The following is a 71197-nucleotide window of genomic DNA, read 5'->3' as shown; positions in this document are numbered from 1 at the left end:
CTTAAAAAAAAAAAAAAAAAAAAAAAGGAAAGAAAATAATTCTAATAATTCTTTTGAGGTTTTGCATTTCCTCCCATATCCAGTGAGGGTTTCTTATGTACCTGGCTCTGTTTTAGGGCCTAGGGATACAGCAGTGCGCAAAACAGATGAAAACCCCTCTGGTCATGAGCTTGCATTCTAGAGACGGAGGCAGATCATAAACAGAGATCTGCATACACAGTGCTTGAGATGGTGGCATGTGTTTAGAATAAAAATAATGCAGGGGGTGGGGGACATGTTGTGCTGTTAAATAAAGTGGGCAAGAGTAGTCAAGGAAGACTTCATTGAGAAGATGTTGTTTGAATAAAAACAGGAGGGAGGTGAGGGATGAGCCATGGGGATGGATATTTGGAGGAGACTGGGTAAGAATGCTCCAGGAACTGGACGAGATGTTCTCAGCAGAGAGAACAGCAAATAAGACTCTGAGGTGGAAACATGATCATGCGTTTGAGAAATATTCAAGTGGCCAAGGTGGCTGGAGTGTAATGGACAGGGAGAGAAAAGGAGGTCAGGGCTGGGCGTGGTGGCTCACACCTATAATCCCAGCACTTTGGGAGGCTGAGGCAGGTGGATTGCCTGAGGTCGGGAGTTCGAGACCAGCCTGATCAACACAGAGAAACCCCGTCTCTACTAAAAATACAAAAAAGTAGCTGGGCGTGGTGGCACATGCCTGTAATCCTAGCTACTCGGGAGGCTGAGGTAGGAGAATTGCTTGAAACTGGGAGGCAGAGGTTGCGGTGAGCCGAGATTGTGCTATTGCACTCTAGTCTGGGCAACAAGAGTGAAACTGTCTCAAAAAAAAAAAAAAGGAAAAAGAAAAGCAAATGAGATCAGAAGGTCATGTGGGAGGACTTCTAGGCCACTGCAAAGATTTTTGTTTTAACCTTATTGAGAGGGGAAGCAATTGGAGGGTTTTGAGCACAGAAGGGGTTTTTGTTTGTTTGTTTTTTCGGTTTTTGAGACAGGGTCTCTGTTTGTCCAGGCTGGAGTGTGGTACTGTGATCATAGTTCACTGCAGAGCCTTCAACTCCTGGTCTTAAGCAATCCTCCAGCCTCCGACTCCTGAGTAGCTGGGACTGAAGTGCATGCCACCACACTCAGCTAATTTTTTTTTATTTTTTGTACAGATGCAGGGTGGTGGTGGTGGGCCGGGGGGGGTCTTGCTATGGTGCCCAGGCTGGTCTTGAACTTCTGGTCTCCAGTGATTCTCCTTCCTCAGAGTCCCAAAATGCTGGGAATATAGGCATGAACCACCATGTCTAGACCAGAAGAGAGATTTTTTTTTAAAGGAGCACTGACTGCTCTGTTAATTATGAATTCTAGCAGGCCAAGGACAGAAGCAGTGATGATGATGGTAGTAGTAGAGATGACAGGATGTTATAAATTCTAGAATTTTTTTTTTTTTTTTTTTTTTTTAAGACAGAGTCTCACTCAGCCACCCAGGCTGGAGTGCAGTGGCGAGATCCTGGCTCACTGCAACCTCCACCTCCTGGGTTCAAGTGATTCTCCTGCCTCAGTGTCTCAAGTAGCTGGGATTTCAGGCACACGCCACCACACCCAGCTAAGTTTTGTATTTTTAGTAGAGATGGGGTTTCACCAGTTGGCCAGGCTGGTCTCAAAAGCCTGACCTCATCCACCTGTCTCGGCCTCCCAAAGTGCTGGGATCATAGGCATGAGCCACCGCAACCAGCCCTAGAAATCTTTTGAAGGTTGAGCCAACAAGCTTTGCTAAGGTGGAGTATGAGAAAGAGTGGAGTGGTGGGTTTTATAATGAACATGGTAATAAATCAAATTGTAGAGAAGTTCTTGCTATGAAAAACCAGTGTCCCACCCCTCCACTCTCCATAGACAGTCCCATTCCCCACAACCAACTTCTTTTTTAAAGGTTTCTGGTATTGATTACCTCCACAGCTCAAGATAAAATGTTTGTGGTTAACTTAGCAGCCATTCTCAACTCTCTTCTCACTTGCCATCTCTTACTGTAAAGTTTGGAAGACTAGACCTCATCTTCCCAGCCTCCCTTGCAACGAGGGTAGTCATGTACTCCGTTCTGGACAGTGACATATAAAAAAACCCTGCAAACCTCGTTCCTTTAAGAAAAAAAAAAAATAACAGAAAACAAAACCCTAAGCAAAAAGTTCTTGTAAAAACCATCAAGATGGCCGGGCACGGTGGCTCACGCCTGTAATGCCAGCACTTTTGGAGGCCGAGGCAGGCGGATCATGAGATCAAGACCATCCTGGTTAACAAGGTGAAACCCCATCTCTACTAAAAATACAAAAACAAAATAGACAGGCATGATGGCGGGTGTCTGTAGTCCCATCTACTCCGGAAGCTGAGGCAGGAGAATGGCGTGAACCCGGGAGGCGAAGCTTGCAGTGAGATGAGATCGTGCCACGGCACTCCAGCCTGGGTGACAGAACCAGACTCTGTCTCAAAAACAAATAAACAAACAAACAAACAAAAAAACCATTGAGATGTGTTTTTTCATTTTTGTTCTTTTTTTTTCTTTTTTTGAGGCAGATTCTCACTGTGTTGCCCTAGCTGGAGTGCAATGGCACGATCTCGGCTCACTGCAAGCTCCACCTCCTGGGTTCAAGCCATTCTCCTGCCTCAGCTTCCCAAGTAGCTGGGATTACAGGCATGCACCCCCACGCCCGGCTAATTTTTGTATTTTTAGTAGAGAAGGGGTTTCACCATGTTGACCAGGCTGTCTCAAACCCCGATCTCAAGTGCTCCACCTGCCTCAGCTTCCCAAAGTGCTTTGGGATTAAAATGCTTTAATTCCAAAGTGCTGGGATTAAAGCGTGAGTCACCGAACCAGGCCAGGAGTTTTTCAAAAAAATGCAAATCCTTGGACTTTACTCTAGACCTGGAGTGACCTCAGAATCACTCCAGGGGTGGGGCCCAGAAAACTGAGGCTTAAACCATCCAGGCGATTCTGATACACACAGTAGTTGGAGAACCAGCCTTAAACCAACGCTTCCGAAACTTTAATGTGCACAAACATCACGTGGAGATGTTGTCAAAGGCAGATTCCGGTTCAGTAGGTATATTGATGCAATGGTCAGATCGGGATTTCCCCATGTTGGCACTGAGGCAATCATTCCCCAGTCTGCTGGGGGTGTTGGCAGATGAAAGCCCTCAGCTGAATACCTCTCTATGAAGAGAGTTATCTCAAGCAATAGCACGTTCCTGATATGAGGCAGCCTCCATCCAATGGCTGGTTGATGTGGAAAAATGAAGTCCTAGCTCCCCTTCCTCAAGGCAGGGCAGCTTTATTATTATTATTATTATTTTATATTTTTTTCGAGACGGAGTCTTGCTCTGTTGCCCAGACTGGAGTGCAGTGGTGTGATCTTGTTTCACTGCAACCTCCGCCTCCTGGGTTCAAGTGATTCTCCTGCCTCAGCCTCCTGAGTAGCTGGAACTACGGGTGCCCACCACCATGCCCCGCTAATTTTTGTATTTTTAGTAGAGACGGAGTTTCGTCATGTTGGCCAGGCTGGTCTTGGACTCCTGACATCAGGTGATCCGTCACCTCAGCCTCCCAAAGTGCTGGGATTACATATGTGAGCCACCGCGCCTGGCCCAGGGCAGCTCTGAAGGACTCTCCAACCTATAGACGGTGCCGTAGACTCAGTGGAAGCCTCTCCCCCAGCTGCTTCATAGTTTAACGTCTCCCTTTCATGAGCTTGCCTTCCTCAATTCTCATAGGTGTTGTTCTTTAGACAGAAGTTGCCAGATTTGACAGATATAAACACCAAACACCAGTGAAATGTGAATTTCAGATAAGTAAGAATAACGTTTAATATAAACATGCCCCAAATATTGCACTCTTCGTTTATCTGAAGTGCAAACTTAACTGGGCATGCTATATTTTATCTGGCAACCCTGTTCCTAAAGCACTCCCAAATAAATTTCCTACGTGACTCAGAGTAAATCTCAGTCTCAGAGTCAGTTTCCCGGGGAACCTAATTTATGACAGTTGGTATCAGGAGTTCTCATGAGAAGCAGATGATGGGATTATGGAGCTGTTTCACCCGACAGCCGGCTTACAATAAACACCTCATCAAACCCGTGGCAAGAGGTTGTGGTGTGATTATTAAAACCCCCAGCTAAGTGCAGTAGGCCATGCCTGTAATCCCAGCACTTTAGGCAGCCAAGGCAGGTGGACTGCTTGTGCTCAGGAGTTCAAGACCAGCCTGGGCAACATAGCAAAACTCCATCTCTACCAAAAAAAAAAAAATTGCCAGGCACAGTGGCTCATGCCTGTAATCCCAGCACTTCGGAAGGTCGAGGCGGGTGGATCACAAGGTCGGGAGTTCGAGACCAGACTGGCCAACACAGTGAAACCCCGTCTCTACTAAAACTATAAAAATTAGCCAGGTGTGGTGGCACGTACCTGTAATCTCAGCTACTTGGGAGGCTGAGGCAGGAAAATCACTTGAACCTGGGGGGTGGAGGTTGCAGTGAGCCAAAATCACACCCCTTCACTCCAGCCTGGGCAAAAGAACAAGACTCTATCTCAAAAAAAAAAAAAAAAAAAAAAAAGGAATGCATTGGCCAGATTGATGGCTAATAATAGCTACACACCTAAAGCCATGTTAACCTGCTCTAACAAAAATACCATCGGTTGAAACCAGAAGGTGGAGGTTGTGGTGAGCCAAGATTGTGCCACTGCACTCCAATCTGGGCAACAAGAGCAAAACTTTGTCTCAAAAAAAAAAAAAAATAGCCAGACATGGTGGCACACACCTGTAGTCCCAGCTACTCGGGAGGCTGAGGTGGATCATTTGAACTTGGGAAACAGAGGTTGCAGTGAGCCAAGATGGTGCCACTGTACTCCAGCCTGGACAACAGAGCAAGACTGTCTCAAAGAAACAAGAAAAGTAAACCAAACCAAAATAACAAAAAAACTCCCAGCAGCAGGGAACTGGAATGGGAAACTGATGGGAGAGAATAGACTGGAGAGGAATTTGAGAGTTTCAGGGGCAACAGTAATTATATTAATATAAGGACTTGAGAATTGGATGGCTGTTTCTTCTGGCTCTTGCTGCATTGGAGAAAGACATGAAAGGCTGAGGGTGATTAATCGCCTGTAAGTTGAAGTGTGAAAACCAGAGGCCCTCCTTAGCAGCATATAAAGAGACTCATCGCCTGCAACGGGAGAGCAGAAAAGGCTGAGGAACACGACCAGGCCTTCATTAGAAGAGCAGCAAAGCTCCAAAGAAGGCTGTGTTCTCTATCACGTTCAGGTCCAGTATACGCCAAAGGAGCTGCAGGACCTAGATCACAGATTCCAGCAGGAGCCAGGAAAGTACATCTGGCACTATATCTTGAGGGTGGTGGATCAAGGAGCACTGAATAAATTTGGATAACAGAGTTTATCAATGTGGGACGAATAGCCCGTGATACAAAATTTAACAACTACTGAAGATCCCAGGAGATGGTGCTATTCAGCTGCTTGGTTGCCTCTCAAAATTTGGAAAAAGCAAAGGTCCATTGTAAGTGAAGTAGAAATGCTAGAACTATCATGGACCATGGTGGAGGAAGGGATCAAAAGGTTGAGTGTGGTGGGCACATTAGAGTGGATATTCTGCATAATGCCAGCCTACCATGGCATGGGAGGGTCTAGAGGGCACTCTATTTACAAAGCAATAAGGAATGCACTGACTGAGGGGCACTGGCATTGTTGGGAAACTCACTGTGGCTGTTACAAATAGGTCAGTGTTCATGGTAGCAAATGCTGCCACAGAACTGGGCTCCCTGAGAGTAACGGGCCGGATCCTGTCAGGGACTAGCATTTAACCCTCAGATGCAAGCTGGGCACACTTAGCACAATGAGTGACACCAGGGAGGATCTGATTCAAGGAGAGCTATGGAGAAAATTAATAAGAATATGAATTTTTGGCTGGGCGTGGTGGCTCATGCCTGTAATCCCTGCACTTTGGGAGACCAAGGTGGGCAGATCATGAGGTCAGGAGATCGAGACCATCCAGGCCAACATGGTGAAACCCTGTCTCTACTAAAAATACAGAAATTAGCTGGGTGTGGTGGCACATGCCTGTAATCCCAGCTACTCAGGAGGCTGAGGTAGGAGAATCACTTGAACCTGGGAGGCAAAGGCTGCAGTGAGTTGAGATTGCATCACTGCACTCCATCCTGGCAACAGAGTGAGAATCCATCTCAAAAAAAAAAATTAATTTTTAGCACTTAACAAAAATGCCATTTCAAATCAGTGGGGAAAAGATGTACTATTCAATAAAAGAATAAATCCAGTGATGGAATCAGGTGATGGTGGAGCAATTGGAACGCCATCAGGATGTAAACTAGAGCCATGGTTCATATCACACCCCCAAATCACTCCAATGAATCAAACAGAAAAAGTGAAACAATAAAAGTGCCAGATGGAAACAAAAAAGAACATTATATTCCCAGGGTAAGATCGATGGAGCAGCCAAAAAGCCAATTGTTCAATCTGCACAACCAGAAGAAATCAAAGATGGGTGATTAGGAGTTTCAGGGTAGTCACCCCAATAACCCAGAACCCAGAACCTGACTGAAGGAGAGAGTAGGTTTCCAGGAAGAAGTGCCACAGCAAATGTATATGATTGTGATTCCCCAAATCCTTCTCCAAAGAAACCAATGGCCATTTCCTCAGGAAAGGGTAATTCCCAGCCTTTTTGAGGGCTATTGGATATAAGGCCTGAGTTCACACTGATGCCTGGAGACCCAAAGCTTCATTGTGGCCTCCCTGTTAAAGTGGGAGTATATTGGGGCTAGGTAATAAATGGAGCCTTTGACCCAGGTCTAGTTCGCAGGGGGTCCAAAGACCCACCTGATTTTCTGTCTCCAGATGTATAATGCCAATGTAATATGACATGAAATACTTGGGTGTTGGAAGAACCACCTCTGCTCCCCATCATTGCTGTCAGGGACTAAGATTTTGCTCTCGTTAAAAGCCATTAGTCTGTTATTGTTTCACGTTTGCTGGTTGAATACGAGACTCTTGCGTCAGAGACAAAGGACTTTATCAGACCACGGCAAGCAGTATCAGCGTCATGTCTGCATCCGTTCACCTTGCCCCCAGTTCCCAGAGAGGTGATGCAGAGGATCCAGATTGCTTCCTATACATAAAGTGGGTTGTGTTACAGGGGAAAAAATCACCGAATTTAGGAAATCCACCATTTTTTTTTCCTTCAACTTTTGTTTTAAGTTCCAGGGTACATGTGCAGGATGTGCAGGTTTGTTACAAAGGAAAACGTGTGCCATGGTGGTTTGCCACCCAGATCAACCTATCACCTAGGTATGAAGCCCAGCATCCATTAGTTGTTTTTCCTGATGCTCTCCCTCCCCAAAACCTCTCCAACAAGCCCCAGTGTGTGTTGTTCCCCACCATGTTTCCTGTGTTCTCATGATTCAACTCCCACTTAAAAATGAGAGCATGCTATGTTTGGTTTTCTGTTCCCGTGTTAGTTTTCTGAGGACAACGGTTTCCAGCTCCATCCATTTCCCTGAAAAGGACATGATTGCATTCCTTTTTATGGGAATCCACTGTTCCCTTCCCTTCCCCTCCCTTTCCCTCCCTTCCCCTCCCTTCCCCTCCCTTCCCTTCCCTTACCCTCCCTTCCCTTCCCTTACCCTCCCTTCCCTTCCCTTTCTTTTCTTTTCTTTTCTTTCGAGACACAGTCTCACTCTGTCACCCAGGCTGGAGTGCAGTGGCTCAATCTCAGCTCACTGCAACCTCCGCCTCCCAGGTTCAAGCGATTCTTCTGCCTCAGCCTCCTGAATAGCTGGGATTACAGACGCCCACCACCACACCCAACTAATTTTTGTATTTTCGGTAGTGACAGGGTTTCACCATGTTGGTCAGGCTGGTCTCAAACTCCTAACCTCATGATCCGCCTGCCTCAGCCTCCCAAAGTGCTGAGATTACAGGCATGAGCCACTGTGTCTGGCCGGGAATCTACTATTTTTATAAGCAGTATGCAAGTCTACTCTTTGTCCTGGAAGGAGATGTTAGCTCATCTCTCAAGGTTCATTGCTGTGTGTACAACCCTGAGAAATCTCCTAAGTAGAGAGAAGCAAGGTCTTGTCTTCCCAGCATATTAGTAAGAATGTGCAGGGATACTCAGAATCCAGGGTAGATTGCTTCTCCCAATAATTTCTTCTTTAGACTGTAAAATTAGGGCCATCATAGTGGAGAAGGCCAAGTAGAAACCTCTGAAACTACTCCCTCCTCCTCCATACAAGAGAGTAAATACAAAACAGTATTACACTCCAGGGAACACAGCAGAGATTAAAGCCACCTTTGAAGACTTCATGAATGCAGGAGTAATGTTTTCCCCACTTAATTCTGACCTTAACCAGAAGCAATGGTCCATTGTAAGTGAAATAGAAATGCAAGAATTTCAGTTCCTGAAGGATGTGGCAAACTCATCCAAGGAATAGCCCCAGTTGTGCTTGCTGGGTTACAAATGGTATTTTTGTTAGAGCAGATTAACATGGCTTTAGGTGTGTGCTATTGTTAGCCATTAATCTGGCCAACACATTTTCTTTTCTTTTTTTTTTTTGAGATGGAGTCTTGCTCTTTTGCCCAGACTGGAGTGAAGGGGTGTGATCCTGGCTCACTGCAACCTCTACCCAACAGGTTCAAGTGATTCTCCTGCCTCAGCCTCCTGAGTAGGTGGGATTATAGGTGCTGCTACCATGCCCGGTCAATTTCTGTATTTTTATTAGAGACAGGGTGTTGCAGGAAGTCAGAGACCCCGAACAGAGGGACCTGCTGAAGCCTTGACGGAAGGACATAAATTGTGATGATTTCATGGACATTTATCACCTTCCTAATCAATACTCTTATAATGTCCTATGCCTGTCTTTAATCTCTTAATCCCATCATTTTCATAAGCTGAGGATGTATGTCACTTCAGGACCCTGTGATGATTGTGTTAACTGCACAAATTGTTCATAAAGCATGTGTGTTTGAACAATATGAAATCTGGGCACCTTGAAAAAAGAACAGGGAACAAGGGAGATAACCATTAGGTCTGACTGCCTGGGAGCCAGGTGGAACAGAGCCATATTTCTGTTATTACCGAAAACGGGTAAGAGAAATATTGCTGAGTTCTTTTCCCAGTAAGGAATATTAATAATTAGCAGCCCTGGGAAAAGAATGCATTCCCAGGGCGGGTCTCTAAAATGGCCACCCTAAGAGTGTCTGCCTTATGCAGATGTAGATAGGGATGAAACATGCCCTAGTCTCCTGCAGCGCCCCCAGGCTTGCTAGGATTAGGAAATTCCAGCCTGGCGAATTCTATTCAGACCCGTTCTCTGCTCTTGAACCCTATTAAGATTTTTATCAATGACAATGCGTGCACAGCGGGACATGGAAGTTCATTAGTGATCCTAGTTTCGCCCTGAACTTGTCATCTCGACCTGACCTTCTGCCTTGTGATCTTTTGTTGCCCTTGAAGCGTGTGATCTCTGTGATCCACACCCTATTCGTACACTCCCTCCCCTTTGAAAATTGCTAATAAAAACTTGCTGGTTTTATGGTTCGGGGGCATCACGGAAACTGGCGACATGTGATGTCTCCCTCGGACAGCCAGCTTTAAAATTTCTCTCTTTTGTACTCTTTCCCTTTATTTCTCAGGCTGACTGGCACTTAGGGAAAATAGAAAGGAACCTACATTGAAATATTGGAGGCTGGTTTCCCCTGATAATGGGGTTTTGTCATGTTGGCCAGGTCGGTCTTGAACTCCTGACCTCAGGCGTTCGACCCATCTCAGCCTCCCAAAATGCTAGGATTACAGGCATGAGTCACCACATCTGGCTTCATTCTTATCCATTCCTAACTGGAGGAAGTTTACATTCATGTGGGATGCACAACAGTACAGATTTACAGTCCTGCCCTGGGGTTGTGTTAACTCTCTTGCATTCTGTAGAAATACATTCTGAAAGGACCTTGACCATCTGAACACCCTGGAATATTACACTGGCCCACTATATCAATGACATGATGTTATTTGGACCAGATGAGCAAGAAATACAAACACTTGTTGGAGGCCTGGGTAAGACATGTGTTCCAGAGGGTTCTAAAAAGATTCAGGGGCCTGCCAAACTAGTGAAGTTTTAGTGGCTTCAGGCATAGTGGGATATCTCCTTCCGAAGTAAGGGTCAAATTATTCCATCTTGCACTTCCCACCACTAAGAAGCAAGCATAATACCTACCAGGCCTCTTTGGGCTCTGGCGGCAGCATATTACCTACTTAGGAACACTGCTTTAAACCTTACCAAGTGACAAGGAAATCTATCAGCATTGTGCGAGGCCTAGGACAGGAAAGGGCTACATAGTGGTTTCAGGTTACAGTAGAAGCAGTCCTGCTTCTTGGGCTATGCGACCCATTATATCATATGGTTTTAGAGGTGAGATCAACCTGGCCAACATAGAAAAACCTCGTCTGTACTGAAAACACAAAAATTAGCCGGGTGTAGTGGCACACACCTGTAATCTCTACTTGGGAGGCTGAGACAGAATGGTTTGAACCCTGGAGGCGGGGGTTGCAGTGAGCCAAGATGGTGCCACTGCACTCCAGCCTGGGTGACAGAGCAAGACTCTTGTCTCCAAAAAAAAAAAAAAAAAAAAAAAAAAAGAAAGAAAGAAAGAAAAGAAAATGCATTGACCAGGCACAGTGGTTCACACCTGTAATCCCAGCACTTTGGGAGGCTGAGGCAGGCGGATCACAAGGTCAGGAGGTGGAAACCATCCTGGCTAACACAGTGAAACCCCGTCTCTACTAAAAATACAAAAAAAAGAGCCAGGCTTGGTGGTGGGCGCCTGTAGTCCCAGCTGCTTGGGAAGCTGAGGCAGGAGAATGCTGTGAACCCAGGAGGTGGAGCTTGCAGTGAGCCAAGATCACGCCACTGCACTCCAGCCTGGGCAACAGAGTGAGACTCAGTCTCCAAAAAAAAAAAAAAAAAAAATGCATCATGTGAGGATTATGCCAGCCCCAATAACAGGCACGCACCACCACACCTGGCTAATTTTTGTATTTTTGTGGAGACTAGGTTTCTTCATATTGGCCAGGCTGGTCTTGAACTCCTGACCTCAGGTGATCTGTTCGCCTCGGCCTCCCTAATTGCTGGGATTACAGACATGAGCTACTGTGCTGGCTGAGGAGGAACAATACTGAGACTGGTTCATAAATGGTTCAGGTTATACTCTAATGTGATTACAAGCTGTAAACAAACTCTGCTGACTACAGTCTCTCTCGGGACTAGCCCTGAAATGAGGAGTGACAGGAAATCCTCCCAATGTTTAGAGATTTGGGGGGTGTGCTGATCATCTGCTTTATAGAGAGAGACACTTAGCTCGAGGCAAAAGTGTATATGAGCTCATGGTAGTAGTGAATGGCTTCACTGGTTGCTCAGAGGCCCAGGAAAGAAATATTAGAATATGGGAGGCCTGGGGGTATGGGGAGATATAGGTCCATAGATCTACAGGAACGGATATGAAATGTGAAAATCTTTGCATCACATGCTAATGCCTGCTCCTAGCAGCCACCATGGGAGAGGCACTGAACAACAGGAATGCACTAGGCAGAATGACCCAGCCAGCTGCTACCAGTCACCACAGGGCTGGCAGAGTGTGCTCATAAATGGAGTTTATTAATCCACTTAGGCTACAGCAAAATGCCACAAAAAATGTGGCTTCAACAACAGAAATTTGCTTTCTCACAGTTCTGGAGAAAGTCCAAAAATCAACCTGCCAGCAGCGTTGGTGACTGATTGCAGATGGCTGCCTTCATCCTGTGTGCTCACATGCCCTTTCTTCAGTGCATGGGAGGTGGAGGGGAGGGCTGGCGCATGCAAGAACAAGTGATCTCCATGTCTCTTATAAGGGCACTAATCCTTTTGGATCAGGGTCCTGCCCTTATGATCTCACTTAATTACTTTCTTAGAGGCCCCATCTCTAAGATGAGTGGATCACCTGAGGTCAGGAGTTCAAGACCAGCCTGACCAATATGATGAAACCCCATCTCTACTTAAAAAAAAAAAAAAAATACAAAAATTAACCAGGCATGGCGGCATGCACCTGTAACCCCAGCTACTCAGGAGGCTGAGGCAGGAGAATCACTTGAACCTGGGAGGCAGAGGTTGCAGTGAGCTGAGATCACACCACTGCATTCCACCCTGGGCAACAGAGCAAGACTCTGTCTCAAAAAAAAAAAAAAAAAATTACATTCTCCCTGCACCATGCTGATGCCCAGGGGACTGCTTGGAGGCTGCCTCTGTCTCACCTGCTGAGGTGCACAACCCAGATATTTCTTCTGTGTCCTCACCACGGTGGGTGAGAGGACTGTGGTATGTTGAAACCTCCCAGGGTTTCATTCTGGGAATGCATCACAGCTTTCCTCTACCTTGGCTTCTTCATGCTTGTTGGGTATGAGAGGAAGCTGGGGAAAGCCTTTTTTTGTTTGTTTTTTTGTTTTTTTTTTTTGAGACAGAGTATCATTCTGTCACCCAGGCTGGAATACAGTGGCACGATCTCAGCTCATGCAACCTCTGCCTCCTGGGTTCAAGCAAATCTCCTGCCTCAGCCTCCCAAGTACCTGGGATTACAGGTGTAAGCCACTGGGCCGAGCTAATTTTTGTATTTTTAGTAGAGACGGGTTTTCACTATGTTGGCCAGGCTGGTCTTGAACTCCTGACCTCGTGATCTGCCCACTTTGGGCTCCCAAAGTGCTGGGATTACAGGTGTGAGCCACCACTCCTGGGCCCCTCTCTTTCTAGAAACTGAAGAAATCCCTCTTCCTGCTGAAAGAGCTTACCAGCAAATTCAGGTAAAGCTTTTTCCCTCCTCCTACACCTTCTAGCCCTGCCCTATGTACCCAATGTCTGGGTTCAGGGGACGGAACTGGCTGTGCATACGTGGTCTTCCCAGAGATGGCCAGGCACAGAGGGACCCTGGGTCAAAGGTCTGCCCTTAGACTGTGTCACAGGTCAAGTCACGGAAAGCAAGTCCCTTTTACAGGTCTGCAGGCCAAGCATGGGGTGGTCATGGGAGTTGGTGACAAGGCTGGGGGGTCAGAGGGGACCAGAAGGGGGTCCAGCTCCACGTTCCAGCTGGAGTGGGAGAGTCTGGGCCTGGCCCTCCATGCTGTTGTTGCTGGGTGCTGGGTGCCAGGTGCTGCTTGCATGGGACATGTGTCTCTGTGTACGTCCTCGGGCAGGTATGCCGCGTTCGGCCTCGGCTCCAGCGAGTACCCTTAGTTTTAAGCCTTTGCTCATGACCTCATCCAGAAGCTGTCCCACCTTGGGGCCTCTCAGGTCACCTCAACGGGGGAAGAGGATGAGCTCAGTGCACAGGAGGACACCTTCTGCAGCTGGGCCGTGCACATTTTCAAGGTCGGTTCCCAGCCAGAGTTGCCTCACAGCAGGGACATGACAGGGGATGCGCGGGTAAAGGTTGTACAGGCACGAGGGGATGGAAGGTACAACTGGGCCATACGTGAGTCAGCACTTCTCTTCCTTCTTGTGCTCTGTCTAGATGCGTTACAATTTGCAGACGAATTCCTTTGAGATGCTCCCATAGACTGAGGCCATGTGTGTCGTCTGCATTCTCCATCTCCATTATGTTCCTGGATCAAGTAGAATTTGACCAATTTAAGGAGTAGACAATACAGGGGGAACAGAAAGGAGAGAAAGGAAGGGAAATTCTTTGCAATCCTCTCGGACACCATGGACACCAGGAACAATTTCATCATGCCACATCATTTGTAGGCAATCGCCAATTGCTTGGGATATGGAACAACCGGAACTGTCATTCACAGCAGACTGGAGAGTAAAATAATCCAACTTAAAAAACCAGGCAGGGCGTGGTGGCTCATGCCTGTAATCTCAGCACTTTGAGAGGCTGAAGTGGGAGGATTACTTGAGTCCAGGAGACTTGAGACCAGCCTGGGCAAGATCGGAAAACCCTGTCTCTACATATAATTTAAAAAACAGATTAGCCAGTTGTGATGGTGCACAGCTGTGGTCCCAGCTACGTGGGAGGCTGAGGTGGGAGGCTCACTCAACCCCAGGAGGACAAGGCTGCAATGAAGTATCATCCCACCACTGCACTCCACCTGGGCAACAGAGCAAGACTCTGTCTCAAAAAATTAAAAAATAAAAAGAAAGAAAAACTGCTTGGTGAGTTGTAATACAGTCAAATATCTACGTCTGTGTTCTGGCTTTTCTACTTCTAAAAAGTTAGCCAAGAGAAAGGAAAACATGTATGTCTGTTTTTAACAGCTTTACTCACCGTAGCCCCAGGCTGGAAACAATGCAAATGGTCACCAACAGGAGAAAGGAGAAATGAATCTTGGTTTTCATACAACAGAGTGGCCCTCAGCAATAATAAGGAGCTAGGCCACAGGAAACAGCAATGGGCCTCGCAATTGAGCGGAAGAAGCCAGATCCAAACAGACACACGCTGTGAGAATTCCGTTCGAGTCAAGTTGAACAACAGGCCAGAATGGCGTCACCCTTGGGGGTCACTGACTGGGAGGGGCACGAAGGAGTCTTCCAGAGGCTGGAAATGTTCTGGATCTGGTTCTGGGTGGTGGTCGCACAGGTGTTTACCTCCATTAAAAATAGGCTGAGGCTGGGTGAAGCGGCTGACATCTTTAATTCAGCACTTTGGGAGGCTGAGGCGGGAGGATTACTTGAGCCCAGGAGTTTGACACCAGCCTGGGCAGCATGGCAAGACTTTGTCTCTACTAAAAATCAAACAAATTAGTGGAGCATGGTGGTGCACGCCTGTAGTCCAAGCTACAGGGAGGCTGAGGCAGGAAGACTGCTTCAGCCTGGGAGGCTGAGGCCACAGTGAGCTATGATTGTACCACTGCACTCCAGGTTCGGTGACAGAGCAAGACCCTGTCACCAAACAAAACAAAACAACACTCAAACAGAAAACCAGGGTCTACATTTTCCTCTACCTAGACAATATCTCCGGAAAATACTGCTAAAAGAAAAATTCTCCCAGAGCCCAAGGAGACACAGGCACAGCTCAGAGTTCCAGCAAATCAGCACCTTAGCATCAACTTGAGCCTGGGAGGTGAGTCACAGGTAAGCAGTCCACTAGTGAGTCCAGCCCATAAAGGAGGGCCCTGTGCACCAAGCCTTGCCTGGAGGCCACAGTCATTCCTACTATCCATCAAAAGTTTAATGGCTAAACAATGTGTGCAAAATACATAAAATGTGCCAGGTGCAGTGGCTCACTCCTGTAATCCCAGCAATTTGGGAGGCCGAGATGGGCAGATCACAAGGTCAAGAGATAGAGACCATCCTGGCTAACATGGTGAAACCCCGTCTCTACTAAAAATACACAAAAATTAGCTGGGCGTGGTGGCGGGCCTCTGTGGTCCCAGCTACTCAGGCGGCTGAGGCAGGAGAATGGCATGAATCTGGGAGGCGGAGCTTGTAGTGAGGCGAGGTCCTGCCACTGTACTGCAGCCTGGGCAACAGAGCAAGATTCCCTCTCAAAAGAAAAAGAAAAAGAAAAAAAAGGAATCAAACTGGGTATGTGCCTTTAGAGGCGTTGTACATTTTCAGCATTGTAAATGAATAGAAATGAATAACAATACTTTGGTCCATAGATTTTTGGTATCTTAACTAGTTTTGGATCTCTTCCACTAAAAGGATTGCCTCTTGAACCTTGTTAGGATTATAAGTACTGAAGGCAAACTGTCTGGGTTTGAATTTCCTTCTGTCCCTTGCACTATGCCTGGATTCAATTTCTAGCTCTGCTTATTAAGTTTATTTAAGGTGATGATCTTTGGGCAAATGTCTTAGCTTCTGTTTTCCCAAGTAAATGGACACAATAGTTGCTACCTTGTGAAAGAATCATACATTTGCCCAGCCTTTACCAAGTAGCATCAGTCTTCAGTTTTAGTCTTTGGTGATTCTGGATTTGGAGTGTGAGGGGGTGTTGGGGTGGAGGGTGGTGTGTGTGTGTGTAGCACTTAATTGCATGCAGAAAGGAAAAGATATTTTTGATAACCCAGAGGCAGCTTTTCTCTGCTTTTGTTTCAATAGGGAAGAAGGGAGTTTGGAGAGGGAAAGGAATTCTGTTCAATACTAAGCTCTCTTCCTCAAAATCAGAAGTATATAGAACATGTAATAATTTACAGAACTTCTAGACTTCAACAATCTGATTTTTTTCTTAATTTGTTTTTATTTGTATAGGTTCAGACTGAGCTAAAGTTAATCTGTGGCGACGTTCTGGATGTACTGGACAAACACCTCATTCCAGCAGCTACCACTGAAAAGTCCAAAGTTTTCTATTATGAAATGTAGGTTCTATACTAAGAACTAACAAGTGTACTTCAATAATTTTAGACACTCTCAGGAATAATTGGCTTTGTGTCTTTTTTTCTTAGACATTTCACATTATTTTCCTTATTAAAACCAAAAATCCCACATAAATGAACAGAGGAGCCTCTAAATATCAACAAAGTTATCACTTGATAGACTAGAATTAAACAAGCAGGTGGTTCCAAGAAATGGCACAAGAGTATTAATCACAAAATAAACTTTCTACATGAAACATTCAGCCAGCACTGTGCAATATGTGGCCGTTTGGGGGAGGGAAATGAGATAGGTCCCATGAAAGCAAAAGAATATAAATAACTAAAGCAAAAGCCAATGCATTTTTATAATAGCCTGACCATCTTTCTATTCCAACATCAACTATCCTTCTAACATTAAACAATTGTTTTTAAATAAAAGTTGGAAACCTACATAGAAGAAAGTCATGATTCTAAAAAGGCCAACTTTTAATCTTACATTTTCCTTTCTAGTATAGAACATAAAATTCATAATAGAAAACCTTGGACTTGCCAGTGGTAGCTGCTGGAATGAGGTGTTTGTCCAGTGCATCCAGAAGGTCGCCACAGATTAACTTAGGTCAGTCTCAACCTGAAACATAAAAATAAATTTAAAAAGAATCAGATTGTTGAAGTCTAGAAATTATGCAAATTATTACACATTCTATCTACCTCCGGTTTTGTGGAGGAGAGCTTCGTATTAAAGATAAATCATATCCCTCTCCAAACACCCTTCTTCCCTGTTGACACAAAAGCAGAAAACAGCTGCCTCTCCGTTATCAAAAGTATCTTTTCCTTTCCTCATGCAATTAAGTGCTACACACACATACACACACAGACACACCACCCCCCACCCTAGCACCCCCTCACACTCCAAATTCAGAATCAACAATGAGTAAAACTGAACACTGATGCTACTTGGTAAATGCTGGTCAATTACATGACTCTTTCACAAGGTAGCAACTATTGTGTCCATTTACTTGGGAAAACAGAAGCTAAGACATTTGCTCAAAGATCATCACCTTAAAAGAACTTAATAAGCAGTGCTAGGATTTGAATCCAGGAAGGGTGCAAGGAACAGAACAAAATTCAAACCCAGGCAGTTTGCCTTCAGTACTTACAATCCTAACAAGGTTCAAGAGTCAATCCCTTTAGTGGAAGAGATCCAGAACGAGTTAACATACCAAAAATCTACGGACCAAAGTATTGCAACAAGGTACAGCTAAGGTTATGTCTGCTGTCCCGGTGCAATTATTATAGTGACCCCTTTCACTCTCGGAAGTGTCTGGATTTCGATGAAAAAGCATATGATCACCCTACTAAAGAGAGGAAATTAGCCAGAAGACCCATGTGTCCATTTTAAACAGTGTGGACTGGCCCACAGTCCCGTGTCACTGCCCAGCTGAGCGGTGTGCACCACCTCTGCCTCGCCCTACCCCTCCCTGCCCCGGGCTCCACGAAGGTTGGAGCGGAACCCTCGGCTCCCGCGCTGCTCTGGTGCCACCTGCAGGTTACCTGTGGGAACTGCTTCTCCACACCCCGACCCCGGACAACCTTGGGCTTGGCCAAAAGACACTCCGAGCACGCGAAGCCCCGACTAGGGAGTTGGCTGGACCCTGAAGTCCACGTTACAGAATAAGATGGGCCCAGCTTAAACCAACAGAGCCCAGCTCCTCCTCTTTCTACCCACTCCTGTCCTGTCTCATTTTGTAGACGGGAAACTGAAGCCTAACTCAGATTTTTCATTGGTAGGATTGTGAAGCATACAGTTGGAGCCTCCCAGGTGCCATTCCCCACATCTCTTGTCTTTCCCCTAATACGTTAGGATAGTGGGGAAGCAAGAGAGCTTAAGCTCACTAAGCTCCTAACGTGTACAGGGCAGAGTGGGCACTTTTCTCTCCAGCCTCGCACTTGATGGGAAATACGTGATCACACAACTAGGAGACAGGATCAGAGTGGGCTCGCGATGTGCTCACCGTCTGTCAGCTGAAACTGGAACCCAGTGTGAATGTGTCAGTCTAAATACAGAGCTCTATGCATGTTCCTCTCTATTCCCTTGGTCACCAATACCAATTCCCAAGGCAGAACCCCAGGAGGGCTGGACTGAAGGACCTGGAGGTAATAGAAAACAGCTCAAGAGTGGTGTACGCGTCACTGGAATTTGGATTCCCCTGTGTTGGAGCCTGTGAATTGCTTCTGGCAGTAAACTGAGGACACTGTAGGGTTCACCTTCTTTTAGGGATCACAGTTCTGCTCGACCTATCTCCAATGTTCAAAAACTATTGTTTTATATGTTTTGTTCCATTTTTCTAGTTGTTCAAGGTGGGAGGCAAATCTGGTCCCTGTTATCAATCATGGCCACAGGTAGAGGTTGCAGGATGTTGTTTATGTCTGTATCTTTCTTTTTTTTTTTTGAGACAGGATCTCACTCTGTCACCCCAAGTGGCACCATCTCACCTCACTGCCACCTCCACTTTGTGGCCTCAAATGATCCTCCCACCTCAGCCTCCCAAAGTGCTGGGATTACAGGTGTGAGCCACTGTGCCTGGCCTAAAACTGTATCTTTCTTATTATCAGTGAAGTTAAACATTTTTTCCTGTGTGTCAGCAGCATTTGCGTTTCTTTTTCTTTGAACTTTCATATATGTTTTCAATTTTTCTTAGAATTGTTGGTCTTTGTCTTCTCTACTTTTGGAATAGAATGAATATGATATTAATTGTACTTCAAATTGTGACCATGATGGAGTACCTGTATTGATGATTGTCTCCCAGCATGAACAACTACAAAGCTGGACAAAGTATATGAAGAAATTGTCTTCAGACATTGGGCAATAGGCAGTTCCAGGTACAATCCGAGAGAAGGGAATCACATGAAGTGACTGCTACATTTTTCTGGTGGGGAGTTTCCAAACCCTCAATGACAGCACCAGGAAGCAGAGTCCAAGCCAAGAGGATCAGTCTTGTTTGGTGGAGGAAACAGAGACTGCTGCTCAGGTCTGCTAAAATGCGTGTGGCAGAGTATCAGAAAGGACAGAGTTGAAGAGAAGGAGCCCCAGAAATCTTATAGAGGTTGCTGCAGGTGCTTGGCCAAATCCCAAATGATGAATGCGCAGATTGAGACTCTGCAAGGCCCAACACAGAACAGCCAATGGGGAGCTGAAAGCTAAACAGTAATTTCAGTGGTCACAGACTACTGGAGACATATCTGAATTCTGGCTCAGCCAGAGTCTCCAGGCTTGGAATCTGAGGTCTTGATGAATATCCCAGACATTCACAGGAGGGTCTAGAAGGCCATGCCTTGGGATTAAGGAAGATTCCCTAGGAATAAGGGCAAAACTAAAAAACAGCTCACCCTAACAAAACCTAAAATGTAGCCTTGACACACGTGATCCAGTTAACCCATCAGTAATTTAATTCCCTGCCAAAACAAAACAACACTAGAGTAGGATAACATAATCCACATCTCTACAATGAAGGTTCACAATGTCCAACAGCTCAAGAAACAATTACTAGACCCCACCCACACCCTCTTTTTGGATATCTGGCCCCTCCTCGAGTCTCTGGAAAGGGCAGCACTACAAATCCAGGGACAACAAGGGAACTCCCACCCTCACTGCTAGGCAGATCAGATTCTCTCTCCTGCTCATTGGAAATGACACAGAGAGTTTTCAATAGATTTTTTGCAGAGGAGCATCTGTATGGAAAGGTCCAGTAACACTGGACCAGGGATACTACCAGGACAAGCCAAAGCCTCAGAGGCTGGAGGAGCCTGGAGCACATGCCGAATGCTCATCTGCAGAGCAAAGCACAAGCATAGAGCAGAAGTGCAGAGTGAAGGCATGCAGGAGAGGAAAGTCACCTCCCAGCCCAGGCCTTCCATGGTGTGGTCCTATTTTGAGTTTTGTACTTAGATGTCTGTGAGGTTGCCTGTTGTATTCTTAATACAAATCCCACTTAAGTCAGCCTAGAATAGGTCAAGATAAATGTAATGACTTGACTTGGCTGGAGTGCAGTGGCGTGATCACGGCTCAGGGTAGCCTCAACTTCCTGGGCTCAGGTGATCCCCTTCTGCCTCCCAAGTAGCTGGGACTACAGGTGTGAGCCAACTTGCCCAGTTAATTTTTTGTATTTTTCTGATGAAAATATTTTTCAGAAGAAATCTATGTACATTATCACTGACTGCTTTTTCTTCATCTTCTGTGAATGTGTAGGTGTTTGTGTCTCTTGTGTTTCTTCCTTTACACAGGATATGGGCTGTTTGAAAACTATTTCGTTATCTTCATCATCATCATTCATTTCAGCCACTTCAGATTTTCGTTTCTGTAAAAATGTTGATGTAAAACCAATGTGGGGCCCTAGATATCCACTGTCTTCTCAGGAGTGTCAGAAGTGCCTAAAACCTTTTTCTTCTTCCTACATAAAACCTGGGCTTTTGTAGACATCTGACAATTCATTTTTGAAATACTTTCCATTTTCTGTAAAATCAAACAAGGAAAATCATAATCAAGTCCTTTTTAAGCTAGTTTCTTCCTGAGTAATCCCTCTTTCTTTTTAAATCACTCCTCCTTCCGTAGCTTTTGTGTAAGTGCTGATTCTAATTATACATTTCACTGATGGATATGATGGCTGCTTAAATGGAATATTCCAGTCTTGAAAGAGTTCTTTCTGTACTTTTTCAGGTGGCATAAAATGACTCTCCAAGAGTCTTTCACCAAACAGGTAGCTGTTCATTGTTTCAGCAACTACCTTGGCAAAATCCTCAGACTTAAACTCCACAAAAGCATAGTGTTTGCTATTTCTGGCCTTTATTTCTGGATAGTCTGAACCTTGTAACAGTGCCTTGTAACTGGGAGAAATAGGAAAGGATCTGGGTTTCATTCAGTAGGTTAGGTAGGTGGCACACATAGACTACTCCAGAAGAAGGTTGTTCTAGTTTTTGTGTTTTGTTTTGTTTCTGAGATGGAGTTTCACTCTTGTTGCCCAGGCTGGAGTGCGATGGCATGATCTCGACTCACCGCAACCTCTACCTCCTGGATTCAAGCGATTCTCCTGCCTTAGCCTCCTGAGTAGCTGAGATTACAGGCATGCACCACCACACCTGGCTAATTTTTGTATTTTTTGTAGAGACAGGGTTTCTCCCTGTTGGTCAGGCTGGTCTAGGACTCCTGGACCCAAGGGATCTGCCTGCCTTGGACTCCCAAAGTCCTGCAATTATAGGCATGAGTCACTGCACCCAGTCCAGCCTTGACTTTGAAATATATGTTGTACATGCAGTCAGCAGTGAACTCTGGGGGAACACCAAAGATGAGAAAAATGAGAGAAGAGATACCTCCAATTAAAGGAGTTAAGACCAGATGCTTGAACTTATGTTTTATTTTTTTTTTTTTTTTTTTTTTTTTTTTTGAGGCGGAGTCTCGCTCTGTCGCCCTGACTGGAGTGCAGTGGCCGGATCTCAGCTCACTGCAAGCTCCGCCTCCCGGGTTTACGCCATTCTCCTGCCTCAGGCTCCCGAGTAGCTGGGACTACAGGCGCCCGCCACCTCGCCCGGCTAGTTTTTGTATTTTTAGTAGAGACGGGGTTTCACCGTGTTAGCCAGGATGGTCTCGATCTCCTGACCTCGTGATCCGCCCATCTCGGCCTCCCAAAGTGCTGGGATTACAGGCTTGAGCCACCGCGCCCGGCCTTGAACTTATGTTTTAAAAAGTCACTGCAAGCCGGGCGCGGTGGCTCAAGCCTGTAATCCCAGCACTTTGGGAGGCTGAGACAGGCGGATCACGAGGTCAGGAGATCGAGACCATCCTGGCTAACATGGTGAAACCCCGTCTCTACTAAAAATACAAAAAACTAGCTGGGCGAGGTGGCGGGCGCCTGTAGTCCCAGCTACTCCGGAGGCTGAGGCAGGAGAATGGCGTAAACCCGGGAGGCGGAGCTTGCAGTGAGCTGAGATCCGGCCACTGCACTCCAGCCCGGGCGACAGAGCAAGACTCCGTCTCAAAAAAAAAAAAAAAAAAAAAAAAAAAAAAGTCACTGCAGGTTGGGCACGGTGGCTGATGCCTGTAGATAGAGCACTTTGGGAGGCTGAAGTGGGTGAACCACTTGAGCCTAGAAGTTGGAGACTACCGTGGGCAACATGGCAAAACCCCATCGGTACACAAAATAAAATTAGCCAGACGAGGTGGCGCCTGTGGTCCCAGCTACTTGGGAGGCTAAGGTGGGAGGTCGAGGCTGCAGTGAGCTGAGATCCACCACTCCACTGCAGCCTGCATGACAGAGTGACACCCTGTCTTAAAAAAAAAAAAAAAAAAATCACTGTTTTGTGGTTTTCTGGGTGAAACCTCTGCTTCCATAAGAAAAAAGGGGGTTGAGACAGTATGTATTACTATTTCAAAATCATAACCAGATGTTTAAAGTAAATCATTGTATCTATTGTTTAAAAACCAACCTCAGGATTATTAAAAGTTAGTTTTATTGGGTTTTTCTTTAAGCTGGACTGGTTCACTCAGGTCTGTCACTTCCAAGCCCATGTTTTCCTACTTTTAACCCTATTTGGAAGGAAAACTGCAGCTAAGATTATGATCCATCCTGAGATGAAAAGTTTCACACATATACACCACACATACCCCCCACCACAGTATGATGACACAGTGACCCAACCTTAGGCTAATGGTACCACTGACAGCAAATGCATTTTTTATTCTAATTTTTTTCTTTATTTCTTCTAACAGCAGCAAATGCATTTAACCATTTATTGAGATTCTCAACAGCTACCATTTGGTTTGTAGAGCAAATTGTTTACAAAGTAATTGTTTCCATTTTTGATATTTTAATGAAAATTATGTTCTTCAGTTTTAAAGGTCTGTCCCTCTCCCAAAGAAAGACTAATAACTACCTACCAAGTAATGATTTTTTAGGAAAAGAACAAAAGCAAAAGCAGCTTTTAAACACTTCTGGAACATGGGTAAGCTTCCAAAGTCAAGACCTTCTGGGCCCAGTGGAGGTGCTAGGCTGCCTCAGGACGCCATCAGCACTTCCCCATCCACAACATCCTCAGCAGCGGGAAGCCATGTGCCAACCCCGGGGGGCTTCCTGTTCACAAGCTCCCCTCTCTTTTTCCTCTCCACCCTTGCTGCTGGGCCTCCCCTCCAAATCTGCCTAACGAAGGCAGCAGGGTCTTTAATACTGTTCGGCTTTGTCAGTGGGGAAAGTGTATTCTAGAAAGCTGAGAGATTCCCTGGTCCAGTCTGGGGGAGGAAAAAATACGCAGTGTAGCATAGATGGTTTCACTTGTCCACTCAGACACATGCTCATACTTATTCGATGGATGTATCAGATGCTTCAAAAGTCCTGATGTGTAGTAGCACACAAGTTGCTTGTAAAAAAGAAGTTGTAAAATTATAAAAATATCTGCAGCAGTTCAGGCTCCTGATGACAAAGCTGGTTCTGCTAAGTAGTTATTTTGACATGCACAGCAGCTTTCCCTAGAAGTCCTGTGTTCCGGGGGTTTCATTTAGACCACAGGAAGTTGAAATTGAAGTTTAAAAGGTTCTCTGCTGACAAAATATGCTATATCCATTGGTGGACTTCTACTCAGTAATGAAAGGAGCAAACTACCAAAACCTGTCATATGTCATGGACCAACCTCAAAAACATTAGCTAAGTAAAAAAAAACCAGAGAGGAGAACACATATTCTATAATTCCATTGATTTGAAATGTCCAGAAAAGGCAAGTTGACAGACCGAAATGGTCTGATTTACCTCAAGAGGTAGGGATTCAAGCTCTCCAGAGTACATGTGATACACACATGAGAAAAAATAAGGAAAAGGAATTTCAATGCAAATAAATGAAAATAATGCTTCTCCCTGATTATGAAGAAAATCACATTCTTTTTGTAATAATTTGGAAGACAAAATATGAAGAGAAGTCTTTAATGTTGCCACTCAAAACGTTCTGGCTTGTTGTTTTTTATACTTCTTTATGCATTTGAACATTTTAAAAAGTAGAATCATAACATATAGTCTTTTGTCACTATGTTTTGGGCATATTTCTATGGCAGTAAATATATCCTTGGCATCATCATTTTTAAAAGCTTGATGTATATTAAGTTAATCATTGCCACCCCTGAAGTAAATTTTCTTATATATATATTTTAATGGATGCAAGCAAGCATTTTTGGGCTGAATTCATAGAAGTAGAATTTCTGGAGGAGAATAACATAAAACACTTTTAAGATGTTTCATAGAAATTTTCAAATTATCCTGCAGAAAAATTGGTTCAGAGTTTATACACCCAAAGTAGCAGAGCTCCAGTGTCTCCCTTCCATTTGTCCACTTTACTGGTATTTAAGGAGAAAATCTCATTGTTTTCATTACATTTCTTTGGTTTCTACTGCTTTTGAACTTTTTTTTTTTTTTTTTTTTTTTTTTTTTTTTTTAAGATGGAGTCTTGCTGTATAGCCCAGGCTGGAATGCAACTGTGCAATCTCGGCTCACTGCAACCTCTGTCTCCTGGGTTCAAGCCATTCTCCTGCCTCAGCTTCCGAAGCAGCTGGGATTACAGGTGCCTGCCACCATACCTGGCTAATTTTTGTATTTTTTAGTACAGATGGGGTTTCACCATGTTGGTCAGGCCAGTCTCGAACTCCTGACGTCAGGTGTTCCACCTGCCTTGGCCTCCTAAAGTGCTGGGATTACAGGCGTGAGCCATGGCACCCAGACTTGAATCTTTTTATATGCTTATTGATCATTTTTTTCCTTATGGGAAGTGCCTGTTTCTCCATTGCCTATTTTGTGGCCAACCTCCAAAGTCGCATTTCACTTAAATTTTATCCTGCTGATTGAAAGCATTTTAATATAAACAGAAGCAGGACAGACTGTAATTATGTAGATCTTGCTCTGTCACCCAGACTGGAGTGCAGCGGCATGATCGTAGCTACCACAGCCTTGTACTGCTGAGCTGAAGCAATTTTCCTACCTCATCCTCCCAAGTAGCTAGGACTACAGGCGTGTGCCACGATGCCCAGCTAATTCTTAAAAATTTTTGTAGAGATGTGAAATCACTGTGCTGCCCAGGCTGGTCTTGAACTCCTGACATAAAGTGATCCTCCCACCTTGGTTTGCCAACGTGCTGGGATTACAGGCGTGAACTACTGCTCCCGGCCGAGAGCTCATTTTGTTTGCTAGTGAAGTTCTTGGTATCTTTTTATGTTTGAGGCTTTGATGCTAGTGCTGAAGTATTACACTCACCATCTGAGGTTTACAGGACTTTTGTTTTTAATATTGAACAGATGGAACTGTTTAGTTCTGTATCTTTGCAGGCATACAAAATGCGCCTACCAGGATTCTGCTTTACATCCATTGAAAGCAAGAAGTAATACAGTAAAACTTTGCCTGGCTTAGAGGCTTTGAAAGAATGGAGTATTTTGATTTAATTCTATTAACTTGGAAGTGTGAAGGTGAAAAGAATTCAAAACTTACATTTCTGGTTGAATGCAATTTGAAAATACAGCCAATCATTCCCCTTTTCTTCTGTAGTAAGTTTGGACATTCCAATCTACTTGGTGTTTTATTGTAGAACTGCTAGTGTGCCTGAGACTTACATTGTGAAGATAAGTTTTTAAAACTTGAGAGGTAGGAGGTGTAAATGGTATTGTATTAGATCAGACTGGATGAGCACTGACACTTGTAAATATACTTTTTAGAGTGAATCTCTGATTGCCACTTTTTTTCTTATTAACTCATAAAAATAAAACACATTGGATGGAGGGTGGGAGTAGGAAGGAGACTTATGTGTTTTAATTGCAAGTCATGGTTTCATATCAAGACAGAACATATGGTATCCCTGGCTTTGGACCTACAGAAGGAAACACATTTTTCTACCTGCTGTTTGCCAGAGGTTCTTGAACACCTGGAGGGATTACTGCAGCACAGATGGCTGAGCCTTACTGCAGAGTTACTGATTCACCAGGTCCAGGGTGGGGCCTGAGAATTTGCACTTATAAAAAGTTCTCAGGTTCTGCTGGTGCTGCTAGTCCAGAGACTACATTATTGAGAACCCTCTTGTCTACTAACTGTGAATTGTAGAACTCTAGAAAAAAGCTTAGTTTGGTGTGGGAAAAGAAGCTCACAGGTTATGGAGCAAATCGTGAAAGATTCAACCCTTGATCCCAGCCTAGTGTGGAATTCAGGTAACAAGCAATACACAGTGACATAACACAGTTCTTGGTTTTCATGATTGTGAGTCACAGCCAAGTATCAAGTGAGAAATTAAGTTTCATTTGCAAGGCTTAGAGAGGTCAGGTGATTCTAGAAAAAATAGACCTTGTATATACTTTAAACCAGAAAGAGCTTTGAGTGCTTATTAAGTTGAAAGCTTTGTGTTTTTATTTACTTTTGACTATTTTTTTCTTTCTTTTTTTTTTTTTTTTGAGATGGAGTCTCACTCTGTCGCCCAGGCTGGAGTGCAGTGGTGTGAGTTTGGCTCCCTGCAACTTCCATCTCCCGGGTTCAAGTGATTCTCCTGCCTCAGCCTCTTGAGTAGCTGGGATTACAGGTACAGACCACCACACCTGGGTATTTTGGTATTTTTAGTAGAGATGGGGTTTCATCATGTTGCCCAGGCTGGTCTTGAACTCCTGAACTAAGGTGATCCACCCACCTAGGCCTTCCCAAAATGTTGGGATTACAGGTGTGAGCCACTGCACCCAGCCCAAAAGCTTTGTGTTTTTAAAGATATTAGACGTGTTTCTTGCTTTAAAAAAATCTTAATAATGTAGGAGAATAAGAGAAATGTTTTTCCAAAAGAGAGAATTGCTTGTGATTATTTTACCTTATTGGAATGTTGGATAATATAATCCACTTCATTAATCATCAGACATACTATGAATTTTACATTTTTATAGGATTTGTGTCTCAATAGAGATAATACGGGTAATTCTTGTACTCCATCTGAAGATGAAAAATGTAGGCCAAAATCATAGACCATGCATAGAAGCTGGATAATGAAGACAGCTCTGGAGGAACATGTATTCACACACACACACTGACACACATATATTTAGAGTATAAAGACATATATCTTTTAAAGTTTATTTTGAACGTTTTAAAGCAAAAGCCAGCCCCCCACCCCCTGGAGTAGGCAGGCCCCGCCCCTCTCCCCAACTGGGCGGGGACAGCAGTTGCATGGGCAGCTTTCCTTGTGATGCCACAGGTCCCTCTGGACACACTGCTCCCTGGCCACGCCTCCTTTCCCTTTCATCTTTCTCATTGACCAATGGGCTTGGAGAATTAAGGCCACGCCCCCATTCTGCATTCTAGTGCGGCCCTGGTTATGCCTCCTCTGGCTCAGTCACACAGCCGCCTGGTAGGTGACTGGAGGTGTTTGCTGATGTGACCCCAACCCTGCCTCCCTCCCCACCCCATGATGTTAGAAGAGATGCAACAGAGTCAATTGGCAGCAGCCAAGAAAAAGGTAAGACACAACAGGTCATGGCCATCCAACCTAGCCAGAGATCCCGTCCGATGACAAGACCACTGCCAGAGTACATACCACTCCTGAGGCACACTGGGCTGGGCACCCTAACCCTGGCACCTCTGGGCTCCCTCCACCAAAGTCTCATCAGTCAGCCTTGCCCTCTCAGCAAGCAGCCCAGCCTCTGCCCTCACCAGTCACCCCATGGTGACTTTTGGCAGGTGACTTCTGGGGCTCCCTGCTCCATACTCGCCCCTCACGTCCTACTGCCCCAAGCCCAACCTCCCTGGGTTCTTTGGGCTCAGCTGTCCGAGGATCTGGGTCCCCCAGCCCCAGGACCCCACAATCGCCAGTCATCCCCGGGTGACTTTGGGCTGGTGACTCCTGGGGCTTCCTGCTGTACTCCCCCCTCCTGCTGACCCAAGCCTGACCTCCCTGGGCTCTTTGGACTGGCATCTCCAAGGACCTGGGCACCAGCCCTACGTCCCACTCCCCAATCATGGATCAGCAACTCAGCCATTGCACTGATGTGGTTCCCCCAACCCCGGGAGGAGTGGAATGTAGTGATGTCACAGTCCCCCTAGGGATGTCATTACTGCTGCAAGACTGGCCTATAATCTTACAACCCAGTCCCCTAAGCATCCTCGCTCCATTTCTGGTTCCTCTGGCCACAGCACAAATTTCCAGCTGGAAGGGGAATGGGGACTATGGGACTTAGGAGCAACAGGTTTCAGGTTGCCTTACTCCCTTTGCATAGACATTGACTTTGTGAAAAGCCTACACTTCCCCTGTGAGCTCAAACGTTGACAGTATCTCTGGGTGGCAATGGGAGAATGGGTTTGGTTTGGTTCTCTCCCAGCCTTCTACTCTCCAGAGAGACTTTAACATATTTTTCTGAGTTCTCCACCTTATATTCTAATTCTCCACCGTTCTGGGACCAGACTTCTCTTCAGTCAGTGGTCTCTGAAGTGAGATTTGCTTATCTTCTGTGGAATAGATCTTGGGAAACTGAACTTGACAGCTTGAATCTTCCTCATATCATCTCAACTTGGGGTACTTTGAGTGCCACAGGATAAATGTGGGAGATCTTTCTGAAGCATACCAGACTTCTCTCTGAAATGAGATTTGGGTTGTCCTCTTTCTGATAAATTCCAAGATTTAACAAAAAAGCTGCCTTCTGCCATGAGGACACATGGATATAAAAGTTTGAGAGGTCCTGGTGCACTTCTTCACACTTACAGACGTGTGAGGATGTATGACTCCAAACCACACAGTGTGCAGTTCCTGCCTACTTAACGTTTAGTTTTCTACCTCTGGCTCTGATTTTGGTCTCTGGCAGCTGCTGATTCATGGCAAAACCCCAGAGCTTGGAGTCACAAGACTGAGTTTAAGTCCCATTATTACCCACCCTCCCTTTTTTTAGCCATAATATCCATCCTTTCTCAATCAGTAAGTGATTGTGGAAACACCTTGTACAGTTGTTGGTGACATTAAATCAGATGGTGTATAAGAGTATTTTGAAAAACTGTAAAGGGGGATGTGGCTGTAGGGGCTGGTAGTTCTCTTGAGTATTACTGCTCTTCTTTCCCACAGCTGAAAGAACATCAGCAGAGGAACAGCCCTGGTGTTCCGGCAGGAGCGAAGATGAAAAAGAAAACTGGCAGTAGCCCTGAGACAACCACTTCTGGTGGTTGCCACTCACCAGGGGATGTGAGTCTTGGCTGGCCAGGCTCCTGGGAATAGGGGGCCCAAGGGGACAGTAGAGGGTAATTGTTAAGATTGCTGGGTACTGGTTAAGAATTCTGGGTTTGAATCCTGCCTCTCCATTGGCTAGGGATCTGATTTATGGCAAGTTGCTTGAGTTCTTTGGGCCTCTCTTTTCACATCTGTAAAATAGGGGTAGTGTTGTTTGATTTTCATTTCTGAAGTTTAAATGATATTCCATATTGTTGTTGTTTTTATGTTAATCCCTAGTACATGTCCTGCTGTGAACACCCAGGATACCCAGGAAATGGTCATTGCTGTTTGATTTTCCTGATCCCCAGTCTCAAGGGGGAGCTGGGCCAATGAGTACAGCCACTTGCTATCAAGCTGTCCCTTTAGGAGTCACAGAAGGGGGCTCAGGGTGTGGTGAGGAGAGCCCCAGGCACTAGGAGTAAGAGAAGATCTAACTTACCACCAGCTTGCTGGGTGACCACAGAAAAATCACTTCTTACGCTGGGCCTCAGTTTTCTCCATTGTAAGATGACACTGGATAAGATCACTGTCTTTCAAACTTGTTTTTTAGCTGGGGCCCCCTTAGTTCAAGTGAACCCTTAGTCAGGAGTCTGGTTTTTTAATAGAGGTGGAGGTCTGGAGCTCTACCAGATTCATCGTCCACATCCTGGGCCTGAGGAGAGGGGTCCAGTGAGCATATTAAGAGCTGCATTGGTCAGGTGACTCCACCCTGTGACTGCATCGCTCAGGGAACATTTCCATCTATTTGTTCCTGCCCCTGGCAAGGCAGCAGGTGGCCATTTGGAAGAATGGCACAGGCCATGGTTTCAATCTCCTCTGCTCTTCCTCAGCGTTTCATTTACCTGAACCCACATCTTCCTCCTCCCCTACTTTCTTGCTTCTCTCTAAGCCACTTCTGTCTTTCTCCCCCTGCCCTTGTTTTTCCCTTGTCCCCTCCTATAGATTCAGGACATTCTGAAGGTGCTGGTGTCCAACCTTCACCATTCCAGTGGGGTAGCGCTCCCCCATTGCACAAGTGGAAGGTGAGGCAGTGCCAAGACCCCTCTCTGCCTTGCTCTCTCCAGCTGTGCATGCCCCTGAGGCTTCTCTGGTTTGGGGGAAACTTAGCCTCTGCCTTGTTTTATGTTGCTGCCATTAACCTTCATCCTGTTTATGTCTGCTTCTTCACCTGCTTGATTGATTGGGTTTTTTCCTTGCCCGCATCTTTTATCATCTTGGAAATGGTGAGACCTTAAAGTTTAAAAGTAACTTGGGAATAACTTACAGAGAAGGCATGTGCGATTTGGGGATTTTTTTTTTTTTTTTTTTTTTTGAGACAGAGTCTCACTGTGTCACCCAGACTGGAGTGCAGTGGTGCGATCTCGGCTCACTACAACATCTGCCTCCCAGGTTCAAGTGATTCTCTTGTCTTAGCCTCCTTAGTAACCAGGATTACAGGCACCTGTCACCATGCCCGGCTAGTCTTTGCATTTTTATTAGAGACGTGGTTTAACCATGTGGGCCATGCTGGTCTTGAACTCCTGACCTCCAGTGATCCACCTGCCTCAGCCTCCCAAAGTGCTGGGACTACATTCATGAGCCAGTGTGCCCGGCCCCTTTGCTGTTTTTATACTTTCTCTATATTCATAACTGTTTCCCTGTAAGCTTTTTTTTTTTATTTCTCTTTTTTATTACTCCTGTGTCATCTGCTACCCTGAAGGATCTGGAGGTAAGAGGCCCTGAGCCAAGGTGCAGTGACCCTGCAGGCCAGCCCTCCAACGTCCTCTCACAGTGGGGGCTGGGTGCCCCTCTGCCGGCTGAGACAGCCCACACACACCCCAGCCCTAATGATTGTTCTCTCTACCTCTTCCCACAATCCTCCTCCAACTCCTCCTCTCTGCATGCGCCTCAGAGCCGGAACCAAGAACTGGAAGTAGCCCTGGACTCAAGCTCCGCAATAATCAATCAACTCTATGAAAACATAGAATCACTGGTAAGAGTCCAGTGGGGTCCTGTGATTCCACACTGCCAATCCTGGGCTTTAGATTCCCCTTAGGGCTCTGAAGAAAGGGGCTGGGTCCCCTGGGGCCAAAGGCAAATGGGGAACTGGAGCACCCAGGCCTCACCTGGAGGGACCCCAGAGCAAGGAGCATGCAGCATGGCTCTTCTGTCACTGCCCTCTTTGCCGACTCTCTCTTCTCCAGACGCCCCTGCTCCAGTCCTTGCCACACACGCCCTGGGGTTGTCACCTCTCAGGGAAGCACTAGCCTGATGGTTTCTCAGGGACCCTGTATTTCTGTCACAACTCAGTCCCTAATTTGCTCTTTGAGTCTGGACAAGCCACCTCTCCTCCTTGCACTGGTGTTTCCGAAGGAGGTAGAGCATCAAAGGTCTCAGTTTGCTCTGAGAGTCTGAGATTTAAAGGCTCCTAGAATGTAAACCTGAGGGCCAAGGACTCCTGTCTGTCCTTTTCCATTCTGTATCTGCTGTGAAGAACTGTGCCTGGCTTGTAAGTGCTCACTAAATGTTTGTTGAATGAACGCACCTTTCTCAATCACAAGCTGGCAGAAGGGTGGGCCTTTCTCAGACTCCGTCTCTAGAAGTTTATGTTACTGTCCTTTTGAGAGAATCCAGATTCAGACTTTGAGTTCTGTGGCTGTGGGCAAAAACCAACAAAGACCCAAATCCTCTGTCCTTGCGAGCTTGAGGAGAGTTGATCAGTTCATGTTGCCATTGGGTCTGAGAATGTTGTCTTTAAAATCCCTTCCTGGCCCCTGCCTACCACTTCCTGGTCTGGGGAAAAGAGTTGAGGGGGCCACCCTCAGTCACCTGAATTTGACTGTCCCCACAGAAACAACAGAAGGAACAAGTGGAGCATCAGCTGGAAGAAGTAATGTGATTTCTTTGTTTGCTCACAACATGACTGCTGGGTTTGGGGGGCACTCAGATGTAGAGGCACCAGTCTCACCTCGCCCAGTCCCAGCCTGGGGAAGAAGGCACATCCCTCAGGTTACACCACATCCCCACAGGGTCCCTGATAACCTGGTCCCATGGGTGGGCCTGTCCTGGGGCATCAGTGGCATTCTGGGGGCATGTCTCTTGCTGTGCCATCTCTGCCTCCCTGTGGTAAGAGCTCTGTCTTCCTCTTCCTGCAGGAAAAGAAAGCAAACAAAGAAATACAAAAAGCACAAACGGAGCAGTTAGAGGTGAGTGGAGAGTGGGGAGTTTTCTCCTGTCCTCCAGAGAATGTTTCTTTCCTTCTCTTTCAGCACTTGCTTGGCTTTTCTCCCAAACATTCAATTTCAAACAATCAACATCCTCATGCTGGAAAAGGGAGACTTGAAGACCACCCTTTACCATACTAAACGTGCTGCCAGACACTTCAAAGGTGGGAATCAGGTCACTCCATCATCCTTCAACCTGGCACTTTGACAGGTCTTTAGGGGGAGTCCTTTGGGTCCCATCTCAACCTCTGTCATTACAGAAGAGTCCAAGGATCTTGCTGGCCACCTGCAATACTCCTTACAGCGTATTCAAGAATTGGAGCGGGCTCTCTCTGCTGTGTCTACACAGCAGCAGGAAGAGGACAGGGTGAGTCCAACCAACTGCCCCACCCCCTGGCAGCCCAGCTTCCCAGATGGAGGAGAGAGTGTAAAGGTCCCTTCTGTAGGATGCAGTGTCCTGCCCAGAAGGCAGCATGCTCATTTCTAGCTGCTATTGTGTGTGGTTGTTAGAGACAGCCTGGGGCTGAGTCAGCTGCTGTGGGTGAGTTGAGGGGCACTGTGGGGAGTGAGCACTGCACACACAGCTTGAAGGCCAAGTGCCTGCCCTGCCCTTACCTGGCTGTGGCCTTGGCCAAATCCTAGCTGGGGTATTGGGTGCTTGTACTGTGAAGGTACAGAAGAGTACCTTTAGTACGTTACCATTTCTGTAGAGAGAGGAAAGGGGTGTGTGTGTGTGTGTGTGTGTGTGTGTGTGTGTGTGTGTCTGTGTTTGTGTGTGTGTACATACTATGATAATATACATGAAACATGTCTGCAAGAGTTCACAAAAGACCCAGGAGAGAGTAACAGGGTGGCTGGGAGACACTTCCATGGTGTACCTTCTGAGTTTTGGACTATGCGAATGTATCATCCTTTCAAAAAGTGAACAAATGATTAACTTCCCCTTCCTTTCTGTGCCCCCACCCCCAGCAAGGAAAATAGGCTTAGAGAATCGGATAGACCTGGGTGTTCAAATCCCAGCTCTGTCTCAGTGATCTTAGGCAAGCACTTAACCTCGAACACTCCATGTTTTTCATCTACACAATAGAGGTTATCCTAGTAACTGTCTCACATGGTGGTTATGAGGATTATATGGGATTGCTAGTATGGAACCTGGTGAAGCACTCCATAAAGGTTCAAACAGTGGTAGTAATCACAGTAATAACAATAGCAATGTTATCTGATCTCTCTGGGCCTCCGTTAGCCAGCTGTAAGTTCGATCTCTTTCCCTGTCCCTTCCAACTTTACTGAGTTCTTTTAAAAACCAGGCCATGGGCTTGGAAATACCTTGATCTTTACTGACCGAGTTGTATATTGAGCCTAGCCCTAGTCCTTTAAGGGGCACTGCCCGGGCTCCCCAGATCAAAACTTCTCACTCTTCACATCCAGTCCTCGAGCCGCAGTGAAGCAGTCCTCCAGCGGCAGTTACAGCAGACCAGAAAGGAGCGGGCGCTGCTGAACGCACACGTGACACAGGTGAGGCTTTGCAGAGGGAGGGATGTGGAAGGAAGATGATCCCAGCTGACCAGGAGCAGGTGAGGACCAGTGACAGCCCTTCTTAACTTCTGTGCCCATTCTTGCAGGTGACAGAGTCACTTAAACAAGTCCAGCTACAGAGAGATGAATATGCTCAACATATAAAAGGAGAGAGGACCCGGTAGCAGGAGAGGATGCAGAAAATGTCGATGGAGGTGAGACCTGACCCTTCAGCCCCACGTTAGATGGGTCACTGGGTCTTTCTGGGCATCTGTAAAATGGGAAGAGTATAGCTCGAGGTGGTCATAGTTCTGGGCTTTGTGGAGGTGGGGGCAGAGAGGGAGATCGTAGCTTGTCCAGCCACCAGCCCCTGTCTCCAGGGCCCTTTCCCCCTGTGCTTTGGGCAGGCTCACGCATTGAAAGAGGAGAAGAAGTGTCACATACATCGGATACAGGAGCTGGAAAGGAGCTTGTCCGAACTCAAACACCAGATTGGTAAGATGGGGCTGGTGTGACCTGGGAGCAGGACTGGCATCAGAGGGCTGTGGGGTGGCTTAGAGTGCCCCAGGGAGGTGGGTGGATGGAAGGGCTTTGAGGCAGAGGGAAAGAGGTTCTGTGCCAGGAGACTGCAAGTCTTGTCATCTCCATGAGCCTCAGGGTCCCCATCAGCAAAGAGGGAGGAGTGCCCATTGTCAGCCACCCACAGTGCTCTCTATCTGAAAGTGGCTTGGAAATTGGCACCATCGGGTGTGAGGAATCATTAGCAGTGAGGCCAAGCTTGGGAAGCCTGAGAGGAGCTGCATCAAAAGGAGGGCTTTTTCTTTGAGGGGGGTGGTGGGTGGGGAATCCAGAGGCCCTTATTGTCTGCTTCATTTCTCAGCTGAGCCCCCATCCCCGGTGGACCCAGCAGGGACATCTGAGGTGGAACAGCTACAAGATGAGGCCAAACACCTGAGGAAGGAGGTGGAAAGTCTGGAGGGAAAACTCCAATTCCAGATGGAAAACAATCAGACCTTGAGTCTCCTGAGCAAGGAACAAAAGGAGAGGCTCCGGGAGCAGGAGGAGAGGCTCCGAGAGCAGCAAGAGAGGCTCCAAGAGCAGGAGGAGAGGAGGTTGCGGGAGGAGGAGAGACTATGGGAGCAAAAGAGGAGGCTTCGGGAGAAGCAGAAGAGGCTGGGGGAGCAGGGTGAGAGGCTGGGAAAGCAGGAGGACAGGCTACGAAAGCAGGAGGACAGGCTACGAAAGCAGGAGGAGAGGCTGCGAAAGGAGGAGGAGAGGTGCAAAAGCAGGAGGAGAGGCTACAAAAGCAGGAGGAGAGACTGTGGGAGAAGCAGGAGAGGCTACAAAAACAGGAGGAGAGGCTGCAAAAGCAGGAGGAGAGGCTCGTGCTCTCCCAGAACCACAAGTTCCACAAGCAGCTGGCCGAGCCACAAGTGCAGCTTTGAAGATCTAGTGGGTTGCCCCACCTGGGCAGCCTGCCCTCATCCCTAGCCCTCCAGGCCTTTGTTTCCCCACCTGTAAATTGAGGCAGTGTAGCCCTCATGTGACATGATACCTCTAAAGGCACCTGTGACCCAGAGCTCATCAGGCCCTGCTCTGATGGCTGTAGGGGAGAAGGGATGATTTTTCTAACCTACCTCCACCCTTCCCGGTAACATGGGAGGCAGACACCAAGTTCTGGGGTCTCCATCTGCAGTGGCTGGCCACTGATTGCTTCTCTCTGTCCAGAGCAACAAGAACAAGAGCGCACTGCAGTTGGAGCAGCAAGTAAAGGAGCTGCAGGAGAAGCTGAGCAAGGTGAAGAAGATGGTAACCGCTGCCCCATCCAAGAAGGGCTGGGAGGCGGGCACCAGCCTCTGGGGAGGGGAGGTGCCAGGCCAAAGGCAGCTCCAGCTGGGGGGCAGGTGACCCCAGCACCCTCCAGGGCAGCTCCATGATTGTTTCTTGCTTCCTGCCCTCTGACTTTTAGAGGTGGGTAGCCCTGGGCTCCTCCCAGGTCTGGACATCACCTTCCCAGCTAGAGGCATGGATTCCCCCAATCATAGGGGTGGAGACAGTGGTATAAGAGGGTCCTTATGCCAGGCACAGTGGCTCCTGCCTGTAATCCCAGCACTTTGGGATGCTGAAGCAGGAGAATCTCTTGAGGGTTAGGAGTTTGAGACCAGCCTGGCCAACATGGCGAAACCTCATCTCTACTAAAATTATAACAACAACAAAAAATTAGCCCAGCATGGTGGCACATGCCTGTAATCCCAGCTACTCAGGAGACTGAGGCATGAGAATCTCTTGAGCCTGGGAGGTGGAGGTTGCAGTGAGCTGAGATTGCACCACTGCACTCCAGTATGGGCCACATGGTGACACTCTGTCTCAAAACAAAAGAAAAAAGCCTGCTTAGATTCAAACTGGATTCTGGCCTCAGTTCCACTACTTTTCATCTCTAAGTCTCTGTTTCTTTAGCTTCAAAAGGAAGTTAGCATTTTTCTCATGGAGGTGCTGAGGATTAAATGAGAGAACACATGGAAAACATTAGGCATGTAGCACGCTTAGCAGATGGTGGTTGGCTCCTTCTGCTTTTCCACCAGTCTGTGGTCTACAGTTTAAATGGTGGGAAGAAGGACATGAGATTTGAGGCTGGGGAAGGAGGTGTGGGGTTCTAGGCAAGGGGGGAAGTCTCTTAGGCCTGGAGCAAGGGGCCAGGCTCCTGGGCAGGTGACAGAGTCCCACAGTGCCCTCACTACCCTATTAATGGGCCCAGAATCTGGAAGCCAACCACCACATGCCCTCATGCTCAGGGTCTTCCTGCAGATGGAGCTGAAGAGCCAAGAGTCTCAGAGTCTGCAGCAGCAGCAGTGAGACTACTACCTGGGTCACCTGCAGCAGTACGTGGTCACCTATCAGCAGCTGACCTCTAAGAAGGAGGCGCTGCACAGGCAGTTACTGCAGACCCAGCTCGTGGACCAGCTGCAGCAGCAGGAAGCTCAGGGCAAAGTGGTGGCTGAGATGGCCTGCCAAAATTGCAGGAGACCCAGGAGAGGGAGTTGCTGAGGACAGGGCCCCGAGGGGGACGACCTGGCAACCTCTGTGCCTTCTCAGTCTGTTTTCCATTCCCTTAGGAGTGCCTTGAAGCTGCCAGCCAGCAGAACCAACAGCTAGAGACCCAGTTCAGTCTCATGGCTCTCCGTGGACAAGGTACAGGAGACCACTCAGAGGAAGAGGAGAGAGCCCCAGGAGGAAGGGGGGACTGTTAGCAGCATAGTATTGAGGGGTTGGAAGAGACCTTTAGAACAGCAGGTTGTTATGCCAGCTGGGTGTCTGCACTAAGTTCGGTATCAATATGGTGACCTTCCGGGAGCAGGGGGCCACCAGGTTGCCTAAGGATGAGTGAACTGGCCCAGATCAGAAAGGGAGCAGGTCAGAACTCCCGCACCAACCGGTAGTGTGACTGTGCCTGGGCAATATACAAGATCTTGGATCTTAATAGGAAAAATAAAGAACAGCAGCTCATTCCCTTCTCGGGAGGGGCCGTCTCAGGGTTATACAGTGAGGATGGGGACAGAGGTGGGCCCACAGTACTTCCCTTATTGGGTTTTCTGAGGACCCCTCTGGCCACCTCCCCACAGGAGATGGAGGAGGACATCTGGACACTGAGGAGGACGGGGTGCCTCGGCCTATGCCAAGCATCCCAGAGGACCTGGAGAGCTGGGAAGCCACGGTGAGTCTGACTTTCCCTGCCCCCGCTTTGCCACCTTCCTCTGTGGTCCCTCCCAGACCCCCTTATGCTCTTGGTTTCCCCGCCTTCTGATTTCTCTGGACCTTCACCTCTTCCGGGAGCCAGTGGTCAGACACCACTTCACCTGTGACCAACAGGTGCACTCTCTGAGGCCCCAAGGGAAGGGGCTGTGCTCCACCTCCCTGCCCCATTTTTTTTGTGTATGCCCCTACAAGAATACTCAGCTCTTGCCTTCAAGTGGCATTTTTCAACTCCGCTGGAGCCAGTTTCCAGGAGGAGCAGGCATGACTATGTGGGCAATGGAAGGTGTGAAGGCTGTGCTGCCTGCACCTGGCTCACCCGGTGGCCTCGGCCTGGAAGGAGCCAGAGGCAGAGGCCCCAGCCCCAGGGACTGGGGGTGAGTTTGTGTGTGGGGAGAGCTACCGGGCCCTGAAGGAGGTCATGGAGAAGGTGAAGGTGAGTGAGTCCTGCCATGGGCCAAGAAAAGTGGGGGCAGGCAGGACAGGTCACTCCCGTGATGTGACCAAATTATTTTGGCTCCAGAGCAGCTTTATGGACCTCCTGAGGAAGAAGGTGGACAGGAAGCAGCAGGTGGAGAATCTAGAGCTTGGATTCATCTAGCTCTCTGGAGCGACAGGTGGCATGAGTAAGCAGGAGGCCAGGGCACGGGCTCAGGGAGCTGCAGAGCCTTCAGAGGGGCCCCAGTGTCTGAGCCATGTCCTCTCACAGGAGAGCACATCATGGTATATGAGAGCCAGGGGGCAGGGCCAAACACACGGCACCAAGAGGAGGAAGCCAGCAGCCTGGTCCAGAACGAGGAGGAGATGAAGGTAGAGGGTGTGCAACATCTCTGCGGGGGTGGGGGTGAGGGTGGCTGCTGGCGCTGGCTCAGGCGTGGCAACTGAGCACCCCTCCCTTCAGGTGAAGCTGCTGGAGCTGCAAGATATGGTGTTGCCGGTTGTGGGCGACCACGAGGGGCATGACAAATTCCTCCCTGCTGCCCAGAACCCTGTTGATCAGCCCGCTCCAGGGGCCCCAGCCCCCCAGGAAGTTGCGGCTGCCGAGGAGCCCGGTTGTGAGTAGAGCCCTCAGGCGGGGTGGGCAGGCCGGAGCAGGGGAGGCTCACAGTGTACTCAGACCACTGCCTCCCTCTCTCCGAAGATTTTCACGACAGCGTGGAGCCTGCAGCGGGAGAGGCCAGGGAGGGTTCTCCCCGTGACAACCCCACTGCACAGAAGATCCTGCAGCTGCTTTCTGTAATGCAGGACACCCAGGAGCACCCAGGCTTGGCCACCAAACCCTGCGTGCCATTCTTTTACCGGGCAGCCGAGAACAGAGAGATAAACATCATCATCATCTGAGAGCTGGTCAAGAAATTTAAAAACAGCAACAACAACAAGTTATGGGGTTAACCCCCTACACAATTCATCTACTTCATTGGAATGTTAGAGCCCCTCGTGTTTATTTATGTTTCTAATTTACAGTTTAAATTTCTTTGTGAAAAGTTAAGGGAGAGTGGGTGTTTCCCTGATGTTCACTCTGGCATCCTTTAGCATTTTGGTTTTAATTTGATAATTGTAGGTCATTAGCTCGCATATTGAGTTTGCCCTTACATGGTGGGAGTTCAAACACACAAAGACCCACTATTTGCACAAAACTATTCTTACTGGTTTGGAATAGGCTGCCATGCTTTTTAAACATTATTGCAGCATGTATATTCATTACAGAACTCAGATAAAATCTGCTTATGTTCTGCTATGATGTTTGATAGAATCCGAATCACAGTGAGCTCTTCATTAGCTCAATATGTGGTTTCCAGCCTGCCCAGCTCTCCTACATAGAGCCCAGAGCCAGCAGTGTAGGCTTCCTGGAGACACAGGCACTCCTGCGGGCTGGGGAGCATGAGCAGGGGTCCCTTTGGGGAGGTGGAAGAGGCTGCGGTCAGTGGAGGCCATAATGAGCTTGGGCAGAAAAGGCATGATGATCGGGGGATCTGGGACCCGACAGAGCCTGGACTGAGGACATTGTGGCCACCTCCTCCAGGTGCCGCTCAGGCGGTGGAAGCTAGTGCTGGGCTCCCTGGTCCTGAGTGAGGCCTCACCAGTCTTGGAAGCTGTACCCAAGGTAGCTTCATGTAAGGGCACATCTAAGCACTTTTTTTTTGAGATGGGGTCTTGCTCTGTCTCTAGGCTGCAATTGGGTGGCAGGATCACAGCTCACTGCAGCCTCAAATGCCTGGGCTCAAGTGATCCTCCACCTCAGCCTCACAAAGTATAGTAATTATAGGCCTGAGCTATGGAGCCCCTTTTAAATCTTAATAAATATCTGCTCCTGGTCTGCTTCCCTGGCTGACACACTTGCTGACATCTTGCACCTAGACAGACATGTTTCCGGACTTGGTTCTGTTTGTTCTGATGGGCTCCTCTCTCTCAATGACCACATGTTACAGTATGTGGCTATTCTTACACATTTCCGTATAGACCTGAGGGTTAGTATATTAATGTTAAAGTTCTACCGGTTTTCGAGGCTGGGTGGAGTGTTTGGATTAATTTAGTTGTGGGCATCTTGACAATACAGGCTTTCCCTCCGGGAATGGTGATTCTGGGACGCAGGTTTTGCACATTCTGGTTTATTGCTTGGCTCGCTGCCACAGAGGGATGGCACTGCTCCACACGCCATGCCCAAGAGATGTCCCACCTTATCTTTCTAAATCAAGCTGAACATTCTCAGCTGACAGCATATCATCAGTGCTGCGGGGACTCATTCCCCTCAACCTGAGATGAAGTGAGGCAGAGACTATGGAGCAGATTTGTGCTGAGTGCATTCGTCCTTCCTGACCTGCACTGCTGCTGGCTGGGGCTGTGTCTGAGCCATCAGAGGGCATTGATTTGGGGAAGGGGTGGGGGACAGTGTTGGAGAGATGCCCCTAACCTTCCTCAGATCCTCCTGTCCACCCAACACTTGGCCACCAAGGCCCCTGACTTCCAGGCCGCAGTTACCACTAACGAGGTGCTGCATGGGAACAAAGTGTAGGCCTAGAACCTGGAGTTCAGGTCACTCCTCCTTCCAGTTGAAGCCTCTGCCCCTCCCAGGTGATTCCAGCCTCATTCCTCCATGGGCCAAATATCCTAAACAAAGGCCTGGACAGGGTGTCTTTACCCAAGTGCCCAGAAAACACACACGAAAAGGCTCTGCATGCCCCCGTGGCCTGCCAGAGGTAAGAGCCTCCCCGTCAAAATGCACAGTCCAGGTTCTTGCAGGGAGGTGAGGAGCAGAGGAAGAAAAGGTCCACCTCATTTTTTTTTTTTTTTTTTTGAGACGGAGTCTCGCTCTGTCACCCAAGCTGGAGTGCACTGGCCAGATCTCAGCTCACTGCAAGCTCCACCTCCCGGGTTCACGCCATTCTCCTGCCTCAGCCTCCCGAGTAGCTGGGACTACAGGCGCCCGCCACCTCGCCCAGCTAGTTTTTTTTTTTTTTGTATTTTTTAGTAGAGACGGGGTTTCACCGTGTTAGCCAGGATGGTCTCGATCTCCTGACCTTGTGATCCGCCCGCCTCGGCCTCCCAAAGTGCTGGGATTACAGGCTTGAGCCACCGCGCCCGGCCCACCTCATTCTTTCAGCAGGAATCTAAACTTGGGAAAGCCAGACCTAGTACATTTCTTAATCCTGATACTTTTATAACTGGTTACAGCGGGGTCACATGCACAACTGTTTTCCAACATCTTTCACCGGGCCGCATAACATCCTGTACCTTCTTTGTTTTTTATTTTTATTTTGTAAGGCCAGGGGCAGTGGCTCACTGCCTGTAATCTCAACAGTTTTGGGGGCAAAGGCAGGAAGCCTGCTTGAGGCCAAGAGTTTGAGACCAGCCTGGGCAACACAGCAAGACCCCGTACACAATGGAGAACAACTCTATCTCAAAAAAAATGTTCTTGAGTACAGTGACATGATCACAGCTCACTGTAGCCTCCAACTTTCGGGGTCAAGCGATACTCCCACTTCAGCAGCTGGGAGTCTCAGAGCACACCACCATATCTGGCTGATGCCTTAATTTTTGGTAGAGATGCAGTCTCACTATGTTGCCCAGGCTGTTCTTGAACCCTTGGCCTCAAGAGATCCTCCCAATACTACCTCACAATGCACTGGGGTTAGAGTCATAAGCCACCATGCAGCCCCTGCAAAATCTAACCATTCTTCAGGTGCTTCTTTTGGACCTCCTAGCTAGACTGTCATTGGCAAATACTAGTTTATTATTTTCCCACATTTATGTTAATAGATTTCCCGGCCAGGCGCGGTGGCTCAAGCCTGTCATCCCAGCACTTTGGGAGGCCGAGACGGGCGGATCACAAGGTCAGGAGATCGAGACCATCCTGGCGAACACAGTGAAACCCCGTCTCTACTAAAAATACAAAAATCTAGCTGGGCGAGGTGGTGGACGCCTGTAGTCCCAGCTACTTGGGAGGCTGAGGCAGGAGAATGGCGGGAACCCAGGAGGCGGAGCTTGCAGTGAGCTGAGATCTGGCCACTGCACTCCAGCCTGAGCGACACAGCAAGACTCCGCCTCAAAAAAAAAAAATAGATTTCCCATGTTTTATTTGTCTAGACTAGGGTTTCTCAACAGCTGGACTATTGACATTTTGGGCTGGATAATTCTTTGCTATGGAGCTGTTTGTGCCTCGCAGGATGTTTATCAGCATCCCCAGCCTCCGCCTGCTACATGCCAGTAGCACTCCTCGGTGTGACAGCCAAAATGATTTCAGATATTGTCAAATATCCCCAGGAAGGCAAAATAACCTCCAGTTGAGAACTGCTGACCTAAAAACCTCTGGAACAATGTTAGATCATGGAAATGATAGCACATACTGCTCCTGACCTTAATGGGAATACCTCTGGCATCAAAGTATAGTAGCACCTGTATACTATTGTCTGGGCTGTTATTAGTACACTGTATTAGTCCATTCTCACACTGCTATGAAGAAATACCCAAGACTAGGTAATTTATAAAGAAAAGAGGTTTAAATTGACTCACAGTTCTGCATGGCTGGGGGGGCCTCAGGAAACTTACAATTATGGCAGAAGACACCTCTTCACAGGGCAGCAGGAGACAGGAGAGCCAAGCAAAGGGGAAAACCTGTTATAAAACCATCAGATCTCGTGAGAACTCACTATCACGAGAACAGCATGGGAGAAACTGCCTCCGTGATTCAATTATCTCCACCTGGTCCCACCCTTGACACATGGGGATTATTGCAAGTCAAGGTGCGATCTGGATAGGGACACAGAGCCAAACCATATCATATCCTTTATATTAGCATACTGTATCAAAGTATAATTTTCTTTCTTTCTTTTTTATTTTTCTTTGAGACAGAGTCTCACTCTAGCTCTGGCTGGAGTGCAGTGGCACCATCTCAGCTCATGGCAAACTCCACCTCCTGGGTTCAAGCAATTCTTGTGCCTCAGCCTCCCAAGTAGCTGGAACTACAGGTGTGTGCCACCATGCCAAGTTAAGTTTGATTTTGTTCTAGTACACATGGGGTTCGACATGTTGGCCAGGCTGATGTCAAACTCCTGGCCTCAAGTGATCCTGCCACTTTGGCCCCCCGAAGTGCTGGGATTACAGGCGTGAGCAACTGCACCCAGCCTGAAGTGTAACTTTCACAATGTGAAAAGCTTGACTTTCATACAGATAATGAAGGAATATGTATAAGATATTTTCTTTAGTTTCTAAGGGAGTCAGCAACACGATAAAGCTAGTAAATGAGCATTTTGAGAGACAGTGTCTGTAGTGCTCCAGGAAGGGCATTCTGAAATGCATTCTGAGATAGAGACAAAACTTGTTAATATCCTATAGGGAGGCCGGGTGTGGTGGCTCACGCCTGCAATCCCAGCACTTTGGGAGGCTGAGGTGGGCCAATCACCTGAGGTCAGGAGTTCAAGACCAGACTAGCCAACATGGTGAAACCCTGTCTCTACAAAAAATACAAAAATTAGCCAGGCACAGTGCTGGGCACCTGTAGTCTCAGCTACTTGGGAGGCTGAGGCCGGAGAATCACTTCAACCTGGGAGATGGAGGTTGCAGTGAGCTAAGATCATGCCACTGCACTCCAGCCTACGCGACAGAGCATGATTCCAACTTAAAAAGAAAATCATATTGGGACATACAAATGTCATCTTTGGGAGTTGCCTTTTCTACTGGACAGAAATTTGTAAGTTAACATATATACATATTCTCCAGTATATTCATAACATATTCTCCTGTATATTGCCCTACACTAGTGATTTTCAAACCATGGTCTCAAATTGGAAACATCAGCATCACCTGAGAAAATAGACACGCAATGCTCAGGCCCCATCTCAGTCCTATTGAGTTAGAAACTCTGGTGTGGGGCCCAGCAGCTGGTTTCACAAGCCCTGCAGGGGATGATGATGCACTCTAATGTGTGAGAGCCAAGGATCTAAATAGTCAATCTTTAATGGTAAAACAAGCATCTATGAAACAATGCTCCAGTATGATGATAAAAGGGCACGCCACCCACCTTTTAACTTTATTTCTCAATTTAAATATTTTGTTTGTCTGATGTTAAATTTGCTTTTTTTTGTTTTTCAAATACTCTTTTTTTTTTTTTTTTTTGAGGCGGAGTCTCACTCTGTCGCCCGGACTGGAGTGCAGTGGCCGGATCTCAGCTCACCGCAACCTCCACCTCCTGGGTTTGCGCCATTCTCCCGCCTCAGCCTCCCGAGTAGCTGGGACTACAGGCGCCCGCCACCTCGCCCGGCTAGTTTTTGTATTTTTAGTAGAGACGGGGTTTCACTGTGTTAGCCAGGATGGTCTCGATCTCCTGACCTTGTGATCCGCCCATCTCGGCCTCCCAAAGTGCTGGGATTACAGGCTTGAGCCACCGCGCCCGGCCTCAAATACTCTTAACACAGTTTTCATCTGTTCCTAATTTTCTCTTTTCAAATAAAAAATGGTTTTCCAAATCTGTCCATTTTTCTCTTCTTTAACATATTGATAGGATGAAATAAAAGTTGAACCATTCTTACTTTCCTTTTTTTTTTTGAGATGGAGTCTCACCCTGTTGCATGGGCTGACTGTAATGTAGTGGTGCGATCTTGGCTCACTGCATCCTCCACCTCCTGGGTTCAAGCGATTCTTGTGCCTCAGCCTCCCAAGTAGCTGGGATTACAGGTACCCGCCAACATGCCCAGCTAACTTTTTTTTTCTTTTTTTAGTAGAGACGGGTTTTGCCATGTTGGCCAGGCTGGTCTCCAACTCCTGACCTCAGGTGATCTGCCTGCCTCAGCCTCCCAAAGTGCTAGGATTACAGGCGTGAGCCACTGCGCCCAGCCTTTTTTTTTTTTTTTTTTTGAGATGGTCTCATTCTGTTCCTCAGGCTGGATAGAGTACAGTGGCGCCATCATGGCTCACTGCAGCCTCCACCTCCCAGGCTCAAGAGATCCTCCCACCTCATCCTCTTAGGTAGCTGGGATGACATGTGTGCACCAGCACAAGCAGCTAATTTTTTTGTAGAGACCACGGTCTCCCTATGTTGCCCAAGCTGGTCCAGAACTCTGGGCCTCAAGCAATCCACCGGCCTTGACCTCCCAAAGTGCTCTGATTACAGGTCTTATGTTCTTAAAATTTTTCTTCAACACGGTATAAGATAGTCTAGTAGGCCGGGCACGGTGGCTCAAGCCTGTAATCCCAGCACTTTGGGAGGCCGAGACGGGCGGATCACGAGGTCAGGAGATCGAGACCATCCTGGCTAACACGGTGAAACCCCCGTCTCTACTAAAAAATACAAAAAAACTAGCCGGGCGAGGTGGCGGGTGCCTGTAGTCCCAGCTACTCGGGAGGCTGAGGCAGGAGAACGTCGTAAACCCAGGAGGCGGAGCTTGCAGTGAGCCGAGATTCGGCCACTGCACTCCAGCCTGGGCGGCAGAGCGAGACTCCATCTCAAAAAAAAAAAAAAAAAAAAAAGATAGTCTAGTAATTTAACATACTGTTATTTTCAACAGGCTAGTGCTTGTGATTTGTAAAAGAACTCTTCAGAAATGAGTTCAATTTTACCATGAATTGGGACACTTTCCATGTCTTTCTATTCCATAGAGCAGTTTACTTGTCATGAGCTCTGTCTTTTGAAAACTTGAAAGCCTGCAACAATAAAACCAGCTGCACCTGGTGCATGGGATAGGCATGGAATTGAGGAGAGTTCAAACTACGGTCAGTCCTCTGTATCTTCGGTTCTGGATCCTTGGATTTAAACAACTGTGCATCAAAATACTTGGAAAAAGTAAAACAATAAAAAACAAAAACTTATAAATATAACAGGTATTTACAAAGCATTTACGTTGTATTAGGTATTATAGTAATCTAGAGATGATTTAAAGTATACGGAAGGATGTGCATAGGTTATATGCAAATACTATGCCACATTATATCAGGGACTTGAGCATCTGTGAATTTTGGTATCTCTTGGGTCCTGGAACCAATATCCTGAGGTTACTAAGGGACGACTGTGTTCAATTTCTTCTTTGGTTATTAGTCTATTCTCTAATGTGTTTTTGTCGTTGTTTTGTCTTTCAGTTTTTGCCTCTTCAAGTCAATGTCGGAAACTTAGTTGTTCTAGACTACCCATTAGCTCAAAGTTACCGGTAAGCAGACTACCACTGCAATCTAAGCAACCGATTTTTTCCCCATCAGATTGGCAAAAATTAAGCATCTATTAATGTTGAAGCTGTAGGGCGTTTTCCTGAGCATGTTAATTATGACGGCCTTTTTTGTTAGGCACCTAGACGACTCATCAAAATGAAATAAAATACCCATGCACTTGACGCAGTTATCTGGTTATTGGGTGCTGGTTATGTGAGGTCTACAGTTGATGAAAACTTACTGAGCTTTATATTTATAATAGGTACAATTTTCTGTATGTGTAGTAGATTTCAATCGTTTTTAAAATGTCTTTTGCCACAGCCCGCAGCTGTGTATAATGCTATTCGCTTAACAGTGGAAAACATGGCAATGACTTGCATTCCCCTGGCTCCCAGGATCCTACTGCCTTAAGTTAAACAAATGAAATAACTTACACTGTCTTTCCTAATGCCTTAATTCTGTCCTCAGTTAAACCGGCGGTGTGCGCTTGGTTTTTCCAGGGAAGGATTCTGGAAGACGAGGAGGAGAAGCCAGCATTTCGCCCCCGGGGCACCTCCAGTTGGCTGCGGTGGGCTTGCAGCCTCACTGGAGCAGGCCCCGCCCTCGCAGAGGCCCTTAGTCCAAGTCAGGTGATCGTGGACTCCCCTGACCCGGCGGGACCGGAAAAAGGCATTCCCGGGCCCTGGCTTCCTGGGGGATGGTGAGGACCCCAGGGGTGAAAGGAGGAGCTGCTGGAGCGGGAATGAGGAGGCGCCAGTGGCTCCGGAAACTGGGGGAGTTTGTCTGTACTGGTCTCTCCGCAAACACAGTTTGTGCGGGCGTGAGGGCTGCGGGTCCGCCAGAGAAAAGTCCACCGCTACCCCTCTCCGGAGACGGGGGCAGGTAAGATAGAGCAGGTGGGCGGCTTAGAGTCCCTGTGCTTCCCTGGGGGAAGGAAGGGCCCCCGCCTCCCGGGGCAGGAACTAGGGCTTGTCTGGAGCTGGGAGTCCTTTCAGGTCTTCCCCAACCCCAAGAGGACCTCCCAAGGACACCCCCTTCCCCAGCCCTGCTGTGGGACTTAGACAAGAACGTGCTTAGAATCAGGCTCACTCTTGCACACTGTTAGAAGCCCCTCCGCTCTTTCCAGAGCCAGAAAGTAGTAGTTCTGGGGTTGAGACTTATCCATCCAGTCCATCCATCCGTGCATTCTAAGCGCCTAGTCTATACCATGAAGTGTGCTAGGCACTGGGAGGACTTGAGCTGCCCAGGGAAGGGGAAATCGGAGGCTTGAATTGGATGCCATAGTTAAGGTTCCAGGGGCAGAGACCTAACCGCGCTTTGTGTGTAGTGCTAAGGGGGCTACCTGAGGATCCTATTAACCTTAAAGGCGGATGGCAGGAGCTAGCTGGCCAAAGTACAGTTTGTGTACCAGGGGTTGGGAGGCAAGGGTGGAGGCGTGTGTCTTCAGCCAGGGAACAGCGTGTGCACAGACTTCAGGTGAGAGAGAGCATGGCTCCCCAGGAATGAATGCATTTCCCATAGCTGGGAGAGTATCACCTGGAAGGTTAGGGAAAGATAAGGCTGCATAAGTAAAGATCAAATCTTCCTGGCTCTTGGATCACCACAATCAAGGATAATGAACACATCCACCGGCCACCAAAATTTCCTTGTGTGAGGGGCTATTTTAGGAAGTATGATCAAGAAGGGCTGGCCTGGCCAGGTGCAGTGGCTCACGCCTGTAATCCCAGCACTTTGGGAGGCTGAGGTGTGTGGATGATCCGAGGTCAGGAGTTTGAGACCAGCATAGCCAGCGTGGTGAAACCCTGTCTCTACTAAAAATACAAAAAAGCCGGGTGTGGTGGCACATGCCTGTAGTCTCAGCTACTTGGGAGGCTGAGGCAGGAAAATTGCTTGAAGCTGGGGGATGGAGGTTGCAGTGAGCCAAGATTGTGCCATTGCACTCCAGCCTGGGAAACAGAGCAAGACTCCAATTTTCAAAAAAAAAAAAAAAAAAAAAAAAAAAAGAGGGGGCTGGTCTGATGAGGTGTCAGTTGAGCAGAGAGTGGAACGAAATAAAGGATAGCAAGCCACACACAGAGTGCAGCAGGCATGGAGGCAGGGAGCAAGGCTGGTGTCCCCGAGCAGCAGCAGGGAAGCCGGAGTGGCTGCACTTGTGTGGGTATGGGGAAGAGGGGAAAGAGGTCACTCATCTGTGTGAGGCAGAGGACTTTGTTTTATCCCCTGCTGTACCCCCAGTGCTTAGAGTGGGAGCTAGCACAGAGAAGGCACTCGATTGATATTTGCTGAGCAGATGAATGCCTGGAGTAGACCTCAGAGCAGGGTTTGGTGGCAGGGTGGGTCAGGGAGAGAGTTCACTCAACAGCCTGGTGATAGGGGAGAACAAGTGGCCAGAGGGTATCCATCTATGATGGGGACCAGGGGTTCCTGCTGGGCAGCAGTGTGGGAGACACAGATCCTGGCCACACCTCAGCCCTCCCTCCAGCCTGATTACCTGCCCCCCTCCCTTGCAGAGGTTTCGGTTCTGTGGTGATCTGGACTGTCCCAAGTGGGTCCTGGCAGAGATTGGCACGCTGGCCAAGATGGTTAAGTGCACAGGGTCTAGTATGGGTGGAGGAGGGGCACTGGGCTGGGGATTGTGGGTATAGAGGATGGTGAGGTTTCTCTGGGGTTAGGGCCTCAGTGCTCTCAGCCTGTGCTACCATGCGTTGTGACCTTGATCAGCGGCTGGCCTGCTCTGAGCCAGTCCCCAGGAAGGAGGGGTGAGGTTCGCCAGCCTGGCTGATGTAATGACTTCCCTTCCAGTCCTCTGTGAAGTTGCAGCTGCTCTGCAGCCAGGTACTAAAGAGCTTCTGGGACAGGGGAATGATGTGAGTACAAGACCCAGCACCCCATTGTCCCATGACCTTATGACCCCCAGTGCCCTGAAGCTCTGCACTAGGCCTGGGGAGATGGGTGACCCCGCCTGTCAACCTCTCTGGGCACCTCCCATACTTCTTTCCAGCCTGTCTGTTCCTTATTGCAGAATCCAGGCTGGGGTTGGGGGTCTGGTGAACAGGGGCCTGGCACCCTCTGAAGGTCTCCTTTCTCCATAGTATGAGAAGATCCTGAAGCTAATGGCTGATGCCAAGTTTGGTGAGTACCCTGCTGATTCCACAGGCCCCAGACAACCCTGGGACCTTGGCCTGCTGCCTGGTACAGAGGCCCCCCGGCTCCCACCCCTCCCAGCAGCATCCTTAACCTGCCTTCCCTAGTGGAGCAGCATCAGGGAAAGAAAGACATTGACAGCCCCACCTTCCTGTCCTCTGCCAGCTCCTGGTGGAGCAGTAGCAGTGCCCATAGCTCCAGGAGGCCTCAGGGCTTTGAACTGAAGTTAATAGGGCAACTGGGAGGTGACTGGGGCCACAGTGACACCCCCTGTCCCACCCACGGGTCCCTCAGAGTCAGGCGATGTGAAGGCCACAGTGGCAGTGCTGAGTTTCATCCTCTCCAGTGCGGCCAAGCACAGTGTCAATGGTGGATGCTTGTCCAGTGAACTGCAGCAGCTGGGGCTGCCCAAAGGTATGGGTTGTGGGTGGGCAGCTGGGCAGCCTGTGTGGGCCAAGGGCTGCTAGAGAGGGGGCCAGGCCCTGTGACCCCGAGGTGTACCCTGCCCTGTCTGGGCCAGGAACCCAAGCCCAGCCCCCATCTGCTACCTCCAGAGCTACTCCATTCTACCCCCAGAGCACGCGGCCAGCCTGTGCCGCTGTTATGAGGAGAAGCAAAGCCCCTTGCAGAAGCACCTGTGGGTCTGCAGCCTACGCAGTAAGTATGAGGCCAGCCAGGGTCCAGGCTCATTCTAGAAGATGCATGCAGCATGCAAAGTGCATGGAGAGTCCAGGGAGATGACTTAACCATGGTCACATACCAAGCAGCTGCAGAGCTGGGACCTGGCCCTGGGTGTCCTGACTCCGCGGACTCTGTGATGTGTATGTACAGGATCAGACCTTGCTCTTTCCTCCTGGCTGACCCTTCCTTAGTTGCCCATGCCCCATGTGTGAGCACCTAGCTCACTCTCATTCCTCCCTCTCCGAAGTGTGGTCCCTGGCAGCACAAAGTGGTAGAAGGGGCAGCAGAGACTGTGGACCCCTCAGCTGCACCTAAGACCTCTGTGTGGTCTAGCTGTGTGTGCTGGGGGAGGCTCTTGGCCACCATTTCCTGCTCTGTAAATGAGACCAATACCTGTGGCATGGAGGGCAGGAGGCTGGTGTGAGTGCCAAGCACTTGGCGCCATGCCCCCAAATGAGCATGGACATGGAAGCAGGGGTGTTCCTTGACTTTATGCACCTTGGGGATGGGCGTGGGGCTCTCGTGTGGGTTGATAAGGCATTGCTTTCCCCCACTCCACCTCTGACCCAGCCCTGCAAGTCCAGTCCTTGGGGGTCCAGGAGGGAAGAAGCCCCTGCCTGTGTGACTTCGGGCTGGTGCCTGGCCCTCTCTGGCTCTGAGTTCCTGGGAACGTCAGCACCCAAGGCACGCCCTCAAGTTTAGCACCTTGACAAGAAGGGTGGGGACACTGGGATCAGACCCAAACCTCTGGCCCCAAATCCTGCAGCCCCAGCTGGAGAATAAGGAGATGCTGGGCTTGTGTGGGGAAATCAGGGATGTAAAGAGGCCTGCTCACCCCTCAGCCTGGCTCAAAGGCTCAAGGCATCAAAGGATGTTTGCTCCTCTGGAAGAAGCCTGGGCCCAGCCAGACACTCACCAGGACAATGGCAGCTGTGACGAACAGGAGGCCCAGGATGAGGAGAGCCACGGCATAGCTGGAGATGAAGGTGTCCAGCGGGCTGGAGGCTTTGGGGCTAGGAGAGCCTAGAGCAGAGCAAGAAGGCTATGACCAGGTGGGGCCCTGCCTCCCAGACTTCTCAGAAGGCAGAATCTGGGCCCAGAAGGTGCTGCAGGAACAGAGAGCTGGGGCTAGAAGCACCTTGGAGGGCTCCACGAGGAGGGGAGGCAGGCTTCAGATCAGGGCATGCGGAGGCAGCAAGCCCAAGGGAGGAGGCAGATGGACAGAGGGAGGGGGCCTGCAGAGGGGAGGAGGTACTGACCGAGGTCTGGGATGACCGTGTCTACCAAGAGGCCGTCTCCCTCCCACAGGATGTGCAGACCCTGGCATACACAGACCACAGGAGAGCTTGGACTGGTGCCACCCTGAAGAAGGTGGCACCCACTCTGTCTGTCAGTGGACCCGGCCTCGTGAGAGGATTATCACAGACATCAGGGGGCTGGGCAGCCTTGGGGGACTGGGGGAGGTCATCTCTTCCAGCCTCCTGTCCTCAACTCCAGAACCTGGTCGGAGCCCTGCGTCACCCAGGGCCACCCTGGAGCCACCGGAATTCCTCTACCACCACTTGGTCAAAGTTCTGCAGAGGTCTGAGGATGAGGGTCAGCTCAGAGTTCAGGAGAGGATGAAGAGGGTCACAGCTCTACCAAACAAAGCCTCATTCCTTGTGGTGCCCGTCCCACCCCTCTGCTGCCAACTTCAGGCTGGCCCAGCCCTGCAGAGTAGGTGCCCAAAGGCATCAGTAGCAGTTCCTCTCATGCTGGTCTCCCCCGAGGGGCCCCTCTGGAGCCCGGTACCACAGATCTCAGGGTGGGGGGTACAGCTCAGTCTCCCTTCCCCCTCATGCCCCTCATAGGGGCTTTGTCCTCCAAGGCCCCTGGCTGCTAGGGAACCCACACCCATGGCCTCCTTTCTGAGGGCTGGCCCTTCCACAGCCTGGATACTTGAGCCCTGGGCAGAGGGGTAACGATCCCAGCACTGTCTTTGCAAGCAGAGAGGGTACTTGGCACCAGGCCCTGACTCCTTGCACTGAGCTCAGCAGCAGGCGTGTCACCAAGGCCCCCTTGGCAGAAGGGGCTTAGCCCTGACGGCCAATCACTCGCCATCCCTGCATGTTCCTGCTAGACATCCACCCTGGGGACCCAGCTTTCCCCCTGCCCCCAGCTGCTGGCAGCCCCATCTTGACTCATCCAGGGTCCTGGAGGCCATGCCAGGAAGCAGCCAGCAGCTGGGAGGAGCACTTGATGTTTCTGCATCTTTTTTTATGGAGCTCCCTTCAGTGGGAAGGGCTATAGACTCAAGGGAGACTGCAGGCCACCCCTTCCCCACTCCCTGGCTGTGTGGGCTTCCAGCTCAGGAGTCTGACTGGAAGGATGGGACTGTCCTGTCACAGAGGCAGGTCTGAGTAGTCCAGGTCCAGTTTTACCCTCCAGCAGGGCCCCTCCCATTCGTTTGTCCAGCTGTCTTTGCCCAAAGCACAAGTGATGTCTGTGTGGACTGTGTCCCCTGTCCCCAAGGGGAGTATGGCTCCAGTCCTGGCCTGGAACTCAGAGACCTTATAATTAGAGGCCACATTCTAATTGGCCTCTAATTGGCAGGGGGGACCAGCATGGTCTGCCCACAGCCAGGGCAGGGGCAGCCCATGTTGGCAGCCCCAGACCTGACACCACAGCTCCCGTGTCCCCTCTCCACTTACGTCCTGCATATCACCTACACTACGTGCTGTCTCTGATGAATCCAAGCTGTTGGCTTCTGTCAGCTTGTCTGGGAAGTCACACTGACCATAAGGGCAACGGTGCAGCCTGAGTTGGGGGCTAAGTGGGAATGGGCCTGGTGTGGGGTGGGGGAGGCAGGTGTCTGGCGCCTCTCTGCTTATCTTCCCTTCTCCCTTGCCCACAAAGGAGGCATCTTCTCCATGTCCCTCTGCCACCCCGGGGACATAAAATACTGCCCCAGGTCTGTCTTCCCTTGGACGTAGCCCCCCGACCTTCCTGCGGGACTCAGGGCTTTGTTTTGTTCTGTGGCCCACATGAGAAGGAATTATCCCTGCTCTGCTCAGCTGAGAGAGGACAAACTGAGGCAGAGCAGGGGAACAACTCTGTCATAGTCTGCCTGTTAATGGTAGAGTCAAGACCAGCCCTTCCCTGAGTGTCAGGTCCAATGGACACTGTATTAGTGCATTTTGCATTGCTCTAGAGGAATACCTGAGACTGGCTTATTTATTTATTTTTGAGATGAAGTCTAGCTCTGTCGCCCAGGCTGGAGTACAGTGGCACGATCTCAGGACACTGCAACCTCCACCTCCTGGGTTCAGGCTACTCTCCTGCCTCAGCCTCCTGAGTAGCTGGAATTATAGCCATGCACCACCATGCCTGGCTAATTTTTTGTATCTTTAGTAGAGACAGGGTTTTGAGATGAAGTTTCATTTTTGTGGCCCAGGCTAGAGTGCAATTGTGTGACCTCAGCTCATTGCAACCTCTGCCTCCCAGTTCAAGCAATTTTCATGCCTCAGCCTCCCAAGTAGCTGGGATTACAGGCATGCACCACCATGCCCAGCTAATTTTGTATTTTTAGTAGACAGGGTTTCACCAGGTTGGCCAGACTGGTCTTGAACTCCTGACCTCAAGTGATTCACCCGCCTTGGCCTACCAAAATGCTGGGATTACAGGCGTGAGCCACCACTCCTGGCCCTGAGACTGGGTAATTTATAAAAGAAGTTTATTTGCCTCACAGTTCTGCAGGCTGTACAAGCATCTGCTAGGCTTCTGGTGAAGCCTCAGGAAGCTTTTACTCCTGGCGGGAGGCTAAGAGGGAGCAGACGTGTCGCATGATGAGAGGGGAAGCAAGAGAGAGGAGGCATCAGGCTCTTTTAAACAACCAGCTCTCCAGTGAACTAATAGAAAACTCACTCACTGAATCACTTGAACCTGGGAGGTGGCGGTTCCTGTGAACCGAGATTGCACCACTGCACTCCAGCCTGGGCTGTGAGCGAGACTCGCCTCAAAAAAAAAAAAATAAAATAAAATAAAAAATAATAAAATAATAAAACTCACTCATTACCATGGGGAGGGCACTAAGCCATTCATGAGGGATCTCCCACCATGACCCAAACACCTCACATTATAGGCCCCACCTCCAGCATTGGGGCATCACGTTTCAACATGAGATGTGGATGGGACAAGTATCCAAACTATGTCAGAGGCCTCCCCCTCCCTCTCATCAGAGTCTTCTGTCCTCAGTTCAGGTGCATGCTGGCCTCCATGCCTGGCTTCCTAGGAAGTCATCTTGGCCCCAAGGGGTTGGGCAGGGCCACTAGGCTGAGGGTTGGAGTCCTATCTCTCCTAGTCCCAGCCTGGGTCTCCATCACTGGCTAGCCGGCTCTGCTCACTGCATTCTCTTTACACCTGCTCCCTGCAGCCCAGGGGTCAGTCTGGGTGCAGGCCTGGGTAGAGGTCCAGTAGCAGATTCTGCCCCCGAGCTCATACCTCCTGTGCACCATGGCAGCCAAAATGCACCAGCATGGCCAGGAGCGCTGGCTTGTCCCTGTAGTATCAGTGTTTTGGGAGGCTGAGGTGGAAAGCTCTTGAGACCAGCCTGGGCAACATAGCCAGACCCTGTCTCTACAAAAAATAAAATTAGGCATGGTGGCATGTGCCTGTGGTCCCAGCTACTCAGGAGGCTGAGGTGGGAAGATTGCATGAACCCAGGAGGTCAAGGCTGCAGTGAGCTATGATTGCACCACTGCACTCCAGCCTGGGCAACGGAGCAAGACCCTGTCTCTAAAACAAGAAACAAAGTGCACCAGTGTGTGGATACCAGCTTCTCCTGGTGTGTGGACCTGACCGCACTACTCGGCCCCATTGGTGAGTGGGAGGCTGCCTGCTGTCTTCCAGAACATTCCCACCACTACACCTGTGACCCTCCTGCATGCTCTGGCAGGCTTTGTGAGATGGCCTGACACCTACCTCTCTGGCTGCCCTAAGACCCAGCTCAAACCTTCCCTGCACCTGAGAAGCTTGTTCTGAAGAGTCTTTCCCCCACCCATAGGCCCCCTCATTTCAGAGCTTTTGGTGGGGTGAGTACAAGGATTGACTCTCTGCTACCAGCCTGGGAGGAATTGTCCCCAGGGTTGGGTCTCTGGATGGCATATGAGGGTCTAGACCAGGACCCATATGCCTGTAACCTGAAGGGCAGGACTTTGGCTGCCCCAGCTTCACAGAGCCCCTCGTCCAGCCTGACCTTCTGGGACAGGCCTGACCCCTGCATCCTTTGGTCTTGGTCCCTACTGGGAACTCTGGTTACCCTGGCTTACCTACTTTGACTCCAGAGGTAATGCTGACATCCCCCATGAGAAAGAGTGACAGACTGAGACTAACGTAGGGTTACCTGGCTCAGAGTCACCATGGCCAGGCAGAGCTCAGATCCTGGCCGTGTTCAACCTCCGCCTCCCAGGTTCAAGTGATTCTCCTGCCTCAGGCTCCTGACTAGCTGAGACTACAGGTGCATGCCACCTACGCCTGGCTAATTTTTTGTAGTTTTAGTAGAGGTGGGGTGTCACCGTGTTACCCAGGATGGTCTTGATCTCCTGACCTCATGATCTGCCCACCTCAGCCTTTCAAAGTGCTGAAGTTACAGGTGTGAGCCACCGCGCCCAGCCTTGCCAATGCCCTTCTATCTCTGGTGCCCTGCAGGGTCTGCCTTGGAGCACCTGGAGCCCAAGAAGCTGCCCCCCACCTTTGTGATCCCAGGGACCCCCTCCCTGATCATGAAGAATGCAGACCCAAACCCGCTGAGGTGCCTGAAGGAGCAGGGTCAGCCTCTGCCTCCCACAGCCTCTCTGATAGGGAGGATGTTATCCCCGCAGCGAGAGCTGGGAGCAGAATCAGGAGGATGGGGGTTTTCTCTCTGGGTAGCTCTGGGCTCCAGAGTGGAGCCCTCTTAACCTGGCCTTTCCCCTGTGACTCTCCTTAGCCCCAGCCAAAGAAAGCAGCTTGCCTGAGGTCACCTGTCAGATAGGGACAGAGTGGGACCTGTGTTCTTTCTCACCCAGCTGCAACTCCCCCTCCCCCGGCCCCTTCCCCCAGGTGATGGAGAACCTGGCATGCTGTGCCTCCTAGAAGAGTTCCCTTTCCTTCTGGTGAGGGATGGGAACTGGCTTGGGGCAGGAGGGATGAGGGGTTTGGGGGCTCTCCCATCCCTGCCTCGCATTTGAAGGTTGCCATCTGGGTGGCAGCATGGTTTAGGCTTGACTAGGCGGCCCCTAGGTTTATAACCTGGCTTCAGACAGGATGCTGCCATGCCACCTTCTCTTCTGCACATCCTGACCTGGCACCCTACCTAATTAAATGTCCTCAGGCCTCCTGCCCCCTGGACATTGCCCCCACTCCCTGCCCAAACACAGCTCTCCTTGTCCTGGCCTAATCTTCAGAGATTCTTGTCCAGCCCACAGCTTTGCTGGACATCGCAGGCTGGGCCAGGCCCCCTGCCCAGCACTAACATCTCTTTGTGAGTCTCAACCAGACTGAGCTGCAGCTTCAGGGTCAGGGTAGGTACTGACTTAATTGATGTGACCCAGGATGGGGGGTTTATTGATGGTGTCACATCTACTTAAGCTGTTGGTGTCTATGGTCTCTTTGGGGCAGGATACCCCTCTGTCCCATGCTTAGGTGCCCACATGTGGCCACAGGTGTCTTTCCTACCATTATCCTTACTGCAGGCCAGTGTCCAGGCACCTGTGGCTCCAGGCAGAAGGCTGAGTGCAGAGCCAGGCCTGGGTGGACATTCTGCAGGGGCTGCGGGAGCTGACAGCCCTGGCCACCCAGCCCGTGGCCTTCCATTCCCCTTCACCGTGGCTGACCCTTCATCCACCATCCTTCCAGGAGCCAGGCTTGGGCCCAAACTGACTTTTGCCTGCCCCTAGTCTCCCTCGTGTTCTTGGCTGAGTGTGATGGTCTTGCCCATTTACTCGATTATCCTCAATCAGAGGTTTATAGAGTCACTTGGGGACATCACATCTCCTGTCTACCAGGTCCTCACCAGAGACAGGACTGCCTTGGGCCGGGCCTGGGATACTCAGGGGTCACACTTGCCTGTTGGGACCTAGCTTCAGCGGCTTCAGTCTGGGCAATGGCCTGATGGGCGGCTGCCCCTTCTCCTCTGCAGGAGAGGAAGGTCAGGCAGGAGATCTGCTTCCTGCCCACCTGAGGCTGGTTGGAAGCAGGGCGCCCACCTGTGCCTGTCTCACCTTGCTATAGGTGCAGCGGAGGCTGAACCCCTCTCCTGATCTCCTGCAGGTGCAGATTCCAGGTTTCCAGTGGGTGTCTAGCAGTGGCCAGGAAGACAGACACCAGCACCCAAGGCCACTGACTTCCATCCACCCCAGGCGTCTTCCGTTCCATCCCCTTGCCTCCCTCTCCTGTCTGCACCGGGTGGCCTGTTCTGTCTGTCCCTCCAGAATGCTGGCTGTCCCACAGGTTCCTCCAGGCTGAGTTCATGGCCCTGCCCCCTAGTGGCCAGAGCCTGCTTCACAGGATAAGAGCCAGCTAAGCTCCAGGGGCTTTCCAGGAAAAGTGTCCCTTGGAAAGGCCTTTTCACTACTCCCAATAGCACCCTAGAAATGGCTTGGCCTTTTCCCTCCCCTGAACTCCACAGAGAGCACAGCCAGCAGAGGACACATTCCCCGCCATCCAGAAATGGGTTTGATTCTCAGCTGAGGGACGGCAGGACTGGTAGAGACTGTCAGGCCACACAGCTGCCTGTACAGCACCCCCATGCTTGCTCATATGTATATATATATGAGTATTTATAGATATTAATAGAACAGGGCAGGGCATACCACAGAGGGGCACAAGTTTTCAGCAACAGTCACACCTGGATGTGTCAGCTCAGCACTACAACAGACTAAGTCACAGATGAGGGGGACTGGCTTTGGGGCTGGGGAGCCACTGTCAAGTCACAGGACATCCACCCAGCAGGCTTGGAAAGGGAGGCCTCCGAGAAGAGGAGGATCTGTTTAAAGGTTGAAGTGGGGCTGGGGCTCTCAGGATGGGATGGACTTGCCTGACCCGATCAGCTGGCAGTTGGAGAGAAGCAGAGAGAAAACAGGAGAGAGAAAAGTGAGCAGAGAGCTGGTGAGGCAAGCGCAGAGCACTGGCGTGCCACAGGAGCTGTGGGAGGGCCAGGGAGGGGAGGGCGCAGGTGTGGGTGTGGCAAAGGTTCCTGGAAAAGGGGCTGGAAGGGAAAGGGGAGGAAGATGGAGGGAGGAGCCAGAGCTTCACAGGTAGTGCCTGGGACTGTAGCAGCCCTCCCCAGCCCACACACGCTGGCCTCTCCTACGGCACCCAGGCAGTGCACCCACAGTTCAGACCAATGCTCAGCTTCCCCCTTCTCTGGTCACCCTGTCTTCCAACCCACTGGCCCAGGGCCACCTCTTGTTTGGGGAGCCCCACCCAAGAGCCAACTGGCCTGATAAAGAGCACTGTTTGAACCAAAATGGTGAAGCTATAAGGGATGGATGGCTGGAGTGAGCACCAGAGGCCCCTCTGGGAGGTCAGAAAGACCAGGGTCCTCTGAAGGGAGCCTGGGGAAGGCAGGGAGGGCAGGTAGCCGGATGCCACTGGCCATACACTTCTAAGTCTAAGACAGGGAGCCTCAACTGGTTGCAGGGTGGGGGTGCTGCAGGTTTCATAGGTGAGGCTGGGCCCTTCCTGCTGGGAAATGCAGAAGAGGGAGAGTCTGTGGCAGGAGAGGCAGTTGGGCTCACTAGGCAGAGCTCAGCTGGGCCAACAGGCACTGTAGTCCCATTGGCTGAATAGCACAGGTGACCCCTAGGAGCAACAGGCCAAGGTGCGTGAGCCTGCTGGCCTGTGGTAATGCTTCAGCGGGGTCCAGGGACCCTGCCTTCGGTCACATGCTAGCAGCTATGATGGTACCTGGGAGGATGGGAAGGGGGCTGTGTGTCCCTTCCTGGCCTGTGAGGTGTGTTGTGGGGTGACCGGGTGTATGGGACTCTTAAGGTTTTATCCTAGATCATCACTGGATTGCCGACAGATAGAGGAAGTGGGACCCTGACTATCATCCCTGCTCTGCAGTGGATTCGGCTCTCGGCACTCCCAGGCTGGGAACTGGATACCCTGCCGGCATGGCATGCCCAGGATGACATTCCTAGATCTCTGGTCGCCTCAGAAACCAGCCCCACACACAACCCCCTCCAAGCTCCCAGCCCCTACACCATAAACCATGAGCTCTATGCCCTCTCTGATGACTCCAGAGAGCACCCATGTCTGCCAGCTTGGGCATGGAGCCTGTTCCAAGAGCCCCCAAGCTCAGCCATGGAGGCCTTGGGCAGTGGCGCTGATTCCCATGGCTCACAGGGAAGGGAGGTGAGAGAACCAGCAGCACGAGGACAGAAAGATGAAAGAGCAAATCTGCAGTTCCAGAAGGGAGGGGCAGGGAGCCTGGATCTGAGGTCCCAGGTGTGCCCCCGTGTGGAGCTGGTGCAGCAGGGCGGGAACACCATTCATGCAGCAGGCGGCCAGGCATGTACCTACCATGGCTGATGCTCCTCAGGGGCCACTGATAGTGATTCTGAAAGACAGCATCAAATCAACATGGCAGCTCACATGCATGGGTGAGGCAGGCCTGGGGTTGGGGGACACACACATGCACATGCCGGGGTGTGCACACACATGCTGTGAGGCCCCACTGCCGGCATGAACATGCTAACACACATGCCCACAACACGCACACGCCTCCTTCCCTGCCACCTCCCGGTTCCCAGCACCCTCACTGGCTGGTACGTGCAGCACAGATCTGGGGGGTGCAGCCACTCGGCACACTGAAGCACACACATGGGCAGAGTCACAACACAGAAGCTCACCCACACACAGAGGCATTTGCACCAGCTCCCTGCACACTCGCGCTGGCATGCTCAGAGGACCACCCATGCTGCTCATGGAGACAGCGCTTGCTCGCTAATGTTCAGCTGTCATTTCTCCACCTGAGAGCCTTCCATGGCCCCTACTGCCTACAGCATTGAGCCCCAACAAGCCATACTCTTCGGACTTTGAAGTTCTCCACCCTATGCCCCACCCTCCCCACAGAGCTCTTTCTCATTCTGTCTCTGTTCCCTGCTTTGGCCAGTGGCTGTCCTCAGTGAGTCCCACACTAAACCTCTGCCCACACTGCAGCTCTTTACCCAGATACCCTCCAATTCCTTGCCACGTAAGCCTATCTCAGTCATGCCGGACTGCATTGAAGCCAGGCTGCCTTGGAGAAGCTCTCCCAGACTGCCCTTTTCCCGAAGGCAGGATCATGACTTGCCAGATGTTTCACATGTGTTAGCAAGACTAGAGTTGGAGCAGGCATCAAACCTTACATCCCATATGTCACACCTCACCACAGACCTGGGTGCCAAATACCCTGAAGAGTCTGAACTCACATTGGCAGTTAGCAAAGTACTCCTACGGCTGCATCTGCAGTTAACACAGCATCCCTATGGCCACTGTCTCGCTTGATCCCCACAGCCACCCTAGGAGAAAGGCAGAAAGCAATCATTTGATAGAAAGGATGCTGAGGCTCTGGGAGGGAAAGGGACTTGCCTAAAGCCCCAGGGTGAAGCAGCATCTCTGGACTCCCAGTCTTGCCCAATACTGTGCTACTTGCCTCTACCCATCTCCGTTCGTCATCAGCACATCCTAGGGCAAGCCCCAATCCCTGCCTCATTTTGGTTTATGGGCGCTGGACCTACAGCCCCTCTCTCCAACCATTTGGAAACAAAAACAGATGCTATTGTTCTTCCTTAGAGAACGTGGCCAGTGGAAACAGGGCACACTGGGAATCAGAGTGAATGTCCTTGAAAGAGGGCCATGAGTCAACAAGGCCAAGCCAGAGGGTGTAGAATGCTTTTCCTTAGAAATCTTTGGGAATGAAGTGGGTTTCAGACACTCCCATCCCTTCCCCAGCAGCCACCCCTACCACATTGGTTTAGACTGGGTGGGGTGGGGGGGGGGTGGTGGATAAAAAATCAGATTGCTCATGGCTCCCAGCCTCCTTCCTCAGCTGCTTCTGTCCTAGCCCAGGCCTGGTGCCATTCTCACATTCTCACACTCGTGTGATGTGTCACACACATCACAAACCTTGATGGTCACACAGTCACAGCCTGGTCTCTGCTCCTGTGGGTCAGTGGCCAGACATCCCTTGGGATGGCTCAAAGGAGTCAGGACTTGGAAGTGGGGACATCAGGGTAGCTGAAGGAAATCCACACACCCAGCGTATCTCAGGGTTCAGACTCTCCTGACCTGTGGTAGGCTCCCCAGGGGCTGGGAGAGGAGTTGAAGGGAATGGAGGATGGAGGACAGCGAGAAGGAGGAGGAATCCAACACTGTGGGGTGGCCGCCAAGAGGGAAAATAGAGGGAAATGCCATATAAGTGCTGGAAAGAAGGGGGCAGGTGGGACGAGCCCCATAGCCCTCTCCCCAAAAACGACCACCTCCGGGACTCAGCGCTCCCTGGGGGGCAGGCTCCGCCAGCCCTCAGCCACATGTGGCTCCAGCATCCATGGTCCCAGTGCCTTGGAAGGAGAGGGCCGGTTCTGGCAGCCAGGTCTGATGCTCTGGAATCCAGTCCCATGTCAGGGGAACATCTGACCCCTTCCCTGCCCAGTTCAGTGTTGTGGGACAGGGCTGCTGTCAAGACACTACCCAGTCCTGCCCTCCTCCCTGAGTGGGCCGGGTAACCCATGTAGCCTCTTGCCCGCTTTCATGGGTGGCACTGCCAGCCTGGCCCTCTGGTGCCCATTCAATCTAGTCCTTTGTATTGCTGGGGCATGGGGAAGCTCTGAGTAACGTGGGACTATAGAGTGCGAGAGGGTTGCTGATGGCCGGGTCCCGTGTCCTCCCCATTCCTGTGCATCCTTGACAAAGGCTCCCAGCAACTGAGGGTATGCAGCAGCTGTAGACACCAGCCTGATGAATATCTCATTGTGGGGAGGGGGCCATAGCAGGAGTGGGGCTCCAGGGAAATACAGAACCTGGGACTGGGAGGTGTTGATGTGAGAGGCCCAAGAAACCTCGGCTTTGCACTTGCTGAATACCATCTGCGCCTCTCAGGAGGGAGAGTGCCAGGCTCAGGAGGCCCCTGCCCAAGCAAGGGAGCTTGGAAAGGGGGCTGGGGTGGGCTGTGCCATTTTCAAGGGCTGGCGGGGGGACCAGCCAGCCAGACTCCTCTGGAGGTACTTGGGGCAGTACCCCGTGCCGTGACTCCTGAGCGACAGAGTCAGCTCTGCCCCTCACAAGACTGCTCCCTACTCAGAACTCACTGTAATCATGTGCTGGGTCCAGATGCCCACGCAGCCTCCTGGTGGGAGCATCAGGTGCACCACCTGCCCAGGACGGCCCATGGAAGAGTCTGCACCACTCTGCCCTGCTATGGAACAACTCATGTTCTGCCTTCAGGGAGAGGTGTTCATTTAAGCGATGACTGGGCTGGCCTCCACGGCAGTTATCACAGACAGTCTGCTGATACCCATGGCTGAGAGCTCTAGTTCTTCCTAGTGGTCTCTGAAGCCACCAGGATGGATGAACCATGGCTTCACCATCTTGGCCGACTCAGCTGTCTTTCATCAGCTCATCTGCCCCTAGGATCCACTGTCTCTGGCTGGCACCTGACCCGAGCCCCAGGCTCACACCTCTGCCCACAGGTCCAGCAGCTGCTTCACCTCCAACTCCATCCCTCTGGACCAAGCACTGCCCCTCGCCAGCTACTAGGGTGCCACTAGTGCTCCCACATGGTGCCCCCTCTCCAGACCCTTGGGTCTGGCTGTAGCTTTCTTCTGGAAGCCACACCCCAAGACCCCAGCCCTGCTCTAGGGCCCTGTATCCCCAACTTCCTGCATCCTTCTTTCTCCTTCTGGGAACATGAACTTGCCCTGCCAGCCTGGTGGTTCCTGGGGGGCAGGACACCAGGGCCTGGACAATGGCAGGACCGGGAGCGTCTGCTGCCAGTGATGCTGGAACCTGCACCCATATCCACATGATGTCCGTGGCACAGCGGCCACCTGAGGCTGCGGGCATCTGAGTGGTGGCTGCAGAGTGAGGCCCTTACCTCTGCCTGAGTGAAGTTCACCATGTCCTCCCCCATGCTGTCCTGCTGGGCATGGAACAGCCGGCCCGGCTGGGGGCCCAGGACCACACCGTAGAGCAGGAGCTGGGGGTCAGTGCCTGCGCTGGAGCTGGCTCTGAGGCTCTGGCTGCTGAGTGGCTGGATGGACCCTGCCAGAGGCAAAAGGGGCCATCACCCTTTGAGATCCAGGCCCAGGCCTGTGTCTGCAGAGAGGCAGCGTGACCCTGGCGTGCCACCCTCAGCTCTGCCCCAGCTCCTGGCACACCCAGGAATGCCCACAATCAGCACACCCACCTGGGCAGACAGTGTCTGGCTGCCCTCCAGCGAGAGGAGCGCTTGTTTCTGGACCGTCACTCAGAAAAAGTGTCCGGAGGAAGTGTGCTTGTCATCAGAGAAGCCAAAGTGGACGCCTCCGTCCAGGGCTCCTGAGGACAGTGTCAATGGGTCCGGCTGGCCCAAGCTGGCTCCCCATCTCAGGGCACCCCTGCAGGCAGCAGGAACCCAGGGCCTGGCCATCAGCACCCACCTCTGTGTGAGAACAGCACGAGCCCATCGTCCAGCTGGGCCTGCATGAAACTGCGCACCTTGGTGCCCGGCGCTGCCCACAGCACTACCCACTCTTTGCTGGGCTGCTCAATGGTGTAAACCAGATGCTCGGGGGCCCAGAGTAACCGTCCATGCTCCTCAGGGCCTCTGTAGGGATGGGCGCAGTGGCCCCCTCCCACATCTGGGAACACAGGCCTGTGAAGGTTCTGCCTTGCCACGCTCACCCACCCCTTCCTCCCCAGCCCTGGGCTGCCACCAGAGCTCCAATCCTGCTGCTGCTCAGGCCCTCAGGTGGCTTCGAGGCTGGCACTGCTCTGGCTCCCCTGCACAAAGGGTCCCCCCACATTCACCTTCCCTGTCACTCCAGGGAAGTTCCCAGGGAAGGTCACCTTCCAGGCCCAGCCTCCTTGCTCTCCATCTGCCCTAGTCCTGCGTGTCCCTCAAGGCCAGCTTGTGTCCCCTACCCAGGAAGGCCCCACTTCTTACCCTCACCAAGTTCTCATCCCCAGAAATCCCCAACGGTGACCAACAGTGCTCCTTAATCTGTCTCACTGGTGGGGCAGGGGTCTCCTTTCAGAGCCTCCGTGTGTGCCTGGCCAGGGCTGGGCACAGGTGGGAATGGTGATTTTAGAAACGGGCCCTCCCTCCAGCTGAGGGAGGGGTGGGTGGCGCGGAGAGTGGGGGGCTGATGGTTGGCACTGTTCTGCAGCACAGAATCAGCGCTGTGATGGGCCCAGGCGCTTCCAGAGCAGTTATGGGCCCTCCTCATGTTTGGCGAAGGGGACCCCTTTTCAGGCCTCCCCCTTGCAAGCAGAGCAGGTGCCTGTTCCTGAGGTCCTGGTACCAGTCTTGCTGGGTCAATTACTTGTGGGCAGAGCTGCAGTGGGACTCACATGCCCGGGAAACAGAACCTTCTGGCATTCCTGGGTTTCCTTCCCCGGCCCCAGGGAGCCCTCAGGCCGAGTCTTGGCAGGAGGGGCCATAATGTGGGGGGCAGGGTCCCATTGCTGGGCTCCCAGAGCAAACACGGGTGGATGGCACCACCTGGTGGCCATACTGACACATAGCTGTCCTGGCTTGTGGTTCCAGGGGGCTGTGTCCCACTCTTCTGTGACCTCCGCACCATGAGGCCACCCTCTATGAGCACATCCTAGACCACCAAATCCCCCCTCAGCGCCCCATGTCAGAGACAGCCCAAGTCAGCTCTCCTGTGGAACCTTCAGTGACTCTTGCTGACCGCAGAGGATGCACCCCAGAAGCCGGCATTCAAAGCCCTGCCATGTGGGCTTAGTGAAGCCACGCCCTTTCTGTTCTACCAGAACTACTTTTGCAACCATGGAGAGGTTCCATCCCATGTCTGGGCCTCAACTTCCACCTCTGCCAAATGGGAGCCCTGCTCTGCTGTGGCACAAGGGGCAGGAGTTTGGGGAGCCAAGCCGTGGCCTTCACTTGCTGGGGTGAAGGTGGGAAGCTTGTCAGCTCCTGCCCTGACACCTGCCCTTACGGGCTTGTAAGTGATTCTGTCGGGAGTTCTGGTCCTGAGCCACAGGAGAAGGAACAGCAGAGCCACCTGTGGTCGCTCAGAAGTCTGCCTACCTTACTTGCAAGCGTCCAACAACAAAACTTCCCACCTGTGCTCCATTTCAGCACAATCTCACAACTCTCCTTCCAACAACCCCATGAGGCATGCAGCAGTGTCCCCATTTTGCAGAGGAGGAAACTGAGGCTCAAAGAGGGGGAGCTCTGTGCTGGGAAGTAGGGGATGGTGGCCTCTTTCTCGAAGCAGACATGGGGGATGGTGCCAGGAATACTCTCACCTGCAGGCCTGTGTTTGTAGTGAAGATGGGGAGGTTGGTCATTGACAGGCAGGACGGTGACAGTGAAGGCCACAGGATGGCTCTGGCGGTCCATCTCCGAGGCGTCAGTCATCAAGACAAAACTGTGTCAGTGTCTCGCTCCCGTCGTGCATGTAGTGGATCAGCTGCTCTTCCACCTATGGGCAGGCCCAGGGCTAGTCAGGCCCCAGCAGCACCCTTCATGTCCTGCCTTTGGGTGCAGGAGGAGACTGACTCTTTTAGGGCTTCAGCTTCCATTGGTGGAAAATGGGGACCATAAGTTCTGGCTCCCAGAGGAGCTGTGAGGAAGAAAGGAGATATAGTATTTAAAGCACAGATGCTTCTGAAATGCGACTCCCCATCTCCTCTCTGTGTATAACCCCCAGACTGGGAGTCCCTGGGGCTCCCTCCATTCTGCCCCCAGAGCTGGGCTGCAGCCCCTGGGCCTCTCTCACAGCTGTACCTCTCTCCAGGAGAAGGCGCTGAGGGTCCTGGCTTGAGGTCCATCCTCTTTCTGCAGGGCTTCATGCCGGGGTGGCTCCAGCACCTGCAGGCGGAGGCCCAGGAGAGTAGGGAAGTAAGGCCTGGCAACGCAGAGCAGTGGAGGGGCCAGGGTGAGGCTGCCACCCTTGGGGACACTGAAGTTTTGCGCCTCCCGTGGGATGACAGCGGGCAGCCCCTCCAGCTCCATGCGGACGCCCTTGAGGGGAGTACCCAGGCCCAAGGGCACAACCAGCGAGAAGGCATCGCTCCAGGCCTCAGGGCGGGAGTGCAGGTACAGGACCTTGCCTGCATCCACTGCCTCCTGGGAGAAGCTCTGCACGGGGTCCAGGCTGGGTGGCTCATCTGCCAAGATGCCACAAGACACCATCACCAGGTAGCCGGCACTCGGTGGACTCTTCACTGAGAATATGATGTCTGCCGGCGGCACTGCCTCCTGGGCTGCCTGGTTAACAGAGGTCATGAGGACTCACGTGGGGCCACAGAGGCAGTCCCTGAGGGGACCATTGTGGCCGTAAGCAGCCAGAACAGGCTTGATCTTGCCCCACTTATTCCCCTAGATACCACTGCTCATTTAGACACACAAGCACACACGTGGGTTCACACACACAGCAGCCAGGCATGCAGCTGGTCACATTTTTTGTTTTTTGATAGTCTCACTCTGTCACCCAGGCTGGAGTACAGTGACGTAATCACAGTTCCCCGAAGCCCCAACCTCCCAGGCTCAAGGGACCCTCCCACCTCAGCCTCCCAAGTAGCTGTGGCCACAGGCACGTGCCACCATGCCCAGCTAATTTTAAATTTTTTGTGTAGCGATGGGGTTTCACTGGGTTGCCCCGGCTGCTGGTCACATGTTAGTACCCACACCACACACGGTTACAGGGGGTCAGTCACACAGCTTGAGATTCACTCCCCCGGGGAGGTGCATAATTACATATCCCCAGACTCAGTGACACAGACACACAAGTTCATCATACGCTGACGCAGCCACACATGCACATATGCGCGTGTGCGCGTGCGCGCGCACACACACACACAGGCCCCCCTGCTCAGGATCTGTTCAGGCCTGTGGCTGGTTTGCAGGCAGTGCCTCCCCAGCCCCTGCTATTACCAACCAGGACCATCAGAGGGCGCCCTGCCCCACCCCTCCTGGAGGCACAGCCGCCTTCAGCCCAGGCCCTATGGAGCTCAAGCCCCAAAGGCCACATGGGCTCCCTCACCTGATGGGCCAGTCACAAGAGGCTAAACCACCCTCAAACTCACATTCTTCTACGCTTTTGCCTGGAATGTTCCTTCTGCCTGGGATACCACTCCCCATTCTCTGCTACTGATGGCCTGTGCTCTTCAGAGCCCGGCCCAAATGCTGCCTCCTCCTGTGAGGCCTTCCTGATGCAAGATCTGCTAGTTCGCTGTCAGCCTCAAGCTCCAGACACGCAGACCAGAAGGGTCTCCGAAATGAGCAGTGTAGGAGAGTAAGGCCGAGAGTGGGCAAGGACTGGCCTGAGGTCACAGGGCAAGTCAGTGAGCCTGCTGGAGGGCCCGTGGCTGCTCTGTGGGGTTCCTGGGTGGGCAGAAGCCCTTGACAGACCCTCCTAGTCCTGGTCTGGGCTCTGAGAAAAGAACGGGGAACATGTGGATCTGAGGAGCAGCCACCTGTCTCCACGGCCAGCAATCCCCAAAGTTCAGGACCCGTGATGCCCTCCCAGGAAACTGACTGTAATGCAGATTCTTGGGCTCCACTTCATAAATTCACTAGAGCTTAGTGGGGCCCAGGAATCTGCATGCTCAGCCATGCCATGGACATGAGTGGACACGAACTCTGGAGGCACACACAACTCCCAGGAGGATGGGTGTACAGCAAGCTCCCCAGAAACTCTTGGGAGCACAACATATACGGGAGCACATCTGAGACACGTGCACACATACAACTGGGACCACCACAGCCACAGCCCAAGTCACATGTGTACCTGGCATGGAAGCTGGGCCGGAGGCCCTCTACCTGGCCCACACCCCCGCTTACCTCCTCCAGCTGGTCCCTTCTGATCTCAGCTGCCTCTCCCTGGAAGACACAGATCTTCTTGTGCGGGACCAGCTTCAGTGGGGCCAGTGGGCCCTCTAGGGCAACGGTCACTTGTAAGGTGGCATCCGTGTGCACTGGCCCCACTTCCATTGAGAAGGTCAGGGTGCTGCAGGGGCTGAGGCTGCCATTGAGGCCTTAGAGAACAGCCCCATCCAACATGTCCTCCTGGGAGAAGGCTGTGGCTGGCTGAGTGGCCCAGAGCAACTGTCCCCAGCGACGGCCGGCTGTGACATGGTAGTGCACCTCATCCCCACTGCAGATGTCAAGGTTGGTGTCCAGGTGGAGCTTGGCTGTGTCGATGGTGCCCTGGCCTCCTTGAGGGACCACGAGGCCGGAGCCTTTGGCCACACGGAGGTAGGGCTCCAAGGTCTGCACCTCCAGCAGTGCAGTGGTCTGGTGTTGCCCATCGGACACCTGCAGCTGGATCCAGCCGTGATCAGCCCAAGTTCATGAACAAGACTCACCTCTTCCTGAGGCCTCCTGGGTGAGTTCCTTGCCATATAATTCTATCTCAGTCATGCCCCGGACTGCATTGAAGCCAGGCTGCCTTGAAGAAGCTCTCCCAAACTGCTCTTCATGACTTGCCAAATGTTTTTCGTGTTAGCAAGACTGGAGTCGGAGCAGGCATCAAACCTTACATCCCATATGTCACACCACACCACAGACCTGGGTGCCAAATACTCTGAAGAGTCTGAACTCACACTGGTAGTTAGCAAAGTGCTCCTACAGCCGCATCTGCAGTTAACACAGCATCTCTATGGCCACTGTCTCCCTTGATCCCCACAGCCACCCTGGGAGAAAGGCAGAAAGTCATCATTTGATAGAAAGGATGCTAAGGCTCTGGAAGGCAAAGGGACTTGCCTAAAGGCCCAGGGTGAAGCAGCATCTCTGGACTCCCAGTCCAGTGCTCTTGCCCAATACCATGCTGCTTGCCTCTACCCATCTACATTGGTCATCAGTGTGTCATAGGGCAAGCCCCAAACCCTGCCTCATTTTGGTTTATGGGCGCTTACCCTACAGTCATTTGGAGACAAAAACAGATGCTATTGTTCTTCCTTAGAGAACGTGGCCAGTGGAAACAGGGCACACTGGGAATCAGAGTGCATGTCCTTGAAAGAGGGCCATGGATCAACAAGGCCAAGCCAAAAGATGCAGAACGCTTTTCCTTAGATCTTTGGGAGTGACGCAGGCTTCAGATACTCCTGTCCCTGCCCCTGAAGCCACCACTACCACATTGGTTTAGACCAGGTAGGGTGGGGCGGGGGTGGGGGCGGGGTGGGGGTGGAGGAAAAAATCAGACTGCCCATGGCCCCCAGGCTCCTGTCCTAGCCCAGGCCTGGGTGCCATTTTTACACTTTCACACTCGTGTGCAAGCTCCCCCACACACATCACACACCTTGATCGTCACACAGTCACAGCCTAGTCTCTGCTCCTGTGGGCCAGTGGCCGGACACCCCTTGGAATGGCTCAAAGGAGTCAGGACTTGGAAGTGGGGACATCAGGGTAGCTGAAGGAAATCCACACACCCAGGGCAGATCGGGGTTCAGACTCTCTGACCTGAGGTAGGCTCCCCAGGGGCTGGGAGAGGAGTTGGAGGGAATGGAGGATGGAGCATAGACAGAAGAAGAAAGGAGGAGGAATGCAACGTGTGGGACGGCCGCCAAGAGTGAATATGGAGGGAAGCGCCATGCAAGTGCTGGAAAGAAGGGGGCAGGTGGGACGAGCCCCATAGCCTCCTCCCTAAAAACGACCACCTCAGGGGACTCAGTACTCCTTTGGGGGCAGGCTCCGTCAGCCCTCGGCCACTCAGGGCTCCAGCACCCACGGTCCGAATGCCTGGAATGGAGACGGCCGGTTCTGGCAACCAGGTCCGATGCACTAGAATCCAGCCCCATTTCCGTCCCCCACCATGCCCGTCCGGCGGCCTCTCCCGCCTTATTCAGCCCTTACTCACCTGGGGACCCCGGGCGGGGCGCGAGGGCACCTGCTGGGGGAGGGCAGAAGGGGTCAGGGGAAGCCCCCGGCCTTGAGGGTACAAGGGGCGCTTCCCCCAGGGCGGACCCAGCAGGCAGAGGCCCAGGAGCAGGGCTCCGCGACCCGGGCCGGGCTGGGGACACGGCGGGGGCTCCGCTCTGCGTCGTGGGGCTGGACTTGGGGGACCTGCGGCGACAGGGAGCCAGGAACAGAGAGAGGAATGATGAGTGGCCCCGCCCACCCTGAGGCCCCGCCCCAGCCCAGTGCCAGCCAGGCCCATGCATGCAAGATCCTCCCTGCCTGCCTGAGGCGGTCGCCAGAGCTTAAGCCCCGCCTGCCAGCAGTGCCAAGGTCCCAGCTCCACCCCGCCCCGCAGGCCGCGCTCCACGGCAAGCCCCGCCCTCTCTAAGCTCCGCCTCTTGCTTCAAGTGGGAACCACTCTGGGGAAGGGGCGCGCCACTGTCTGGTCTGGCACTTCTCCTGCAGCCCGGGCTCGGGAGCTTTGGGGTCGTGGGGGCCGGCTCTGGTACCTGCGTCGGGCCGGGACGCTCTGCACTTGCAGCTAGGAGTCATCTATGAACCCCGTGGGCGTGCTGACGGTGGTC

The 71197-nt window shown here is 50.7% G+C and overlaps 4 pseudogenes; 1 reads left to right on the top strand and 3 right to left on the bottom strand.

The window, feature by feature from the left end:
- Positions 1-20560: 20560 nt before the first annotated feature.
- Positions 20561-22935, bottom strand: LOC104679257 (annotated as a pseudogene).
- Positions 22936-27794: 4859 nt separating this feature from the next.
- LOC104662982 lies at positions 27795-39424 on the top strand (annotated as a pseudogene).
- A 24586-nt stretch (positions 39425-64010) lies between these two features.
- LOC115897567 lies at positions 64011-66883 on the bottom strand (annotated as a pseudogene).
- Positions 66884-70424: 3541 nt separating this feature from the next.
- LOC104671871 overlaps positions 70425-71197 on the bottom strand; it is a 3350-nt pseudogene continuing 2577 nt past the window's right edge.

Source organism: Rhinopithecus roxellana, chromosome 5 (genome assembly GCF_007565055.1).
Source record: "Rhinopithecus roxellana isolate Shanxi Qingling chromosome 5, ASM756505v1, whole genome shotgun sequence".
Classification (NCBI taxonomy): Eukaryota; Metazoa; Chordata; class Mammalia; order Primates; family Cercopithecidae; genus Rhinopithecus; species Rhinopithecus roxellana.
Note: the sequence above shows the minus strand (reverse complement) of the source record. Positions and strands in the feature narration are given on the sequence as shown.